General features: G+C 37.3%; 6 protein-coding genes across 7 annotated transcripts in view; 2 read left to right on the top strand and 4 right to left on the bottom strand.

Moving 5' to 3' along the window:
* Positions 1-288, bottom strand: part of LOC133857219 (3-ketoacyl-CoA synthase 2-like) — a 1,932-nt gene extending 1,644 nt beyond the window's left edge. Inside the window, exon 1 of the mRNA XM_062292402.1 lies at positions 1-288. This exon is cut by the window's left edge and continues 463 nt beyond it. Within this exon, the coding sequence (XP_062148386.1) occupies positions 1-119 (119 nt within the window). The 5' untranslated portion in view covers positions 120-288.
* A 19,568-nt stretch (positions 289-19,856) lies between these two features.
* LOC133857063 (3-ketoacyl-CoA synthase 2-like) lies at positions 19,857-22,092 on the bottom strand. The gene is made up of 2 exons (XM_062292172.1): positions 21,340-22,092; positions 19,857-20,907 (listed from the first exon to the last, which is right to left on the bottom strand). Exons 1-2 carry the CDS (start codon positions 21,922-21,924, stop codon positions 20,101-20,103), a joined length of 1,392 nt encoding a protein of 463 aa, XP_062148156.1. The 5' UTR covers positions 21,925-22,092; the 3' UTR covers positions 19,857-20,100.
* Positions 22,093-26,204: 4,112 nt separating this feature from the next.
* On the top strand, positions 26,205-36,869 carry LOC133857744 (uncharacterized). The gene is made up of 17 exons (XM_062293079.1): positions 26,205-26,782; positions 28,558-28,660; positions 29,281-29,350; positions 29,437-29,475; positions 29,563-29,680; positions 29,762-29,819; positions 30,753-30,817; positions 30,920-30,983; positions 31,083-31,143; positions 31,367-31,426; positions 31,533-31,552; positions 31,644-31,709; positions 33,564-33,731; positions 34,252-34,509; positions 34,959-35,171; positions 35,863-36,134; positions 36,281-36,869. Exons 1-17 carry the CDS (start codon positions 26,694-26,696, stop codon positions 36,420-36,422), a joined length of 1,866 nt encoding a protein of 621 aa, XP_062149063.1. The 5' UTR covers positions 26,205-26,693; the 3' UTR covers positions 36,423-36,869.
* A 1,376-nt stretch (positions 36,870-38,245) lies between these two features.
* LOC133857393 (histone acetyltransferase GCN5) lies at positions 38,246-48,553 on the top strand. Of its 2 annotated transcripts, XM_062292651.1 has the most exons (13): positions 38,254-39,028; positions 39,179-39,243; positions 39,407-39,487; positions 39,686-39,757; positions 41,194-41,362; positions 42,448-42,491; positions 42,680-42,779; positions 43,561-43,629; positions 44,185-44,239; positions 46,183-46,301; positions 47,069-47,162; positions 48,012-48,153; positions 48,244-48,553. In XM_062292651.1, exons 1-13 carry the CDS (start codon positions 38,426-38,428, stop codon positions 48,308-48,310), a joined length of 1,680 nt encoding a protein of 559 aa, XP_062148635.1. In that variant the 5' UTR covers positions 38,254-38,425; the 3' UTR covers positions 48,311-48,553. The 2 variants fall into 2 exon arrangements, with proteins under 2 accessions (XP_062148636.1, XP_062148635.1); XM_062292652.1 differs by lacking the exons at positions 47,069-47,162; positions 48,012-48,153; positions 48,244-48,553 and having other exon boundaries at positions 38,246-39,028; positions 46,142-46,281.
* Positions 48,554-49,120: 567 nt separating this feature from the next.
* LOC133857394 (light-inducible protein CPRF2-like) lies at positions 49,121-61,367 on the bottom strand. The gene is made up of 6 exons (XM_062292653.1): positions 60,960-61,367; positions 60,767-60,863; positions 59,236-59,446; positions 54,113-54,188; positions 53,894-54,019; positions 49,121-49,719 (listed from the first exon to the last, which is right to left on the bottom strand). The coding sequence occupies exons 1-6, from the start codon at positions 61,341-61,343 to the stop codon at positions 49,300-49,302; spliced, it is 1,314 nt and encodes a 437-aa protein (XP_062148637.1). The 5' UTR covers positions 61,344-61,367; the 3' UTR covers positions 49,121-49,299.
* Positions 61,368-62,051: 684 nt separating this feature from the next.
* LOC133856479 (tryptophan synthase alpha chain) lies at positions 62,052-69,377 on the bottom strand. The gene is made up of 9 exons (XM_062291513.1): positions 69,076-69,377; positions 67,574-67,720; positions 67,408-67,473; positions 66,963-67,071; positions 65,515-65,591; positions 65,317-65,394; positions 63,029-63,106; positions 62,426-62,485; positions 62,052-62,323 (listed from the first exon to the last, which is right to left on the bottom strand). Exons 1-9 carry the CDS (start codon positions 69,271-69,273, stop codon positions 62,189-62,191), a joined length of 948 nt encoding a protein of 315 aa, XP_062147497.1. The 5' UTR covers positions 69,274-69,377; the 3' UTR covers positions 62,052-62,188.
* Positions 69,378-70,975: the final 1,598 nt, after the last annotated feature.

Genomic DNA, 70,975 nt, shown 5'->3' with positions numbered 1-70,975 from the left:
GAACGGCTGGTGAGGAAGAGGAATAATAGGGCTAGGCAGAGAAGCGATGCAACGAAACTGAGATTGAGCTGGCTGATGCGCTCGGAAAGATGATCCAAAATCATGTTAAAACTAAACATGCTTGGTGATAGAGTTGGATCGATGTGGGTTTTCTTTTTTATTATAGGAAAAGGTTTTTGAAAATGGAGGTTTTATGGAGATATATAACAGGATACTGAATCACTGATCATGAAATTAAGTAGGAGAAGAAGAAGAGCACTACTTTAAAAAATATAAAAGCTCTTTGTGGTGCTGCACTCTTCCGCTCAGTGCCTTCTTATAACCTCAACTTTTCTACCAGGGGGAGCCAATCAGTGGTATCCTCGAGAAACAGAATCTTAGTTTTTGAGCAAAAATAAATGGTAAATATTAAAAGATTTTTTTTTATTTATAGATACTATAAATATTAAAAGATTAGTGGAGAATTTCATTCGCGCATATAAGATATTGAACTCTGTTTGGTAAGTAAGTGTAAAATGAAATAATAATTTGAATAGTAGTAAAAAGTGATTGATGAGATATAAAATTGGTGAATGTTTTATAGAAAAGTGAAAAAGTTTTGTTCTGTAGTAAATTTTTTTATTTGAATAGTAATAAAAAAGTATTGATATGATGTAAAAAGTGTAAAAAAATAAGAATGTTTTTTATTTGATTTTTTTGGAAGAAGTTAAAAGGAAATTAGAAATCAAGGCCCCGTTTGAAAACCCCCTTGCCCTCCCCTCCCCTTGAGTTTTTTTTTGAATGATTGAAAATTAAAATTGATGTGATATAAAGTTGATATAATTTATATCACAACACAGGATTTAGAAATTTGTGATCCCCACTATATTAATCTCAACAATGTTGACTCCCTGTAATGCATAACCTATCCTATTTACCAACAACCACTTTCCCGCTCAGGAAAAAATAAAAAAAAGATTGAACACGTGGTTTGAAACGGTAACAAATAACATTTTGGAGTTTCAAAAGTAATATATGAAAAATAATATCGTTTGATTAATAATTAGGTTATGATTGACCTATATAGTATATCTATGCAGACATACTTTAACACGATTCGAATCTGGCACACGATCACAAATTGTTACAACTATTGTGAGATACACGTAGGCTATACAGATCTAATAATAATTTTAAAAAATGAAAATAAGACTACGAGAAGAAAGATAATCATTTCTATAGAGTAATATAACAAACTTAAAAAAAAAAAAAAAAAAAAAAAAAAAAAAAAAAAAAAAAAAAAGTTTGGCGCATCCGGTGAGGGGTACAATCACTGTTATAAAATTGGAGAAGCAGGGATAAGAAGTTAACAAAGGTGGAGTTCCCAAGGTTTTTACCGTGGGGTTTTTTTTATTGTTTTTGAGAAGGTGGGATGTGGGTAGAGGGAGGTATGCTTTCAAATTTTTAGGTTCAAAAAATCACGTGCACCTAACTCAGATTCTATCGGCATTTTGATGACAGAAATGGACGAATAAAGCCAAAAAAAAATCAGAAAGAAAGTGCACATGACCAGATCCCAGGTCAGGATGAATCGTGATTACCCAAAAAAAAGCGTGAAAGCCTCACCGGCCACTCACCAGACACCACGTCACATGAAATCCTGCCCTCTTGCTGCGGGTTTAGATAAGCCCGGAGTGCGTTACTTCAACTTAGATCTGTCAAACTGTACGGCCAACGTGGGCTGCATTTATAAAAAAGATACTTGGGTCCATCGGTCGCATAGTCCAAAATGTAGGGCCCATGTAAGAGCACAACACAAACTCAAGGAGAATTATTAGGAACCAGTTGCGCTACTTGCTTCTCTTCCCTTTGTTGAAGCAAGAAAGGGTGTTAAGAAGCTTGCAGCAGTGTTTTATTTAGTAATTTTCACCGAGAGAGAAGAAAAAGAATGGGAGCTTTTCTGTTATATAAAGGAGAGATATTTTTGAAAGGAAGCATAATCAAATGAAAATATATAATAATAATAAAAAAAAGTACCAGAATAAAATAAAATAAAATAAACATAAGAATTTAATGTGCGTCGGTTTACGACCTACGTCAATACAATAAAGTCGAAAATACTACATTTTGCACTATTCTTTTATTATGTTACAGTATAGAAGAAGACTCTTATTTATAAGAGAATTGGAATTGATAGGTTTGGTAATCAAATATGACTGAATTTAATTACCATCAACCCTAATTACAATCAATCATATAAAATGTAAGTAATATACAATATCAATTTAATAGATTTTCTTTCAATATATAAAAATATATTCTCTAACATTCCTCCTCGAACTCAAGGTAGAAGATTCTGAAACCAAGTTTGACTTCTTCTCTTCTCTCCCTTTCTTTTTTTTCTTCATCTTTCTTTCTTTCCCTCTTTCTAGTGATGGCAGGAAGCAGCGAATAACGGAAACTTGCTGGATATGGCAACAACTGACGACAGTGACTCAAGACGGTCAGCGACAGTGATCGAAGATGCGCCTTAAATAACAATAAGTCAGCTATGAGTCAAAATGAAATTTAACAAAGAGCGAAATGAGAGCCAACGACATAGTACAATGGGCTGAATTTTATTTTCGCATTTTCCTTGGGTAGGGTGTTACATATTAACACCTTCTAAATTTGGAAGGAATGAAACAATTATGATCGTTGAGCAATTATGAAGGCATCTTTTTTTCTTCTTCAAAACAGTGGATAATCTTTACTATATAACGTATGATTGGATTATGAAGAGTCTTTCGAGACAACTGTAATCTTGCTTTTTAGAAATGGATAATTGCATCATTAGTCTATAGGGTTGGCTTCAATTACAAATCACTCCTTATGGAGTAAAAAGTTTATAGAAGGTCATTGTGGTAAACTATAATTACAAATCAATCCTTAAACACGTTTTTCATCCACCAAGTTAACAGATTTCATTAGTCAACCACGTCACACCCAATAAGAAGTCGACAAGTGTCCATTACAATAAAAAATATATTAAATCTAATAAAAATATGAATAAATAAAACAAAAATATTGATTTTTTCTTTTTCAAAAAAAAAAAATACTGAAGTGGTGGTTGCCCATTGGCAGCCATCCCCAGCCAATAAGGGTGGCACGTGGCCACCCTAAAGGCCTTCTAGGGGTGGCCCGAAGGCCACCCTAAGAGGTGGCCGGGGGTGGCTGCTGGTGCCACCGCTTTAGTAGTTTTTTTTTTTTTTTTTTTTTTTTTTTTTTTTTTTTGTAACAAAACACACACACATATATATATATATATATATATATATATATATATATATATATATAATATTTATATTTATTAGATTTAATATTTTTTTATTGTAATGGACACGTGTCGGCTTCCTATTGTGTGTGACGTGACTAACTAACGGAATCTGTTAACTTGGTGGATGAAAAAAAACGTGTTCAGGGACTGATTTGTAATTATAGTTTACCACACGGACCTTCCATGAACTTTTTGAACCACATGAAGTGATTTGTAATTTATGTCAACCCTGTGCCCAATGTTGCAATTATCCATTTTATAAATTATAGAGCACCAAAAATAGAAGAAAAGAAAAAGAAAAAGAATTATATGGAGAGACTGAAGCAAGTATGGGCTAGAAGCCTAGAAGTTGCCTCTCTTAAGTTCTCAAACTAGCCTATTCCTTCTCAAAATATCTCTCATTTTGTAACTTTTATCTAGTGTGTTTCTTCACCAGTTGTATTAGGGCAACCATCTTCGAATTCTTTTAAATGAACAATTATTTAGTTTTATTCAAATTTAAATTCAAGTTTTATATTATATTTGAATTTTACATAATTTGTTGTGATTGCTGCATACGAATTAAGTCTTTAATGATACAAAGTCTCATGTGTTGATTTTCAAAAAAATTAGGATTATAGACGGACATGAGCATACAAAATGGCATTTTTCTAATAATAAACACATTGGTCCCACAAAGTCAATAGTAATTTTGAACAGTGTAATTAAAGATGAGAGAAGGACAAAAAAAAAAGAATCATTTATCATAAAACATAGTAATATATTAATGTTTATAGTAAGATAAATATTATTTTGTATTCTCTCAGCATATTCAGCTGTTGCGGCATATTCAATGCTTCCTTAAAATTTATTTTCTTTTTAATTAAGATTAAACTAAGGGTGTATTAAACATGCCGCGTCAAATGAGTTTGCTGAAATAATGCTAAAAGAATGCAAAATAACATTTTTCTTATAGCAATGGTTAGTAATTATTATAGTAATGTTAGGATAATTATTTTGTTGTATAATGTTTTTAACTTCACCACTAAGGGCTTTAAGGCACACAAACATATTTATGAGGATTTTTGTTGGCCTTCCGCAAGTATTATTAATATAGGATGGCTCACTATATGCAATATCCGGAGCTTTGAGATTGTATTATACATCACGAATATGCCATATTGAGGAGAGTTATGACTTGTAATATAATTACATATAATGTATATATGTTCATAGCGTGATTTTCTTTTATCCCATATTGAGAAATATTGTTGCATGCGTGATTTTACTCCAATGTTTCAAAATAATTGGGTTCAACGTATAACTGTGTTTCACACATGATTACTTACCTAAGTTGTTGTGTACTTACGTTTCAATCTTTACCTATAAAACAAAATCTGTTTTACAGAGAAGGTTTTTGTGCAAGAGGGGACCCAAAATCAAACACAAGTACCTAAGAAGTCGTTGTAGACTGTATCACCATTCAAGGACTCACCAATGAATTTAATGGTATACTCTTGGTAGTTGGTACCCTTGGAGAAATAGCAAGTGTATTTAATATGTGGTAACCAAAATGTATTCTCAGGAATAGTTTAAACTTGATTGTATTAAGAATTAATGAAGTGTAACAATTTCAACATATTCTGCAATGATGTTTATTAGATGCTCTGATTGAAATTATATTGGATGACAATATATAGTTAAAAAAAACAATAATACAATACACCGTTGCTTTAATCTCAATTAAGGTTTATTATTAGTACGTGAGTTAATTATTAATTAATGAATCCTTGTAGAGTCGAGTCGAGGGAATTCGCGGAGCAAGCTCCCCCATGAAGGAGTTCTGCGGCCAAATTCCGTAGATCAAGGAAAGCTAGCTAGACCACTCTCTCGTCCTGGTCATCCACCAAGAGCTTGTCTAGTTTGAAGCGGGTCATGAAGGCCTTGAGGTACTAATCAGTTTTAACTTGGAGATATGTGTTAAGGAAATGATTTCCACCTCATCACTCCAGGAAACCGGCTGAGAGAATCCTGCAGCAGTAGACCATGAAGAAAGACACGCTCCAGTTCATGCAGCAAATCATGCTACATGCAAGGCAATAAAAGGACCAGCCAACTAACGCACCTTGCAAGCGAGGAAAGTACACGCAACATCAAGTGCACATAAGGAAAGCACAAACAAGGGCAGGCTGCCTTACAAGGCAACTCAGCAATTACTCATTGACAGTAATGGAGATTCACTCCAATATAGACAAATGCTAATTTTGTGTATTGTCATTAATATGTATTTTCCTTTTCTTCTCTATCACTAACTCTGTATATATTGAGATATACATCTCATTGTAACAATTCATTCAAAGTGTAATGCAACCACATTATACTTTCAAACTTGGTATCAGAGCCACATTGGCTACCAACTTTTCTTTTCGATCCAACAAACACCTTTGTTTCCATTGTTTCAATGGCTTCCGCAAGTTCCTCAGCAGCATCTGCTTTTGTTGTCCCCAACATTACATCTTTGGTAACAACTAAACTTGAGGGTCCAAATTATATTAGCTGGACCATTCAATTTGTTCCTGTATTAAGCACACATGATTTGTTGGGCATCATTGATGGCTCAGATGTTTGTCCCTCCAAGTTTGCTATTGATGCAGAGGGCAAACCCATCTCCACCATTAATCCAGACTTTCTAGTATGGTAGAAAAAGGACCAGTTTGTACTAGCCTTGCTTAATGCCACTTAGGGGTGTGCAAAACCCGCAGCACTCGCCCCACCCCGCAGCACCCGCCCCACCCCTCCCCGCAGAGGACCGGATTTTCGAGATTTTTTGCGGGGATTTGATTCATACACAACACCATCACAACAACCCCTCACATGAGGGTGGGCCCCAATGTGTGGGGTTCACCCTCATGTGAGAGATTGTTGTGTTGGTGTTGTAAATTTAACATTTTCCTTTTTTGCGGGTTAGGATCCTAATTTGAGAAATTTATGCGGGGCGGGGCGGGTTTAGACTTTTAAAAAACGCGGGTCCCCGCCCCGCACAAAGGAGGAGAAAAAAAAAAAAAAAAAAAAAAAAAAAAGGGGAAAGAAAGAAAACTAGAAGGCTAGAAGATGGAATCTCTCTCTTTCCCTTCATCTTCTTCATTTTTTCCTTTTGTTTTAAATTGTTTTGGTTCACTATTATATTTTTGCATGTTTACTAACCAATGAACTGTTATACTTTTGCATGTTTAGTTGTTTACTAACTAGTGGACTCATTTCATTATGTGAGAAATACAATTTTTATGGTTCAATTTCATGGGATGTTAAAGTGTACACATTTTTATTGTATTGTTATTTGAAATAATCTTTTCATTACTTTTGGAAAAGACAAGAAAATTGATGACATAGAATAGTGAAATATTATAGCTTTTTATTCTTGTCATTTATTCATTATGCTTTGTTGATGGGAGAAAATAGAAATCATGTTTCTTAGAATTTTATCTTATAATTAATAGGACTTTTAGTTTAAAAGGCTAATCCATGAAAAATGTTTTTGAATGGAAATATGAATTTAATTTTTTATTTAAAAAACCAGTATTTTTTTTGAATTTTTTATTTTTTACAAAATAAAATCAAAATTACGTAAATGCCACTCAAAATACCCGCCCCGCCCCGCAATCCCCGCCCCGCACAGTTACTCTTTAATAAGTATGGTTTGCGGTTTGGAAATTTCCAACCCGCAAAGGTGCGGGGTGGGGCCAAAAAATGCGAAAACCCGCCCCACCCCGCCCCATGCCCACCCCTAATGCCACTCTCTCTGAGAAGGTATTGTCCCTGGTCTATGTACTTTCCATAGCACAGCAGGTTTATGCACACCTTACCAAAAGGTTTACCCCCACATCTTGGACCCGTATCACCAACCTCAAGTGCCAACTCCAAACCATTCACCAAGGCTCCAAAAATTGCACCGATTACATCCTTACTGCTAAGAATCTGGCTGATCAACTTGCTGCCATTGGCAAAAGAGTTGAAGATGAAGACTTGGTTTCCTATGTGATTGGAGGTTTGAATCCCTCTTATCACATCTTTGTCACCACCTTTAGCTATGGAAACCATGATGTTGCTGTCCCTTTTGAGGACTTCCAAACCAAGTTGCTCAATTATGAACAACTCCTTAAAACACACTAAAAACCCCTTTAACCAGAAGAATGACAGTTTGCCTTTCATCTCCACAAGCAGAGACCTCAGCAACTCACTAGGAAGTATCGTCCTCCCCAGTATGGCAGGCAAACTCCTTGGCAGTCCCAGGATCAGTCATATTCTACAGCTCCATCACACCAGTCTACACCCCCACAATCCAAACCTCCTGCACCCCCACAATCCAAACCTTTTGCAGTACCCCAGTTTGGTAAACCTCCTCCATATCTCTCTCCTCATTTTCTCTCTAGCAGCAGACCCCCTTGTCAAATTTGTGGGAAAATAAGCCATCAAGCGCTGGATTGTTATCGTATAATGGACTTTGCATTACAAGGCCGACACCCACCTGTCCAATTGGCTGCCTTGGCTGCTTACACACCAGACATCACAGAAAATAGAGCAACCATGGTACCTTGACAGTGGTGCCAATCACCATGTCACCTCTGAACTAGAGAAGCTCAATCTGCAGGAACCTTACCAAGGCAATGATAGTGTGAAAGTAGGCAATGGATGAGGTTTGCAGATTGCCAACACTGGTTCTTCACTCATCTCTACACCTTCTTCTCAATTTTATCTTCATAAAGTTTTACACTGTCCTAAAGCCTCTGCTAATTTACTGTCCATCCATCAATTTTGTACAGATAATAACTGCTATTTTATCTTGACATCTACTCATTTTACAATCAAGGACATGCATGCAGACCAAGTAGATCCTCCAGCAAGGGCCGAGTGAAGCAGGGTTGTATCCCATTTATTTCCAGCAACTCCAATCCAATAAAGTCCGGTCCAAAGCTACCTTCCTCTCCTCGGCAGCCTTCCTTTTCCACTTTACTGCTTTCCTAGGAGTCTCGGCACCTCTAGAAGTTTGGCAATCTCGTCTACGCCATCCATCTATGTCTGCCTTAAATAAGCTTTTCAAGCAGTCATTACTTCCTTGTAATGGTTCTTCCAAAATTAATAAAATGTGTGATCCTTGTCAACTTGCCATAAGCAAGAAACTGCCCTTTTTCTAATTCTAACAGGATTTCCACACATCCTCTGGGGTTGATTGACTCTGATGTGTGGACCTCTCCTATCTTATCCCTTCATGACTGCAAATTCTATGTCTTATTCATTGATGATCCCTCTCGGTTCACTTGGTTATATCCATTAAGGACAAAATTTGATGTTCTCCCATTCTTTATCAAGTTTAAAAATCTGGTGGAAAATTTATATCCTGCTCCATTTAGCAGCTTCAAACTAAGAATGGAGGGGAATATGTCTCCACAACATTCAAGCAATTTACAGATACTCATGGCATTCTTCATAGATTCACATGTCCCTATACCTCTGAACATAATGTTGTTTCTGAGAGGAAACACAGACACATCATAGAGACAGGCTTAACTCTTTTGGCCCAATCTCATCTTGCTTCCCACTATTGGGTTGATGCCTTCTTAACAGCCACATATCTCAGCAATCGGCTGCCTACCCCGGTTCTCCAACCTCAATCCCCTTACTTTACTCTCCTCCACAAACACCATGACTACTCACTTCTTAAAACTTTTGGATGTGTTTGCTACCCCCTCCTCAGACATTACACACCTCACAAACTAGCCTTTCGCATTACCAAATGTGTCTTCCTTGGCTATAGCAGCACTCAAAAAGGGTATAGGTGTCTTGATCTAAAAGATAATCGAGCTTATGTCTCTCATCATGTGATCTTTGATGAATTGCAGTTTCTTGCCAGTGACAAGCTTGCTTCCACTCCCTCTGCAGCAGATCTTCCTATTGGTGTTGCCATCTCCATCCCATCAGGTATCTACTCTTCCTCTTCTTCAAGTTTAAATTAAGATAAGTCTTGAATTTTTCGATTCAAGACCCCTTAAGTTTCATTTGTTATCCTTAGTTTGTATTGTATATATAACATTTTGTTATGTTTTAGTGTTTTAACTCTTTTTTAGGTCCTAATTGGAAACAAGAGCAAAATCATCAAAATTAGGCCTAAGATACATCAAGAGCAACTTGAAGATCATTTGAGGTTCAAATGCTCCTGCCAAGAAAAGAAAAACGATTAAGTATAATTGATCGATCGAAAATCCTATGACTAAAGGATGCGATCGATTGATTCATCGGTTGAAATAAATTCGATCGATTGAAAATTCCATGGCTTAAAGATGCGATCGATCGACTTCAAATATTCCAGAAAAGATCTGCAGATGTTGACACTATTTTGTGCGAACCAAAATCATCCTCAAGTTGTGTGGTTGTAATGGGATGTCGACACTCTTCATTTGTGCGGTTGAAAGTGATTGAATGGGTTGTATTTGCTGTATCAAAATTTTCTATAAATAGAGAAGGAATGTGAGAGTTAAGGGAGAGAGATTTTTTATGTTTTAGTTTTTGTGCAATCCTTTGATGCACCATTTTCCTTTATGTTTTATAGAGAGCTTAGATTTAGTGTAATTTAGTTCTGTAATTCACTTTAATTCTGTTTTTATTCAAGTAAACACTACAAAAAAAAATTGGCTTTTTAAGCCGTTTCTATTACGATCAATCACACTTAGATTGTACCACGATCGATCACACTTAGATCGTACCACGACCAAGCACATAGATCGTACCACGATTGATCACACTTAGATTGTACCACGATCGATCATACTTAGATCGTACCACGACCAATCACATAGATCGTACCACGATCGATCACACTTAGATCGTACCACAATCGATCACATTGATCGTACCATGATCGATTACACTTAGATCGTACCACGATCAATCACATATATCGTACCACGGTCAATCACACAGGATTGTACCACGATCGATAACACTTAGATCGATCACATGATTGTACCACGACCGATCCCATAGATCATACCATGATTTATCACATGGTCGTATCACGATCGATCACATAGATCGTACCACGATCGATCATACTTAAATCGTACTACGATCGATCACACTTAGATCCTACCACGATCGATCTATGTCGTAGATCGTAGTACGATCTAAGTGTGATCGATCGTGGTACCATCAATGTGATCGATCATGATACGATCTAAGTGTGATCAATTGTGGTACGATCTATGTTCCCCCTAATGACAAAAATACCTTTCATAAAATTATTAAAATTAAAAATATATATATTAAATAACAAAAAATTATAGAAAAAAATAAATAAATAAAAACTGGTTTTTTTTTTAAATTTTTTTTTTATTCAGAGCTAAGTAGTTAGTATTTATGTTAACTAATAAATACACTTATAAATATTAAGTAACATATGTAACATATATTAATAAATTAAGTAAAAAATGTATTAATAAATTTATTAAAATTTTAAAACTATTGGAACCATATACTATATTTAATTAGCTAGTATATTATATGCTTATTTAGTAGATATATATATATATATATATATATATATATATAAAATTGAAAAATTGACTTCTAATATAAATAAGTTTTGTGTGCACAAAGTGTCAACAAAATAGTATCAATGCGGAATTTAAATGATACAAGAATTTTGTTAACGAAGTGGAAACTCAATATGAGAAAAATCACTATGAGGCAGCCAAACCCAGGATATCCACTATTCAGAGGACAAGACTAGTTACAAAGTAGTAGCACTCACATATTCCTGATGCCGTGGTCGTACCTTGCACTAAAACGTGTAGCCTAAAACGAACACCTACCAACAAGGTTTCCTATCTGAAGGGGTCTTCAATGGATTCTTTTACCTTAGGACCAACTCCTAAGATAAACTTTAGATCAGCGCAGCAACAGCACACACAACAATGGCTTCAGAGAGACTAACTCAGCACAATAACCTTACAATATAACTCTCTAAGTACTAAGAAATTTAATACCGAATTCTTGCTGTTCCCAAGCCTAGGGACCTCTATTTATAGGTTGTAGGTTCAAATGAGCGTCTGGCTTGATAAAACCTAGGCGCTGTTCTGACAGTAGTCATAGGGCGTTCGGACGAACAACTGTGCGATCGGCTTTCCAAAAATTTCACTGAAATTCTTTCTAGATTTGAGCCGCGTCTGGCTGGTGATGCCCTGTTGTCCGGACGGTAGCACTTCCGCTGCACGCAATTTCTGTACCAAGGCTTCGCGCATCCGGACCAAATGAATGGTCGTCTAGACAATTTGATTTGATGCACGCAATTTCCATATCTGATGCTTGCACGTCCGGACCATGAAGACTAGCGTCCGGACGTCTGGATTTTGAATGCGATACTTGCCTTATGGATGAGCTCGTCCGGACGGGAATCCACATCGTTCGGACGATTGCAAAGATCTTCCCATATCTGTGTTTTGGAATGAAATTCCATAGCTTGTCGAACACTAAGTGTCGATTAGATGTGCTACTGAAACATCCGAACTGATGCAAGCTGGAGTAGTTCGAAGCTTATCGACACAGAGGAAGGTTTTTGAATTTTGAATTTTTTTTTCTTACCCATAAAATCAATCCTATCTCTCTCTGATCTAGCTTCGTCGATCACTCACTCTCTCTCTTTCTCTCTCTCTCAGACACTGTCTGATCTTTGGTGCTCAAGAGACCCACTTCCTAGGTCTCTAGAATTTTTCAATATATGGGTCTACGGTACCTACTTGTGGTTTTTGTGGTCTACGATGTTTGACAGGAAAGGGGGAGAAAGGTGGACTCCAAGGCGCTCGATTCTGCTCCAGGTTCGTTTTGGTTTTACGGGTTCTTGATTTTGTGTAATGGGCGTGGTTTGATTTTCTTGTATTATGTGAGGATTTGGTTCTTGGGTTTCGATTGTTTCGTGAAATAAGGTTTTTATTTGACGTGGGGCTGCTGAATTTGGCTTTTGTTTTGATCAGGGACGCCATCGAATGATCCGTCTGGGGTTCCATTGCTTTTATATGGTTTATGTATTTTATAGATTAGTGAATATAATTTGGGATTATTATTTGATGTTATAGGTACTTATTTTAGATGGTGATTTTAATGTCTAACCCCAAGTAAATACTTTGGGTTAGTGTTAATTGAGTTTAGGTAGTGTCTAGATTTATGGGTGTGTAATTGAGACATTTAAAATATTATGGGTTTTCCAAGGGTTAGCTCTTGAGCAATTTAAGAGCTAAATGTCGGTCTAATGTTAGAAATGTCAAATAATGTGCAATGTGTATTTTCACAGTGACACATTGCAAGATGGTGTCTAGGAGACCTAGTGCTTAATATATGCGCAACAAATGTGAGTATTCTACTCACTGAGAAAAGTTACTTTTTATGTATTTTATAGAAATGCAAATAATGTGTTTTTCATATCGAATCGACAATATGTTAATTATATGTTTTAGATGTTTTGAGTAGTTTTAATTATGTTGAAATATGACAATAATATTTATGTGATTTTAGATGATTTGAGATATGAGTATGAAATATGTTTGGTGTTTTGAGATATGATTTGAAGTGTTTTATAGCCTGCTGCGGTTGGAAATTTAAGTTACGCAAATTGTTTGAAAAAATGAAATATTGAGCTGTTTATGTTTTATGAAAAAAGCATGTGTTAAAGTCATGTTCATAAATTTAAATGTAAAGTATTTGTGCATGAGCATTGAGCATGAAACGAACAAGACTGGGGTTAAATTCCCTTGGCACACGAACAAGGTCGGGGTTCAATTCCCTTGACAAACGATGACGAACGACAAGCATGCATAGCATTTGTTTTATGATAATTGAATTGTTTTCACGTTACGATATATAGTAGTTTTATGCTAGACGTATTAGTATGCATAAGAGTCTCAGTGGAAAAGAACTTATGTATATTTCTATTGGATGGTTGCATGATTTAAATGCCATTGTTTTTCTAAGTCTTATTAAATCAAAAGTAATATAGTAGGTGATGATGTATGTAGTTGTTTCCAACAATGGAACTTCTATGTATAAGCTCAACTGCGTAGTATGCTGTAAATTTTCTATTAGTCGGTGTTTGCTATATCAGTTATGGAGGTTTTCAAACAAAAGTTTATAAAATTGGTGGTTGTTATAGTGTACGCATTACTAAAAAATGAAAAGTTGGTTCTTTGCGAAAACTTAGTGACTAGTATACCTCTGAGGTCTTAGTGTATTTATTTATACTAAGATGGTGGGCTCATAATTCCACATGTGCGAATGCGGCGACCCCCGCAACCGTGCAGACATTGATGCTTTGGTTCTAGGTTTTGCGGATATAGATATTTACTCATCCATCTAGCGTATGAGATGCTATGATTGGAGCACATCGCAACAGTCACAAGTCACAGACTCATGGGTAGTCCGCATTTTTTGTATTTTATTTATGGCTCGTGTCCTACATGGCATACGTGCTGCTAAGCCTATATTTTAGTATGTAATTAGTGTAATATGCTTTATAAGCCCTAAATAGAGAGACTTGTAAATGACGTTTGTTGTAAGTATTTGTTAGGTATTAGATGTATTTTCGCTTATGATATGTGTTCCATTGCACATTGATTATTATATTTCGCTGTGTTAGATGTAACTCTGAATATCATGTACATTTTATGGAACGTGTATGTTATGTTGGTTGAGCGACACATAGTCGTGCCACTGTAAAGATCCGTTTGAATGTTCTTTAAAAAAAAAAAAAAAAAAAAAGGGGGGGTCGTCACATTTTAGGTTTTCCTATCCTTAGTTTTTGTTCTTCATTATTTTTAGTTTTTAGTTTAGTTTCTTTTATTAAAACAAGTTGTCTACATATTTTGGTTTGATTTATAGTTTCTAAATCATCTTAGAGAAATGAGTTCTTCTTCTTCTATAAGAGAATCTCATATCTCCATGAGTAGCTAAATTAGTTATAGGGTATTGATGAAATTCCTTTCAAGTGTCATGGCTTGATTGTATTATTCTTGGATTTCTATACATGTGTGATAATTACATAGCCTAGAGGTTTGCAAAACTCTTGTGAATGTTCTTCAAAACAAACTCAATCTTAAAAAGAAGGATCTCTTGTCTATGAGAATTCTTTGATTCTTGATTGAACTCAACATGTCATTTTTCTAGATTAAGGGAATGATGGTTATGTAATGGTGCCTTGTGACATAATTTATGTGAACTTGATGAATCATGCTAGGGAACATGTATTACTCCACACCCTTTTAGTTTAAAATGCCTTTTAGATACTTTTTCAATTATAGTGTAATTTTATGTGGAGAATATGTGCGAAACTAAAATGGTTTATGCTTTTTCCATAGATATGTATGCTTATTAAATGTCTTATAGTCCATACTAGGGAGCATTATTCATTCATGTATAGATGTTAGTTGGATCACTATTGTGTAATTAGATGGATTATCATTACCTTTTAACTAAAGTGGTTTTATGTCGAGGTCATCGTGTGATTGACAATCATTACACGCTCGTATTATCCATGTTAATGAAGTCCGAGATAGACATAATATGTCATGCGTATGAGGATTGAATGAAATCAATGCCCTATACTTCTCATTTCCTTAAATCTCTCCATATTTAATTGTTTTTAGTTCATGTTAATTTAGTGATAAAAATTGAATCAAAATATCTTTTTCAATTAAATTGGATAAATGTCTTAGATATTTCATAACCAAACAACCACCAATCCTTGTGGTCCGATACCCTCCTTAGTCCTATTCTACAAAGTCTCATACTATTGCGAGTGGTTACAAATATTAAAAATCCATGTAATTGTGAAAACCGATAAAGTTTCAAAACCAAAATTTTTTATTTTTAATCGTCGGTTGGAATGCTACCAAATTCTACTGATAGTCCTGCAACCTTGCAGCCCCCCTCTCCTTCCTTTGCCATTCTTCTGGATTCCGTGCCTACCACTCCACAGACTTCTACTCCACATTTAGACACTCCCTTACATCCTCCTTTGAGCCCTTTACCTTCTCTTGCTTTTGAACCAGTAACCCTAGTGTCCCCTGCCGGTCTTGACATATCTCTAGTTTCTGCACTTAACATGGCTCCGGTTTCTTCAATTGACATGTCTCCCACATTAGCACAGTCCCTTGACATGTCTCCAGCTACTGTTCAGCCCCCTCTTCGCATGGTTACTAGGTCCTAAACAAATTATCTTCACTCCAAACCCTTCCCTAACTACAAACTATACTCCTCCACCAAATATCATCTCATGGCTCTCACATCCATTACTCTTCCTACAGAACCTAGAACCTATCACCAAGCTGTGAAGAACCCATGTTGGCTTGATGCTATAAAAGCTGAATTCCATGCCTTAATGTCTAATCATACCTGGACATTATGTCCTAGGCTTGTCCATAAGAAGGTTATTCAGAATAAATGGGTTTTTGAACTGAAACAAAAGGCTGATGGCACCATAGACAGGTACAAGGCCAGACTTGTTGCTAAGGGGTTTGATCAAGAAGGAGGGGTGGAATTTCATGAGACTTTTAGTCTTGTCATCAAACCAGCTACTATTCGGTTAGTATTGGCTCTTGCTGCACATTTCAATTGGGTCATAAGGCAGCTAGAGATTTCTAATGCTTTTCTCCACGGCTACCTTGAGGAAGAAGTTCTAATGGAACAACCTAAAGGGTTTGAGGACCCTCACTTCTCTGATTATGTCTGCCTTCTACATAAATCAATTTATGGTTTGAAACAAGCCCCCCCGAGCATGGTTTATGTGCCTCTCTCAATCATTACTTGAACTCGGCTTCACCAACTTTGTTATGGACACTTCCTTGTTCTTGTATCATTACCAGTCAGTTCATATTTTTGTTCTAATCTATGCGGATGACATACTTGTCTCCAGCAATTCTCCCTCTGCAGTTCTAGAACTCATTGGCCACTTGCAACGTGATTTTGTAGTCAAAGACTTGGGGGCTTTGTCCTACTTTCTAGGCATTCAAGCAACACGGCTGCCACATGCTTTCTTTCTCACCCAAAGCAAGTATGTCAATGACCTCCTTTGCAGGATTCACATGGAGGGTGCGAAGCCTGCCTCCATACCCTGTACCACTGCTAGGAAACTCTCCCGGTTTGATGGAGATCCTTTAGATGATCCTTCAGCATATCGACACATTGTAGGGGCTTTGCAGTTCTGCACCCTTACTCGTCCTAACATCGCCTACAGTGTCAACTAGTTATGCCAATTCCTTCACTCCCCTACCATAGTGCACATGGTGGCTGCAAACAAGTCTTCCGTTACTTGAAAGGAATACTAAACTTTGGCCTACGCTACTCTCATGGCTCCCTACAGCTCAGTGGCTATTGTGACTCGGATTGGGCAGGGAGCCCAAATGACAAGAAATCTACAACCGGCAATGGCATCTATCTTGGTCCCTGCCTTATCTCTTGGGCAGCCAAGAAGCAATTCGTCGTGGCCAAATCCAGCAATGAAGCTGAATATCGCTCCATGGCACTTGCTGTTGCTGAAATGTATTGGCTTTGGATTCTATTTCAAGAACTTTGTGTGCCTTTACTAAAACCTCCCTGCCTATAGGTTGACAACCTTGGAGCTCTCTCCCTCTCCTCTAATCTTGTGTTTCATGCACGCACGAAACACATAGAGGTTGATTATCACTTTATTCGGGAAAAGATTTTTAACAAAGACCTCATTACCTGCTACATTTCTACTCACTCTCAACCCTCAGACATTTTTACCAAAGGACTGTCCAAAGCCTGGTTTCTCCTCCTTCGTGCCAAGTTGATGGTTGCTTCTCTCCCCATCAACTTGAAAGGGAATGTTAAGGAAATGATCTCCACCTCTTCACTCCAGGAAACTAGCCGAGAGAATCCTCCAGCAGATCATGCAGCAGCAGACCATGATGAAAGACACGCTCCAGCTCATGCAGCAAATCATGCTGCATGCAAGGCAATAAAAGGACCAACCAACTAATGCACCATGCAAGCAAAGGAAAGCCCACGCAGCTTGAAGTGTACATAGGGAAAGCACAGACAAGGGTAGACTGCCTTACAAGGCAACTTAGCAATTACTCATTGACAGCAATGGAGATTCACTCCAATGATTTTATGTATTGTCATTAATATGTATTTTCCTTTTATTCTTTATCACTGACTCTGTATATATTGAGATATATATCTCATTGTAATAATTCATTCAAAGTGTAATACAATCACATTATACTTTCAAACTGTATGTTGTCGCCTTGTCAGTCTTCGCCTCTTGTGGCCAGCAATAATCTGGGTACTGAACTGTTTACATAGCTCAACAAAGGATCTTATCAACCCGGCACTACAAAAAAAAAAAAGCAAATTCTGGACGGTTTAAAATCGTCTAGGATATAATGTCACTAAATAAATTCTGGACGGTTTGGACAAAACCGTCTGGAATTCCAGACGGTTTTGTCCAAAAAAAACCGTCTAGGATATAACGTCACTAAATAAATTTCTGGACGGTTTGGTCCTAAACCGTCCAGATTTACTCTTTTTTTTTTCTTTTTTCTTTCTTTCTTTCTTTCTTTTCTTTTTTTTTTTTTTTTTTGGGGGGGGGTTCCCTTTTACCTTTTATTAGTATAATTGATTATATAATGAAAATTCTTTGGACGGTTCGGTTCCTTTTTTGTTTGGTTCCACTACTTGGGGGTTTCAGTGGGATAGGGCCAAGGAGGGACCGTCGCCATCGTTGGGGTAGAGCTAGGAGGGACCGTCCCTGTCGGTGACGAACACGCAGAGGTCGAAAGGCCTTGGAGGGGCGTGGGGATGCGGCGGACGGCCCGGAAGAGTGGGCCAGGGAAGTGCGGCGTGGACCCTGGGGTACATTCGGCGCATTGAGGCTCTTCACGATCTGCTGCGCCGTGGCCAAGACTCGATCCTCTCCGCCTGTATTGACGCTCTTCGTGGTCGTGGTGGCCATTTCTGGTTTCGGATTCTTGGGGTTTCAGTCTCAGAGACAGAGAAAAATGGTTCGGTATCAGGAAATTAGGGATTAGAAATTTGGGGATAGGAATAGCGATAGCGAGGCCATTTTCTATTTTCTTTGTTGGGTTTGCATGAGTGCGTGTGTTTGGGTTTCGGAGGAGCTGAGGTTGACGCTGAAATGAAGAGAAGTGGTGGCCATGGGTGGGAGGGTTTCTGGCCGGTTGTGATGTTTCAGGCCAGATCGATTTTTCTATATACATATGTTTTTTTTGGCTGTAAAAGAAATGGGCGGTTGTGATTTTGGTTGGGAAAAAATTTGGATGGATGTTGTTAAATTTGGGGACATCACACGGATTGATGATATGGCATGAAAAAAAAATTTCCATACGGTTTTAAATGAAACCGTCTGGAAATGAAATTTTATGGACGGTTTGGTAAAAACCGTCCATAAAATTCTCTAAGAATAACATTTATAGACGGTTTCATCCAAAACCGTCTGGAATTTTATGGACGGTTTAATAAAACCGTCCATAATAAATTTTTTACAGACGGTTTTGAAAAAATCGTCTGTAAATTTTTTTTAGACGGTATTAAAAATCATCTAGAAAAAAACCGTTCATAAATATATATATATATATATATTTTGTAGTGCGGTTTAAAAGTTACCAGACCTCTACCTCGCAGGTCCCGGCCACCAAAGTCATTGGAAAATCCTGACACATAAATCTCATTTAGTACTGCTCCTTGTTGGAGCACATAGGCTAGCTAGGCCTTATCATCTCGATGCACAAGTTGATTAGCCACATTTAGAACTAAGAGCGCGCATTAGCAAAGTAATCCCTAAATTTTATTATCTTTCTTAAACGCTGAGAAAATATGTAAACAGTTCATTGCAAGAAATTTCTTTGGTATTTCAGAAACTAATGGCCAAAAGTGCTGCCCTAAATCTAGGGTAGCATTTTTGCTTCCCTTAATTACCATTATTTTATTAAAAAAAAAAGCTTTTTATTTCATCTCTTTTTCTCTTAACATTTATTTGTTCTAGAGTTTATTTAAATAGAAAAAAAAGAAAAGAAAGTAACTTGGTTTCCTAATTTATTTATTTATTTTTTTTAAAAAAAATCTGTTCTAAGCCAATAAGATTGACATATATTGGGACAAATTAGTTGTCTCTGCGCACTTCTGATAGCAAACCCCACTATGAGGCACTAATTTGAGCTGCAATGTCTTTTCTCTTAAAGGTGGGATCAATATGATAAAATGCCATAAGAATTGGCTAAATTTTGAAAATAATAAGCTCAAAATGAACCAAGTATTCGTACAGATTGTACCTATAAATACTAAGATGAATATAAAGTTAACATATCATTAATAAGGATGAGATGTGACCTAATTAATGATCTTTACAAGGCAAGACAACACTTAATTTACGTACGTACGCACCAGATTAGTTTGAGGAGCAACCGTCCGTACTTTTGACTGTGAAAAAAAATATGAAAAAGAAGCAAGGATTTGAATTTTGAACCAAAACAGAAACCTTAGGCAATTATAAGATAGACACTGAAATGAAACAGTTGACTTTTCTTTATCAACAAATCCAAATGGTCAATTTTTCCAAAGTACAGCTAATTAAATCACGCAGGGAAAAATCAACTCGATCATTCTTCCGTCGTGAATGGGACCCCCCCGTTGTTTGGTTTTCACTTTTCATTGGGTTTACAAACAACCCCCCAAACTTATCCCTTTCTTTTTTTTTTTGAAAAAAATTATTTTTTTACTGGTGCTTCCAATATAAAAATTAATGATCACATCTTTTTGGCAGGTTCAAAAACCTCAGCAAAACTTTTCATGTTCCGCAAGTCCACGGGAAACTCGTGTATCTCATCGATCCACGGGTTTCTTTCCTCACGATCATCAACGTTCCTCAATGCTCTCCAAACTGCACTGCTGCACTTGAACCCAGACCCAAAAGCAATCTGCCACAAACGGTCACCCTTCTTAATCCTACCCTTCGCCTCACCGTACGACAGTGCATACCAAACAGAGGCACTACACGTGTTCCCAAACCTGTACAAGTTCATCCTGGAGGCTTCGACATCGGACGTGTTAAAGCCCATGTTTTTTTCAAACTCATCCAGCACAGGCTTTGTGCCTACATGGGGGAAGACGTGCTCTATTGCTTTCTTAAAATTTGGTGTGTAGGGTTTCGCATCCGCCATGTTGAAATATCTTATTAAAAAGTTTGTCACGTATCGGAATTTTTCAGATAAGGGAAGGACTAGGGGACCGAGTGCGCGGATGTTGGTTTCGACGGCGTCGATGGCCACGGCTAAGAGCTCTCTGGAGACGGTTACACCTCCAAATCCTTCATCATCCTCACTTTCGTATATGCTCTGGTATGAACTGTCAGAACTGGCGGTGTGGGTGTGAACGGAATGGAGGAGCTGGAACTTGGCCTTGTTCTGATCGGACGGCCGGTTCGAGAGGAGCACGGCGGCCCCACCAACGCGGAGCGGGAAATTCATTAGGAGCTTGGACTTTCCGTTTCCTCTGTAGATCATTTGCTGGGTGTTCTCTGGGCTGACCAGGAGGGCATAGGTGTTATGGTGCTCCTGTACGGCCAAATGAACATGTTATTAATTAACACGGAGTTGAATAATAATAAACATGCAGTTCCAACCCAACCCTAATGTATATTGTATGTTATATATGGCTCTAGGTGCATGCAATTTACGTAAATGACACCATATTCATTAAAAAATGACTAAATTTGCTTTTTTTTCTTCTTCTTAACTTGTTAATTTAATTTTTAAAGACAAATAATAAAGTATCGAAATATATAGTAGTACAGAACTCTGATACAAAAGTTATCAACTAAATCTTTGATCCCTGACTCGTTTTTCAAAGTCAAAACGAAAGCCTGATTTTTTAGACCAAGCTACAACAACCAAAACAATATTAACACAAGTCTGCCGGAAATTAAAGGCAAAAGAAGAAGAAAAAAGAAACAGGGGAGAGAGAGAGATTTGAATTTTTGAACCAACCTGGAGTAGGCTTTGGGCGAGGCCTATCGCTCGAAGTCCAGCACTGCAACCCATGCTCGTAAAATTGTAGACCAGCACATGATCTCCAAGCTTGTACTTGTTTACTATCATGTCAGCAAGAGACGGCTCAACGTTAAGAATAGTACAAGTCGCTATGACTATCCCAATATCCTTAGGATTCACGCCCGTCTTTTCCAACAACGCATCCACGGCCCCAAACATGACGGACTCAACCTCTTTCCTCGTCTCTTCTAGGCTCAGAGTTGGGGGATCCCTCATCAATGTTGAGGGCATGTATGTCTTTTCACCTAGCCCTGATCTCACCAAACACTTCCTCATGAAGTCTAGATTGGACTCGTTGGAGCTCCCATAGATCCTGAAGCGATCTATGAACTTTTCTTTGCTGCACATCTGAGTGGCTGGCGGCTTGTAACATGCAAAATCTAACAAGAAAACTTTGCGTGAACGCCTGGTACTGAGGAAGAGGAATATTAGGGCTAGGCAGAGAAGCGATGCAATGAAACTGAGATTGAGCTGGTTGATGCGCTCGGGAAGATGATCCAAAATCATGTTAAAACTAAACATGCTTGGTGATAGAGTTGGATCGATGTGGGTTTTCTTTTTTATTATAGGAAAAGTTTTTTGAAAATGGAGGTTTTATGGAGATAACAGGATACTGATCATGAAAGTAGTAGAATCAAGAAGATGAGCAGTATCTCAGAGTCCACGTTCAGAGCTGGATGCCTTCTAACCCCAATTTGTCTACAATTTAAAGGCCTTTTGAGGTGCTTCCTACCCCGCCCACCATATAAGACTAGTGGGAGCCAACAAATGGTATGCCAGACAAACCAAAAAGGATAAACATTATTTTTCATTTTCGCCGGCTATGACCTATCCCATGTTGTCCATTTATTATTCATTGTTGGGTTGTGAAATGTTACTTTAACCTCTTCTGAAAACTTTTTGTGTATTATCCGTTTCCATTTTTTTATTTTTTTTATTATTAAAATTGTTAATAACGCGGATAAAAATTGAACACGCGATAGAGATATTCAAACAACGTTTGGTAAGTGCACAAAAAATTGTTCAAATGCTCAGACAAAAACAAAAATTAGTCATTCTCAATAAAAAAATTATTGGTCCGTTACAGGAAAAAAAAAAAAAAAAAATCTAATTAGGTTAGAATGGAGTGTAGGTACTATGGTGTGTTTAAGTACTCTTATCTATATTTATAAAAATAAAAAAAAATAAAAATCTTATCTATATTATATGATAGAGTAATGTTAAAAATTATATTTTATCTTGAATAATTTTATATAGTATATATTATATTTTTATTTTACAAATATCTTTTAATATTGATTTGGCGATCTAACTAACTTTTGAGATTTTTTTTTTAATAAAATTATCACATATATATATAGTATGTTTAAGATAAGGACGTCCCCGCAGACCACAGCTACCCATTCATTGTTCGGAAACTTTCCCATTAGGCACTAGCAAACACGTTCAACCATTCTTCTTATTTTAAGAATATTTAGAGTATCAAATCATTTTTTATTTTTTCTATTAAAAAACACTTTACAACACCAACCCTTTATCTTTTCCTATATATTAAAATATTTTTTTTATTTTTATTCATTTATCTTCCACCTCCATCATCTAAACACTCTGGGTGAGCATCTCCGCCCCACCACCCCCTGCTTCACCTTCTTCACAATCTTCCCCGTCGCAGCGCCGCAACCTCAACCTTCTCAACCCCGCTCCCTTCCCCACCACCATCGCCGTCATCTTCCATTCTCTTAGGCTTTTCCTTGAACACCATCTGCTAAGTCCCCCTGTTCCTCACGCCCATGGGTGACATGGTGCCAAGCTTTGCACCCTTGTTCTGGATCTTAACAATGCTCATAAGGCTTGAGAGGAGAATCACCGACATGGTATCAGCTATGGTTTTCATTGTAGCAGGATCTTTACCCATTTTCAGCTGATCCAAACTTTTTATCACGAGCTCTCTCAATGGCCCAATCTTGACCAATAGAACGAATGCCACAACACCCTTAGCAAACAAAACCAAGAACAACAATTGAATCATTTCTCTTCTTCAACGAAGTAATGCACACCTTGCTGCAATTTTGGAAAAGCCTTGAATTTCCCTTAATGCCAATTAATCTTCATACGAAAATATAAAATCCCACCCCAGAAAACCAGCCGTATATTTCAAATCCATAGATTCATAGACTCATCTGTAAATAGAAGGAAAGAAGCTTCCTTGCAGAGACCTGTTTGTTATTTCTATTGCTGCCACTGTGTGTCAGAGAGAGAATGAGAGAAAGGAAGACAAGGAAGAAGAACGAAAAAGAAAGAGAAATGACGCGCGAAGGAGAGAGAGTCAGAGAGAGACAGTTTTTTTTTTTTTTTTTAATTAAAATATTGGATTAGTTAGCTACGGTACTACCTACACAATGATGAAGCCCTAAAATAAGATAATTGCTGTCACTTGATTATTTTTTCTAGTTTTTTTTTTATAATTTTTCTTATTTTAAGAAATAAAATCACTTAAAGGACATGTGCGCTATAAATACAGCTCCACCAACTTTACGCCCGAATCACAATATCTTTTGAATAATATTGGACATACCATAGGGTATTATGATAGGTCGGGTTTTGACCTAGCTATATGAGAAATGATCGACAGCCACCTCCACATACTACTCCTCATTACCTCTTCTACGTGGCGTGTGTTTTTTATTATTTTTTTGAGAAATCATCCAAGTGGCATGTGTTTTTTATTGCTTTTTTATTTTTGGGTGGTGTTCAATCATTACTTTTTCTACATCCGGCTCAAAAATTTTAAAAAAATATTTGGTGAGTTGCTACATTAGTCCTCGACAAATATAAAAATAAAGTATATTTTAATATTTAGCATTAACTCTTCTCTCAATTAAAAATAAAGAATAAATAAATAAATTATGAAGACATATACAGTATTTAAATATACTAGTAAAAATGAATTGTTAAAATAAAAAATCGAATATAAGTATTTAAAAAAAAAATAGATAATTTTAAAATGAGAAAATAGAATTTTTTAGTTAAACTAAAAAACTAATTCGTTGGGCCGAATATAAATATTCCTGCATATATAAGAACTCTCTATACCGAGTATACTCAACTCAAATGTCCTGGATATTGCCAGCTGCAGCTGCAGCAGTTAAAAATGTGTCACATCATTAATATTTAGAAAAAAAATAGCCCACCCATCATATAAATTATATGAGATATAATTTTCAGTAACAGTTAAAAATGTGTCACATCATCAATATATAGTTGACACCACCTCCAGCCAAACAGTAAATGTGAGTAGCCATTACCGTCAATTCCTCAAACAGTACTTTTATTTTTGATTTTCGGGTGGCTGATGATGGAGGCCGGTGGCTGGTCACCTCTTTTCTTTTCTTTTATTTTCTTTTTTTCTATTTTCCTTAATTAAATAATATTGATTACGTAATTTGAGATATATATTCCAAGACCTACAACAATCGAGATATTAGCGATTGGTCAAAGGGAGTGCATTCGAACCTAACTCGTCGTCTCAGGCGGAAAAGAAAAATAAAAAAAAAGGCGTTGAGATTGAGAGAGAGAGCGATGATCGAAGTGGTTGGTAGATGATCGAAGTGGTTGGTAGAGGCATTGGCCATTGACCGATTGGATGGTATGGCGCGGTGGGTGATTCTGAACTTTGACCGAGGGTGGCGATCGTGACTTTTCACGTTTGACAACGTGGTTGGTGACAATGGTTGGTGAGTTCCAACTTCAAAAAGTCCAATTAATTGAGTTTTCTTCTTGGGATCTAGTTAGCTATCTATTTTTATAAATTAACACCAAAAAATTAAAATAAGTAGACTGATATACAAAATTGAGTAATTCTATAAACACACTTTTATTCAATCCATCACTATCACTATCGCATTTTGTTGGCATGACAGTATTTTTGACATGATTTTCTATTATTTAAATATACAATTTTTAATCACATTGTCTATTATGTAGCAATGTGGTCCATCACTTTACTTTATTTTTTAAAAATAAAAAAATTTTAAAGTAAGTGAGGGATCACAATATCACATTGTCACATAAATAAGGCGGTGAAAAGTTGTATATTTAGGTGGTAGAAAATCATATCTCTAAGCATTTATATCAACATTTGTTTGTTTTTTTAATATTATATATATATATATATAAAATTAAAAGTTAATTGACAATGACATTGCAACATAATTAGATAATAATGGCATACAAATATAATTTATAACATTCTACTAAAAAAACTTTTATATGCTATTTGAAAGAGTAGATTGAGACTGTTACGTCAGCATTGTGAAGAGTTGTATGATAAAATTGTGTATATAGCATTACTTCGTTCAAACTTGAGTTCATGCTCTCTTTTTCTTTTTCTTTTTTCCTACCTTGAAAGCATTTTTGGGCCTCCTTGGGCTTGGTAGGACCCTTGTTCCTTGTAGCCCCTTCAGCGTCTTGTTGGCTCTTCGGGCCTCTTACGGTGAATGACTTGCCTTTGGGCCTGATAATGGTGGCGTTATATTGGGTTTTTTGAATCCCGGGCTTCGGGTGTATTTTCTGAATCTATCAGAGTAGTAAATAACACATTATTTGTCAATCCAATGTTTTTCAACATCATGTGTTGGCATAATCACTGTCATCATTGATATATACTCCAAGGGGCAAGGGCCAAGTCTATTTCATTTAATCGTGACCTCAACAAATCTCATTCATAAAATAAATGAATAATAAAAGAATTCATAGAATTGGGGCAGAAAATTCTACCAACGAAAGGGGAAAAAAAGAGAGGAGAGAAGTTCAGAGTTCGGACACGAGATCTGTTCAATTCCCGTTGTAGGATTAGAAAGAGCGTAGAGCCGTAGACGAACCATTCAAATTTGACCACATTGACAAACGACTTATTTATCATCTCCTTATTTTACCACAATGTCCCCCAAGTGCCTAAGATGCCCCCGCTAAGCTCTCACTCTCTCCTTCTTCAAACCCAGGGATGCCATGGTAAAACACTTCCAAGGGGAGGAATCCTATACTTTTCAACGCAAAAACCTGTTCTCTGCGCTTTTCATCTGTAGATGCAAAAACCATCCTCATGTCAATGCACGATTCTTAACGTACACCCTTCCCCGCGGTTTCCTTGGATCCGATTCCATTCCTCTTCATGTCATGTCTCCAAGACCCATTTCTTCTCTTCCCGTGATTGGTTCGTTTCCACTGTTCTGTACCCCCGCCTCTGAATCTAGCGCATTCGGGAAATAACGCTCACTGCGCTTCCTTCTACAATGGATATTTCTTGTCGGCTCTTGGTCTTTTCGATATTTCTTTGCTTTTTGGCATCTGGGTCTTCCTCTGTTGAGATTTTTCACCAAGCGTAAGTAATTTTTAATGGTTTTTGTTTTTTGGATTTGAATCTGTGGCTAATTGGTTTTGTTTGTTGCTCTAGTTCTGGAACGGTTAAAGTTGAGTTTTTCTGCTTGGTTGTTATATAAAGTGACAATCTTTGGATTGGGTTCGTTGTTGTTTTCGTGATGTTGGTGATAAATTTTCGCAACAGTTGGTTCTTTTGTTACTTTTGGGAGCGAAATACGCTATGATTTTTCCTTTAAGAAAGAAGAAAAGCACTTTCAATACGTTAATTAAGCAGCACATGTGTTCTATGTTAGTTCCATTCCAGCTTGAACTTAAATGTACTCTTTTGGGGTGTCTTTCTGGATTTTTTTTTTTCTTAAATCGTCTCTGGTGGTGTAAAATGAATCATGTTGATGATTTGGTTTGAGTGTGACTATACAAAAGGTTAAGTTGGTGTCAATGTGAAGTAGAAGAATGTAGTGCTTGGAGTATGGGGGAGTTAGGCCATACTATGACCTTTTAGTTTAATTTAAGTTGCTGTAGAAAATGAATGATGTCCCAGTAGGTTGGCACTTTACAAGAGAAGTAGGCCCTTAACTTTCTAAAATAGGATAGCTTCGGGATGGCTAGTTTGGTCAGTGAGAAGATCAAGAACATGGGAAGAATCTGGCCTATTTTAAATGTAAGAATTTAAGTAGAACAATGTAGTGCTTGGAGTATGGGGGAGTTAGGCCATACTATGACCTTTTAGTTTAATTTAAGTTGCTGCAGAAAATAAATGATGATCCAGTAGGTTGGCACTTTACAAGAGAAGTAGGCCCTTAGCTTTCTAAAATAGGATAGCTTCGGGATGGCTAGTTTGGTCAGTAAGAAGATCAAGAACATGGGAAGTATCTGGCCTATTTTAAATGTAAGAATTGATTGCTTCTGAAGGATTACATCTAGAGGTCCAGTGATAGTAGCATACTTTGGTGAATATCTTTGGTCTATAAAACTGAAAGTAAATGTGGCTGTATCTGGATTAGAGCCCTAAGTGATGTGCCTCTTGAACGTCGCACACTACATACTTATTACTGGTTTAGTGAAAATGTGTACTTATGCTTAATGTTGAAGACGCTGCTCAATTTCTCTTAGGAGAAAATTCAATGATGTCCTATTTTTATTCTCCTAAGTCGAGGGCCTTTGGTCCGTATAAAGTCACACCCAGTCTGGGTTGTAGGTGTAACTTAAATTTGGAAAATGTTTGACTGTGCATAAGAATTTTTGTAGGATATATCCAAATGGACTCGTGTAACACACTTGGCTTAAAACAGCCCAGAATTGGGAAATTACTGGTCCATAATTCCTATTCTGTTTTAAGTTGTAAGATACACTTCTTCCAATACAAGCAGCATTTATCAGTATACCTTATCAAATGGAAATTAATTGATAATTTGTGGGTGTAGCTAATACATTTTTTTTTTTTTTTTTTATAGAAATAAAGGAGATGTATACTTCACCTAAGAACTCCCATGGGCTTAGGGAAAGAAAAGAAAAAACTTACATCTTTTGTGGGTTGACCCTTTTTTTTTTTTTTTTGTACAAAATTTATATAGCTCATCATTCTTAGTCTTGTTTGTTGCAACAGAGCATTGTTTTACTTGTTTTCTTCAAGGGCGCGCTTATCATGCACTCTTTTCTTGCTTTGTTGTGTTGATTACTAGCTGCTGATCATCGTTCACTTGATTTTATTTCTCTTCCTGCACACCTTTTATTATTTTAGAAGCTAATGCAGTGTATTTGTTTTGGTACATAAAGGTTTCCTATTGTGGAACCTGATCCTGGTCATACAAAACTTCGTCTTGCAAGGGAAGGACTGGAGGTCATTGAGAGGATAACAACTCCTATTGCAGCTGTTGCTGTAAGCCAGAGATTTATCTTCCCGAGCATCTAGTCCTCAATGTTTATTTCCTCTTAAATAAGATTGAAAGATCTATTCAAAATCTGCATTGTTTTCATTTTCCTAAATGTTAGGAACCATATTTGAAAGACTAGCACACTTGGGGTGACCATTTATGGGTTGATTGTTTATATAGTGTTTACTTCATATTATGAAGGGACAACGTTTAAATCCTCTACATATGGTTGGTTTCCATAGAGCTAATTGATGTCTTTTATGTTTTTGGGTTTTGGTCCAATTCCACCTTATAATGAGTCAGTTAATAACTTGGAGACTTGGATTGAAAACTCAAGCTAGACACTCTTAAGTTTGGAAAACGCCTAAACCTGTGGATCCCTGTATAACTTTTAGTTTTCATGAAGGAAACTCTTGTTGGCTGATAGCATTTTCCCCAAAATTATTTCATTCTATGGAGTACAAATTGTTTCATGTCTATCATTAGTCCATCCTGTAATGATAATTGTGCATTAAATATATCTTTTGATTGGTGATACTCTCTTAATAAAATGTCTTCAAGTTAAAAATATTTTTTATTTCCTTTTTCGCCCATCCGAACTCTATCTTGATCATTTTATTGTCAGGTTATCGGGCCATATCGCTCCGGAAAATCTTTTTTGCTTAATCAACTTCTCTCCCTCTCATGTTATGAAGGTAAGACTTCATTGTATGCTCAACGGTCAACATGGATTGATTGGTTTCAGTGAATTAATGTTCTTTAATATGTTTTTGCTTCTCAGGCTTTGGTGTTGGACACATGCGTGACACAAAAACAAAAGGTAAAGCTGGATGTGTCATCGATGTTGTGGATATGCCTAACTGTTTTTGTAGATATCATTTAAGATCTCTTTGTTTTCTATTTACAGGGATATGGGTTTGGGGAACCCCTGTTGAATTAGATATTGATGGGGTTAGAACTTCTGTCTTTTACCTTGATACAGAGGGATTTGAAAGTGTTGGGAAGTCTAATGTATATGATGACCGGTAATCTCCATCATATAATTTGGTTTTGATTGTTGGTTGGAATTCTTGTACATTTTGGGTTTATAATACCTGATTCTGCAGGATTTTTGCTCTGGCAAATGTTATGAGTTCTGTGCTCATCTATAACCTGCCTGAGACGGTTAGTTGCCTGACATTTACTTTTTCATCATTCTTTTAGTTTCTATTGCTTGGGATCCTGAACTGTTGGGTAGCTTACTGAACTAGGTTCTTACTATGATAAAATTCAAAGAGAAGAAAGTTAGGCAGAAACGTGGATGCTAGTGTTGAGTTTCAAATTTTGGCCACAAGGCAACGTTGAATGAAAAATTGTTGGATTTAAGTTGATATAAATATTAGAGCCTCTTAGGTTTTTGTAGGGCTGGTTAACATGTGAAATTTTTGGTTTTATTCTAAGGACTAAATCTGAGATTGAAGATGAGATAAGTTGGATGGGAGCTCTTTGTGTATACGGCCTGTGTACTTAGGGGCGCCTTACGCTTTAATAATAAAGTTTAACATTCCTTAGCAAAAAAATAAGTTGGATGGTCATTTCTTGGATTTTATATGTGGGTGTAGAGCAGAAATATGGTTCCAAATGCAAATACAATAAGCTGTCATGGATGTGGGCAGCTATGAAAGAATGGAAATAATATGATAGAAAAAAAAAAAAAAAAAAAACTCTTGCTTTGCAGGGCACGGAGCCCCATGATTGAAATTGAAAATCCAAATAAAGAATATTCCTAATTTATCACATCATTGTGTAAGGCAGTCCTTTTTAGGTTTTTGCGATGCCAATTAGTACAAAAAGAAACATATGAGCCAGTACTTCATTTACTTGGTTCCTGGAAACTGCTGTTGTTCAAGTCCACAGTTCGCTATTGCCATGTCTCAATTGGCTTGGCTTATTGGGCCACTGTATTCTTTATTTTTTAATTAGTAAGTGGATTATCATTAAAAGCGCAAACTGTAACCCAGGTACACAGGAAGTATACAAGAAAAACGCCTAATTAGGAGAAGAAAAAAGTACAAGGAGTCATTGTAATATTTTTTTTTTGTCTCATTGTGTGCTTAGATTCGTGAAGCTGATATCTCTCGTCTCTCATTTGCTGTTGAGCTTGCTGAAGAATTTTATGGGAGGTATACACCTCTACGAGTTCTTTATTAAGTAATTTATGTTATTATAATATATAAATTAGGGCTATTTATACTGAATATTGGTCTTGAACACCCTATTTTTAGTACTGAGATTAACTTGTTTTCTGGTCTGATTTACAACAAACATCACTTGGTAAACAGAGTGAAGGTAATATTTGAGATCTTGTTTTGTTATTTTTATTATCAATTTTCTTATTATTAATTTATTGCTAACTTATGCATTTTGCATGGCTGGATGTTCGTGTAGGGACAAGATGTTGCCTTTGAACCTTCTAAGCTTTTGTGGCTTATCCAGCGTGATTTTCTACGTAAGTTTAGAAATGCTTTCCTAGAATATGTTTTTCTTGAGGTAGTAATAAAGGAAGCCCTCTAGTGTCAAGATTTTTCTTTGGACCCAGTCATATTTTTCCTTTGCTTTCAAGAGTATGCTGTGAAATAGATCATGGCAAGTTTTTGACTTGGGGGGATATCCCATACATGATGCCTCACTTGTTCAAGTTAGAAACTGACATCTTTGTTGGTGTTTTACAGAAGGGAAGTCTGTGCAAGAAATGGTGAATGAAGCTCTTCAACATATCCCCAATGTTGATGGTAAGTTTTCCCCTACTTGCACCCATTATGAATGAGTTCTACTACTGTACCCCTATTGCAGTTTTATAATAAAGTTTTGATAGTGGGGAACTTTCCATAATTGCAGGGGACAAAAATATTGAGCTGGTAATTTCTCTTCGTGATGCTGCTTTGTCAATTATCAGTAGAATATGACAATTCTGGAATTCTAAGTTTATTATTTTTGTAACTTTGTTAGGTTAATCAAATCCGCGATTCATTGGCTATTATGGGTGATAACAGCACGGCGTTTAGCTTACCACAAGTATGTGTTTCCTTCACTTCTTAATAATCTCTCCCAGTGCTTCCCCCTTTCTCTTGCTGTTTCAATTGCTATTGTTGTCCTAAGTATGATATAGATGGCTCGGTGATAAGCTGTGTTGGCTTCCTAAACTTATTGTGAGCATCTAGTTATGCTATAAGGACATTTCAAATGTGTGAAGTACCCTTGTTGTATACATGATATGGCATGGAAACAGCGACTTGTTTGTGTTAGATATGAGCTGTATATGCCTTTTGTCAGACTCATGCACATTAAATGTCTGGCAAAGGAGGATTTCGTTTATAATTTGCTTGATATTTCCTTGGGTGTCTTCTTCCTATTTTCACACTGTTCACAGTTTGAGATAAGTTGAGTAACATGAGTATCAGTATTGAACTCATTACGTCATACAGGAAATGATTCACCTTTTACTTTATGGTAGAGGAGAAAAATTGATTTTCCTGGTGCTCTGGGAAAAATTTTGCAACTCTTGTTCAAAAATGTATTAGGGCAACTAAGTTTTTAAAGATTGGCAGTCTTCACGTACACGACTAATCCATATTTTGGATAATTTATTCTAACAACCAATCTGAAGTAGCTGGCTCGTGACCTTTATTGTCATAGATATTGGAAATGACCACAGTATGCAGAGACTTTTTGGGCGAAACTGGTTCACCAAGTAAGGTTTCTCACTAAACTGTGGTCATTTACAGTCATAAATGTCTGGAAACAGAATTAGCTGTCTTGTGACCTTTATTTTTGGGCCTGTTTATTTGTGTTTTCAGAAATTAGTTTTTAAATTCTGTTTCTGAGAATTAAAATACATTTTGAAAAACATTTTTCTTTCAGTGGGTTTTATTTCCTATACTGCAAAAAGAAAAAATCGTTTTGATGTTGTTTGAAAATCAACTCTTTCTTGAGAATAACTCTTTGGAAACAATTTTAAGAACATATTTAAATGAAGCTAACAAGCTCTATCACTACTCTTACATTGCACACTTCTAAAACATAATAGAGTTTCAGTTGACAAAGTGATGTTCCAGAAGCTTTTATTTTCTCATTTACCTTCACTATGGTGATTGGATCAATTTATATGTGGGGTTGTTGGCAGTGATCTTCAATAGGTCCATGTCTACCTTGACCTTGGGGAAGCGTAAATGGTGTTCTGAAGAATGTGATTCCCGTATTTTTGGAAGTCATATACTTGTGCATAACTGCAATTGTAGTATGTAGCCTGTCACCATAACTATACGTATTGTTATGTAGCATGTCCCTTACAGAAATTTGAAGTGTATCAAATTCTTTTTTGTGTGTTTGTGCTTATAATGCAAGTGCGCATGTGTGTGTGTGCGCGCCCGAGAGAGATGGGGGGTTTTAAAGTTTGCATTAGGTAGAGCTAATGTACATGCAAGTGTGCATATGAGAGAGAGAGAGAGAGAGAGAGAGAGAGAGAGAGAGAGAGAGAGAGAGAGAGAGAGAGAGAGGGTTTTAAAGCGTGCATTAAGTGTCTCCACTTTCTAATAAAACTTCTTAAGAGAGAGAGAGGGGTTTTTAATGTGTGCATCAAGTCTCTCCTCTTTCTAATAAAACTTCTTATCAAGTTATTAGTACTTATTGAAAAACAAGATAGAGCTTGATTTTTAAGGTATGGACATAAATTTTTTCTATGTTGGTTTTGATGTAGATCCAGGCTACTCTTCCTTTTTTTTTTTTTTAAATGAATATCCAGGCTATTTATTGGAAAATACAAACACTTACCGTTAAAATCTTTGCCTTCGCTATTTATCAAAAAATTAAAAATTAAAAAATCTTTGCCTTAGCTGATCTTATTGACCTTTAATGTGAACTTTTGAACAGCCTCATCTGCAACGAACAAAGCTTTGTGACATGAAGGATGGTGAACTTGATCCTATATATGTTAAGAAGCGTGAGCAATTGAAAGAGCTTGTTGCTGGCATTATCCGTCCGAAGATTGTCCAGGGTAAAACTCTAAATGGAAAGGAGTTTGTATCTTTCCTGGAGCAGGTACCTCTCTTTAGTCTCAATATTTGGTTTAAAACCATCAACTCTCCAACTCTAAACTTCTGATGTTTTGAGTTGGAGACTTGGACATTGAATATGTTTAAAACTTAGACTAATTGTCATGACTTTTTGGCTATTTTTTCTTTTTCTCGTTAGGGGCTTCTCTTGTGTACTTTCCGTTTACTTGTTGCGCCCTTTGATTTTCTTGGATTTCGATTACTTATAAAAAATTAAAAAAAAAAGAAAAAAGAAAAAAGAAAAAAGAAAAAAACTTAGACTAGTTCTGTCTCTTACCCTTGAACAGCACAGATTTTGCAAACCCTCATTCATTTGCAAATAAATAGGGGTTGAGGGTGAGATCATGGGTTCAACCTCCCATGTTGCCTATGTTGTATACACTTGTAAAAGAAACAAAAGATCATAACTAGTAATAAATGTGAACAAGATTTCTCAGGTTTAGAATGATGTGCGCTGTATATGTATATCCCCTTTAACTATATGTACTTCAATTTTTAAACTTTAGATACTTGAAGCCTTGAATAAAGGGGAGATCCCATCAACAGGCTCTCTTGTGGAGGTTTTCAATAAAGGTATTCTTGAGCGGTGTTTGAAGCTATACAGTGAAAATATGGCCAAATTACATTTACCTCACACGGAGCAAGATCTGCAAGATGCCCATGAGAGGTCTAGAGAGGCAGCAATGCAAGTTTTTGATGAGCAGCATTTTGGCCGACATCATGCGAAGAAATCAGGCGTGCAACTGGATGAGGAAATACAGAAGGTATGATTGGGCCGTTTTAGTTTCATGAATGTGTTGTGTGATCCATTTACATTCTTGGACTGCAGTGTGGAATGGATGAAAAGATGTCTATATACTGTCTTCTTGTGAAACTTGATTGAGCAAGTACACAAAGTGGCTTATGTATCCAGTCCCCCAAAAGAAAAGATAAATTTTATTTGCAGTGCCAATGGCTAAGTAACTGGTTCTTTTTAAGACTTTGGTATTGTATTGTTAGTTGTCCTTTTATTTCTGTTTCATGATCATGCTATTGGTAATAAACCATCTCGAGGGTGGTCTAGCCACTTGTGGTGCATTACTACTGCATTTCAGGGTTAAATGCAATACCGTCTTTCATTAATATTGTAGGCACTCTTCATTTCCATGTATAAGCTACGAAGTTTGTGATGATTCAAAATCACATGCTTATTTAAACATCAAATTTTGTCTAGGTGTATAAAAATGTTATTATGGCAAATGAATATCAATCCTCAAAACTCTGCGAGGCACTGTATACCAGATGCGAGGACAAAATGGACCAGCTTCAAGTTCTCAAGCTTCCTTCCATGGCAAAATTCAATGCAGGTTTCCTTCAGTGCAACCAAAGTTTTGAGCGCGAGTGTGTTGGACCTTCAAAAACAAACTATGAGCAACGCATGATGAAGGTTAGGCATAATCCTTGTATTCTATTTTCTAATTCCTTCAGTTTGTTTCTTCTGCAATTTTTTGTTTTAGTTGTTGAACATCAGAGTTAAAGTCTAGTTTGATGTTTGAGTAATGGGGAAATAGGGAAGCGCACATGTTGTGCAATGTGAAGGAAGATGTCTGTTGTGGTGTCTATGGAGCCTGGAGGGAAAGAAATGACAGAAGTTTTAAGGACCGTAAGAGGACTTTTGAGGAGATTAAGGCTTTATTTTTTCTATACTTTATATCTTTGGACAAATGCTTTTGTTTTTCCTGTGGTATTTTTTTTTTTTTTTTCCTTCTAGCTAGGTGTTTTATCTTGTATACTCTCTGTGTACCTGGGTACGCCTTACACTTTTAATGATATTTCGACTACTTATAGAAAAAATGAAGCGCATATGAAAGTCTCTGTTTTATCTGGCATTTCCCATCCTGACAGGTGGTGTTTATTAACAAAAAATAATCCAAATGGAGAAATCACATATAAGATGGAGTTTTTGCTAATGATGACAGGAATACAAGATAGTAGACTTTTATTCTAGTTGGTGCGGGGAATGAAAATATTGTTTCAGATACTCTATTTTTTTTTTTCCATATGGTGTCCATAATCGACATGTGCCATTTTTTCAATCTTCTGAACTTTATAAATGAATGTTCCATATAAATCCGCAGATGTTGGGGAAGTCACGATCTCTATTTATCAAGGAGTACAACCACAGGCTCTTCAATTGGTTGGTGGCATTCTCGCTTGTTATGGTAGTCGTGGGCCGGTTTATCATCAAGTTTATTTTGATTGAAATTGGGGCGTGGATACTCTTTATCTTCTTAGAGACATACACAAGGATGTTTTGGTCAGCAGAGTCGCTTTACTACAACCCAGGTTGGCATTTCATAGTTGCCACTTGGGAAATGCTTGTTTACAGCCCTATTCTGGATTTGGACAGGTAGTATATGCTTTGTTCTTTTGCACCTCTAATTAAATTTCAATATCTTGTGTTTAGATGCCAGTCAGATCGTGTTTAATATTGTTTTTAAACCTTAACAAAGCAAAGTTGTGTGACATTTAGTTGTTTTATGTTGTTTGGAACAGATGGGCTATTCCCGTTGGTTTAATGCTGGTGATATTGATACTATATTGCCGTTGTTACGGGCGAAGAAAACACGGGCAACATTGGCTATTACCTTTGTACAACAATCATAGAAGTGGCCCGAATCGAGCAAGATCAGATTAAAAGTACAACGACTGCATGCTCAAGCCTCTAGTATGCTCCTGTTCTATCGTCTTCTCGGGCGAGCTTTCCTTTTGTTTTTTATACATGAAGCCCGCCAATCTATTCTTTGAGTCTTCAATGCCGATTATACTGCAGAACCATGAAGAGGTGAAAGATCGTTGGCCACTCTGATAAGTCTGCAACTGTAGCATCTCCCCAGTGGTTTGCATTCATGTTCATTATTTCATGTCTTATTATTTCACAGCTGTTTCTGTTAAATCACTTAGTAAATTAGAATGTAATACCTAGGAAGGAGAAGAAAGAAGAAAAGAGAAGAAAAGTTGTTTCAAATGAATAACTTGCTTTGAATTCTTTTGATCATTGATTGGGTCAGATGAATTACATGATGAAACAAGATGTCTTTCTTCTTCTTTTACATGTATATATATAGATATACTTGGGTCTCTAGAGCTTACTTACCATTGTTGAAGGCTCAATGCTGCGTTAAAGGTATTTGTTGGGGACTGGGGTTCATTCTACGGACCTTTTCTAATGCAAAAAGAAAAGAAAATAATAATAATTTAATGTGTTAGGGTGTGTTTAGGATTGCGATTTTCTAGATGAAAAGTGTGATTTTAAACCAATTTGTAGAAAATGAATAGTTTGAGAATTGCGTTTTTAAAAAAGTGCGATTTAAAACTGTAGAAACCTGTTTATTCGAATCGTAGGCAATGCGGTGTTTTTTTGAAAATATAGAATTTTAACGGTTAACCTGCGGTTTTAAAAATCAAACTGTCATTTTACTAAATGCCTAACTTTTTTTAAAAAAATTACTTTTTCAAATTACACATTTTCAAATATTTTTAAATTGTATTTTTTGAAATTGTAAATTTAAACAGATCTTTAGCCGATCAATTAATAAAATTTGGGGATCCTATTTATCAGAGAGAGTCGTGCAAGGGTTTAAGGTTAGTTTGATAAAAAAATAAATTAGAGGTGTTTTTGCTGCTTGGATGAAAAAATGTTTTAATGTGACGAAAAAATAAAAATAATTTTGAATGTTTTGTATTTAAAGTTATTTGTTTATGTTTTTTTTTATTTATTGTTAAAAAAAAAAAAAAATTGTTGTAAAACGAGACCAATACTTTCACTAATGTTGTGGCAATTTATATGGGATACCTCGTACTAATTTGTCCTATTTTATCATGAACCAAAGTGAATCTTCACAAATGTTTTTCTGGAAAATGGAAATCAATCGCTCGGAAATGAGCAAATTATGGTGCGTTTGGGTATCGAATATTTCGAATATGAATAATATTCAGAATCTGATCACGGATTTCAAGGCAATGAAAATGTGTTTGGATGTTGAATATAATTTAGATTCTTTTGAATATGTGTTTGGGTGTTGAATTTGGAAGATTGGAAAAAAGTGTTTTATAATAGTATAAAGTGATTGGAAATGATTGGATTGTATGAAAAGTTGTGTATAATGATTGGTATGGTAAAAAATAATAATAAAAAATATATGATGGGTTTTAAAAAAGTGTTTTATAATAGTATAAAATGATTGGAAATGATTGGATTGTATGAAAAGTTGTGTATAATGATTGGTATAGTAAAAAATAATTAAAAAAAATATATGATGGGTTTATTCAAACTATTCAAACTTTATTCAAGTGACCCATGGGTTTTATTCAACTTGGATCCGGGTATGGGTTTTTGAATAAAAACCCGGTTCGAATATTGAATATCACTACGAACCAAACGCACCATTAATGACCCAAATTTCAAAACAACTAAACAAGTGCCATGGCTCTCGGTCTACTTGGACCTCTCTCACACGTACAATGATACATACAAAGTGATACCAACATTTGTTATAAACGGCGTCACTTTGTTCCTCGACTGCGCACGACGTCGTCGAAATCACGGGGCTCTCCCTCTCCGTCCTCTCGGCAAATTGAAGCCCCTGACGCTTCACCTGCAAAACCCTAACATCGTCCAAGGTTTTAGCCGAAAGAAAAATGGACACGCACTCCTCGCACCTCACCGCGCCGAACCGCTCACGTAGCTCGCAGTCCCCATCTCCGTCCCACTCGTCCGCCACCTCGTCCATCCACAAGCGAAAGCTCGCGCCCGACGACCACGCGCCCCCATTCCCGCCCTCTTCCTTCTCCGCCGATACTCGCGACGGTGCTTTGACATCCAATGACGACCTCGAGAGCATCTCCGCCCGGGGACGTGGCGCCGACGACTCCGACTCCGAAGAGGACTCTGAGGAAGCTGCCGCAGCCGCCGCTGACGACTCCGATGATGACTCCTCCGCCATGCGCACCTTCACGGCGGCCCGGATCGAGTCTACCACCACCGGAGGCGGCTCAGGGGGCTCGGCGCGCAGCACGAAGCTCAAGACGGAGAATCTGAACCCTTCGACGGTGAAGATCGAGAACTCGGAGTGCGGGAAGGACGGTGGGACCCAGGGTGCCGGCACAGTGGGGCCCGGTTCCGCTGCGGTTGGGAGCTCGATGGCGGGGATCGTGGTGAAAGAGGACGCCACGAAGATATTCACGGAGAATATACAGACCAGTGGAGCTTATAGTGCCAGGGAAGAGAGTTTGAAGAGAGAGGTAAAAGGCTCAAAGGCTCTCTCTTTGTTCGATAAAATCCAGCAAGGATTGGTTGATTGAAACCAAGTTTTCCCGCTGAATTTTTGCTTGTTTGGTTAGAATGATATAGAAATATAGTGAGATTATTATAGAGATGCTGAAATGTTGCAGGAGGAGGCAGGAAGGCTCAAGTTTGTGTGCCTTTCAAATGATGGTATTGATGAGCATATGGTTTGGTATTCTATTTCTTCTCTTTCCCTCAACATTCATGTTAGAATCTTTCCTTCTATGCAGCTTATGCTCAAAGTCTTTTGGCTTTAACCAATGCCAAAAATTACTGGCTCTACCAGTTTAGGGGGTTTTGTACGAATTATATGATTTTGGTTTTGGTTTCTCCAGGTTGATAGGATTGAAGAATATTTTTGCAAGGCAATTACCTAACATGCCAAAGGAGTACATTGTCCGCCTTGTTATGGATAGGTAATATAATTAGAACTTTGTATAAAGTAGCCACACATTGCAAGAAATGAACTTAGAAGTTGAAAACTCGCCAACTTCTCTTCTAGTTGGGGACTTATGTTTCTCCCCCCCCCCAGTTATGTACGTCTTTCTGATAAATAGTGTTTAATATATATTGTTTTTAATTATTTGCATGCTTTTCACGTTTGGTTTCTACAGAAGCCATAAATCCGTAATGGTTATCCGGCGTAATCAGGTTGTTGGTGGTATCACATATCGCCCATATGGCAGGTAAGGTTCATATTAGCGACATCCTTGTGTTTATCTATTTGTTTGTCTCTTCACCTTCAAGTGTCATTTTTTTTTTTGATAAGTAAATAAAGTTTTATTGAAAGCGTAAGGCACCCCTAAGTACACTGGAAGTATACACAAGGAAACGCCTAAGAAGGCAAAAAAAAAACAAACAAGTAAATAGAATAGCTAATCGACAAGGGTGACAAAAAGACTGCCGTTAAAAAATACAGCATATGAAGAAACGAGGCTATAATATCCTCCATGGAATTCTCCATGTCTTCAAAACACCTAAGATTTCTCTCTTTCTAAATACACTAAAGAATGCAAATTGGCACTATCTTCCAAATCGCAGCATTCCTTGACCTTCCACCAACAGGCAAATAAGTCGATAACTCTTCTAGGCATGACCCATGACATATCAAACCGAGGAAAAACATGATTCCACAAAGTGGAAGCCACATCATAGTAAAGAAAAAGGTGGTCCACTGATTCTCCATATTTCTTGCACAAGTAGCATCTATCCACAATGATTGATCTTTCGCTTCTTGACATTGTCCACTGTAAGAATCTTGCCTAGGGCAGCCGTCCATGCAAAAAAAGCTGCCCTCGAAGGAGCCTGAGTTCGTCACACAGTCTTCCAAGGAAAGCGTCTACCTTCAGAGCCAACCAAGGAGCTGAAGTAGAACTTGACCTTGAACACACCTTTTTTGGAAGGGACCCACCAGAGCCTATCTGTACGATCTTGACTCACTGTGGCTGAATGTAGCACCTGAAAGAATGAGGCAAAGACACCCACTTCCCAATCATGCGCCTCTCTAACAAATATAGGCGCTCTATAACTATTTTACATTTGTTGGGCTGTTATTCTTTTTCCGCATCATTCTAAGCTGAGCTGATGTTTCCATTTTTCTATCAATATGAGCAGTTACTCATTTCAATGAACAAGCGTAGAATTGTGGAGAACTTTATATTGCACATTTTAACTTATGCCTTCCTGTTTCGTTTCCATAGTTATATGTGCTTTCTTCTTCTTTTCTAATTTCAATTCACTCCCTGAAGTTCTTGTGTTTAGTTAGCTTGGCTGCCTATGTCTGTCTGCAGTTCAAGCAAGAAATGCATTTCTGTTGGAAGAACTTTTAGTTGCAATATGGTCATACTTGTCATGTGACAAGTGAATGGATGGTATTATGAGGCAATTTTAGATTCTCAGGAGTTTGACTTCTTTAGCTTCAGACCAATCCTAAGTTTACTTTTAGTGGATGGATCTGGAATTCCTTTCTTTTTCCTTAGCTTTGTGCTACACTTTGATTTAGTGTGTAGGAGCTAGTAAAAACTCTGCAGTAATTCGACTTGATTATTTCTGTGTTATTGTTTGTTACATGAAACATCTTTTACCCTCTGTAATGAGACTCATTTTCTCTGTAAAATCTCAGCCAAAGGTTTGGGGAGATAGCTTTTTGTGCAATCACAGCTGATGAGCAAGTAAAAGGTTATGGCACCAGACTGATGAATCACTTAAAACAGCATGCACGTGACACGGATGGGTTAACTCATTTTCTGACATATGCTGACAATAATGCTGTGGGCTATTTTATCAAACAGGTCTCGTTCTCGTGGTTCTCCTAGTGCATCAGGGTTTTTATTGCTTGTTAACTAACAGTGGCACAACCATGTTTCTTAATAAGAAATGTTTGGATGTCTCTAGAGACAGCATTGCATGAGGATCTGCTGCAGATTTTTTTTTTTTGTTTTGGTAAAATAAAATGAGGGAAGTTAAAGAAGTAGAAAGTTTCCTAAATAGTTGTTTTTCAGGTATAAGCTTCCATCCAAATACTTGGAGGTAGGTCAGTTTACTTTCAAAGGGGTGCTACATTTGCAATTAGATTAGATAGTCCTTCATTATGTCTGTCATTTTGCTGGTTAGTATTGGTTGGATTATTCATTTATCTGATTTCATGATCTACTACTTCTTTATCATTCTATTTATTATCTTCATAATGGCTCCTTTAGGATTTATGGATTAATCCTTGGTGCTAATGTTTTGGCATATTTTTATTTTTTTTCATATTTCTCCAGGGTCAATTATACTTTACTATCCAAAACTATCAAGTCGTAATATTCCCCTCAAACCTCCAATCTGGGCTATTAATCCATAATTTGGAAGAATTATTGCAATTTAATCCCTCCCGTCCAAATCAGTTCCAAAAATGAGAAAATGACTGAAACACTCCTTAACACAAATGGTGATATGGCTTCTCTTTTGGCATCCATGTTCTCTCTCTCTCTCTCTATCCAACCCCTACACCATCCCCACCTACAAACCCGCCGCCCATTACCAGCTCCACAACTCAAAAATAACCCTCATAACGAAATTTAATTGTACAAAATCAGTGGAATTTGAATTTCACAATTATTTTATTGGGTATTTCAGTTATTGTTTTTGTACTAATTTGGACGGTGAGGGGTACATTACAAGATTTCTTCCAAATTAAGGAGTCAATAGCCCAAATTAAAAGTTTGGTGAGGAACTTACAAAAAAAAAAAAAAGAGGTTTGGTGAGGACATTGCAACAAGGGTGATAGTTTGGAATGGTACTGTGTAATTTGCCTTATCTTTATTTATCCTTCTCTTAACTGGATAGGATTTGGTTTTATAGAATGATTTGAAGTTTTTTTTTTTACCTGTAGGGTTTTACTAAAGAGATCCACTTGGAGAAAGATCGATGGCAAGGGTAGGTTTAATGACATCTCTAGGCTTAAGACTAACAAAACTTATTTTCACTTCTAGGTCCTTTTAGAAGCCTTTAAAACCTGTTTATTCATTGACTCCTTTGAAAACCTTCTTCCAATATTCCATTAATTCAGACATTACGATCTATTTGTTTCTAGTCTATTTATGAGAATTTCAGTAGCATCCCAGGTATATAAAAGACTATGATGGAGGAATCCTTATGGAGTGCAAAATTGACCAAAAGCTTCCATACACTGATTTGTCAACTATGATTCGCCGTCAGAGGCAGGTAAGATAAATATCTGCTTAGTCACGGATATTTTGGGTTTGTATAATTAAGGTGTATGAGTTTGTCTTTGACATGGTAAGTCATGATAAGAATTTATAGAGAAAACTATATTGAGTATTTTTTTTCACTTGAACATTTACCTCATTATCTGCCCCTGACAAATTATGTTACTTTTACTTTCTTTCTTTTCTTACTCCCCCCCCCCCCTCTTCTTTTGGCTAAGGCCTTGCATTGTAAATTTTTTAACTGCGTTTGATGGGTAAAAATTGCTGAACTACTTCGAAACACCCCTCACTTTTGTGCAGTTTTTGGAGTGTGCTAATGCTCCTCCTTTGTCTCAAGCTTCCTTTTAGTTCTCTGTTTGGTTCTTCTTCTCTAACCGTTGAATTGTAAGAAGTCCTAGCAGTTCTCTATAAAAAAGTTACATATGCGTGAAACTGAGCGGAAATTAAAAAAAAAAAAGGAGTTAATCATGTTGCTTCATGGAAAGACTTTAATTTTCGAATATTTCATTCTCAAGTTGGTCAAATATTTTTTCAAACTCAGAATGCCAATTAGAAGGGAAACTTAATCATATGCTCCCTCCGTCCCCTTACAAGTTGTTTTTGAATAATTTCTCTCTTAAAAGTTACTAATATTATCTTTGTTTCATATTGAAAGTGTGGCTTCTGACTTCCTTTCGTCTGTTTATTTTTTCTTCCTTTTTCTTATGCATACTTTCTGATCTCATCATATTGACTGACTATAATCTGCGTTGTTATTGATGTTTTGGTTATGATAGGCAATTGATGAAAAAATTAGAGAGCTCTCGAATTGTCACATTGTTTATCCTGGAATTGATTTTCAGAAGGTATATACTATGGTTTCTGGATGTTCTGAGATCTCTAATTAATACATACTATATGCTTATGATGGTATTCATGTTTAACAATACAGAGTCTGAGTTGATAGTTTTGACTGAATTCAGATTGCATGCAATTCTCATAGTAGATTAGACTTTTGCATATTCAGAGCACCTTCTTGTAGTTAGTACATGATCAAGGTCAAATAGCCATTTTCGTGATAAATTTGTATTCATATATCTAAATTCAAACTTTTTTCCTAATGTAGACTTCAAGCTAGTATAAAACCGTTTCTCATAAAACTATTTAATGATTTGGAAATATTCAATTTTGGTTCTAAACTAAATGAATTAGTCACACCTCTTGCTTTGATTCTATCTTAAATTAGACACCTAGAAAGCATCTAGATGCATGTCAGTAGCAATCCTGAACCACGGACAATATTGGCATACCTTCTAAGATTTTTTTCAAGTGTTGTATTGTGCTTCTCTTTATTTCCAAAATTAACATGTTAACATAATGTATGGATGTGTCTAATTGTGATGGAGAACTTGTTTGTTCAGAAAGAAGCTGGAATTCCCAAGAAAATCATCAAAGTTGAGGATATCCCTGGATTGAGTAAGTATTTTAACTCCCCCTCATTGGTTACCATATGCTTTTTTACTTTTGGTACTTAATGAAAATTCAGTGCACTGGATGGCATTTATAGTTCTTGTGGGTAATGTCATTAATGTGGATGGTTTGGCTGTTTTTCTGGCTGCAAGGTTTTCCTTTTTCCTTTGAAGTATCTTGGTCTTCTGTTGGGAGCCTCTTATAAGGCCAAGTCTATTTGGGATGGTGTTATTGAGAAGACAGAACGTTGTTTGGCTAGTTGAAAAATTATGTACTTGTCTAAGGGTGGTAGGATCACCTTAATCAAGAGCACCCTTTCCAATTTGCCTACGTATTTTGTCTCTTTTCCCTCTCCATGCTGGTATTGCATATTACATAGAAAAGCTACAACGAGATTTCTTATGAGGTGGGCTTGGTGAAGAGTTCAAATTTCACTTGGTTAGTTGGTCTAGGGTTTGGGGGTCTGGAACTTCTTGTTGTTCAATTGTGCTCTTTTAGGAAAATGGCTATGGCACTATATGCATGAGGCGGCTTGGTGGAGAGTTGTGGTGGATTCTACGTATGGCAGCTCGTGAGGTGGGTGGTGTTCTAATGAGGTTCATAGGTCATATGGGGTTGGGTTATAGAAGAATATCAGGTGGGGTGGGGGTTGTTTTCTAGTCATATCATATTTGAGGTGTGAGATAGTTCTAAGATTAGATTTTGTTATGACCTATGATATGAGGATCAGGCCCTGAAGGAAGCTTTCCCAGATTTATATAGTATCGTTAGTGTTAAAGATGCTTTTGTAGAGCGGCTTGTGATTGGGAGGTGGATGTCTTTGTTTCATTTTTTAATTTATTGTAGTCCCTTAGATTGAGACGGGGAGGTGAAGACAAACTTTGTTGAGTCCCCTCCAAAAGAGGTTGTTCAATGTTAGATCTTTCTACATCCTTGTCTTCCCATGAAAGAGTATTTGGGAGATTAAGATTCTTTTTAGAGCGGCTTTCTTTGCTTGGTAGGCCGCTCTATGGAAAACTCTTACCATGGATAATCTAAGTAAGTGGCTTGTCATTGTTGTTGATTGGTGTTGAATGTGGAAGAGGAGCGAAGAATCTGTGGATCATCTTCTTCTCCATTGTGTGGTTGCTAGTGCCTTATGAAGTGCTATCTTTAGTCGTGTTGGGCTGTCTTGGGTTATAGCTAGACGAGTAGTAGATTTGCTTGCTTGTTGGACCAGGTTATATGATAGTCCTCAGAGTGCAGCTGTGTGGGAGGGAAATAAATTATATAAATTTTGAGGGCTGGGAGAGGACGGTAGTGGAATCTAAGTCTTTCTTCTTCAATACTCTTTACCTTTGGACAGATGCATTTGTCTATCCTAATTTGTTTAATTTTCATGATTTTTTTATTTTGTTTTAGCTAAGTTCTTCCCTTGTATACTTTGTGTGTACTTGGATTGCGCTTTTTCACTTTTTAGTGATATTTCAACTACTTTAAAAAAAAAAAAAAAAGTTTTATTTTGATTGCTCCATGTAAAGGTAGCTCTTTTTTCTTTCCATTTTTACTCTTATACAGAACTGTGTGGATCTATTTATCAGATATAGCCCATTAAAGTAATCTTTTTCTAAGGCGTGAATGTCATAAATTACTTGTATAAAACCTTCCTAAAAAATGTTAAATAGGTTGTTGTAACTTGTAATTGTGTTCTTGTCCTTGTTACTATACCAAGGAGATTTGTAATTTGATTCACTTCAAAACATAATTTCTAATTGAAATGAAACCAAATTTTGCTGGTGTGTGATATGCTGTACTAGTAACGTAAATGTGCAAGTAATGGTCTTGCTAATTTGACTTTTTGATATGAACTTTGCAATTTGTGAGTCTAGATGGTACTTGAGTTTGTGTTTTTGCATTTGTTTCATGAAGTTCCAGAATGTATTGGAAGTTTGCAATCTATTTGATAACAGGGGAGGCTGGGTGGACTCCTGATCAGTGGGGCCATTCACGGTTTAGAACTTTAAGTGCCTCTACAGACAGTGCCACAAATCAAAAACATTTGACTTCATTCATGCGCTCACTTCTGAAGGCAAGTCTCTAAGATCTTTTTCTTACCTTTTTATTCTTTAATCATGTAATACTTTCATCAAAAGAAGAGTTATTCATGGGAAGCTCTAGAGATTGATTTCATCGGATCTTGCAACTTCCATAAAAAATGACAGTCAGGTATTGTTTGGAAATCTTTGAGTTCATCATACTAAGCTATGTTGAAAAACATGGTTGCAAAGAAATATCTTTTGTTCGCAACTGCTAAATCAACTTGAAATTGACCTGAGATTGCAAGTTAATGCCCTGATTTTCACACTTATATGCCCCTTAAGACTGTCAATTGTGCTTCAGGCTCTTAGCAGCTTCAAGGTATGTGCATAGGTAAGAGGCTATATTTATCTTGAGCATAGAATATATATGGTGACAGCCTCATCAGAACAGCGACGGAATACTTTTTTTTTTTTTTTTTTTTTTTTTTTTAAAGTAGAACAGCGAGGGAATACTGAGAATCAGATCTGCCTATTCTTGTTATTGTGCTCTGCAACAACAGAATAAAGACCCATCTCCGATAATGATTTACTTAACCGACTCCTGAAACTATCTATTATATTAGGACCCTCCAGATCTCAGGCTGACGTGTGAGAAGTTGTCTTTTGTGCTGTCAGTATGGATAGAAAACTTGCCGAACTTCCCATAGAATTCAAAAATGAAAGGATACTTGCACATTGCCATTTTTCTTAAACATCCCATTGGCTATATTTTCCTTGTCAAGTTGGATCTTACCCAATATGTGTTTATTTTAAGCAGTCGATGCATGACCATGTTGATGCTTGGCCATTCAAGGAACCAGTTGATGCACGAGATGTCCCTGATTATTATGATATCATCAAAGATCCAATGGGTAACAACTATCACGTTTGTATATCTTTTCCTTACTAGCCAACGTATGTGTTTTCTGCACTGTACGTTTTTCCGTAGAACTCTTTAACACTGTTTTGGTCATGTCATTTTGAACATTTCCTTGTTTGTTAACTCTTTGAAACGAGGGGCCCTTCTGGTTCTATGGGTGCCTGAAACAATATATTCTTCTCCATGCAACCACATCGTTAGAGATGATAACCTCATGTGAGGTTATTCTATATCAACCACTTAGAGAGCTGTTTCTAATGTTAAAATGGATAATGTCTTCAAACATGTAATGAGGTCAATTGTCTCTTGAAATTATCCACATTGCACCGAGAAGGGTAATCAAGGCTTCTAAGTTTTTGGAAAATTAAAATTAATCCAGGAAATTGATGTAATAATGGAAGAGGTGCAGAACTATAATATTAAATTAACTGACACATGTTTGGCAACTGTTGCTTATTCAATCGGTAACATATACACACAGTTGGTGGCTTCAAAGAGGTGTTAGTGTAGAATTAAAACTTTGACCCCCTGCGGCTTCCCTTCCTCTCCGGTTCTGCTTGCTTTATTTGGCTACTTTTATCATCACCATGGTGTTGTGAAATTTGTGGGAGTTTTATTTATTCAAGATGTATTGTTTCAAAATATTTTGAACTGAAATATTGATGGCGTTGATCGAGTCCTTCCAAAACCAGTTATTCACTAAATAAAGCACGGTACCCAAATACTGAAAGCTATAATTGCATATGCCCTAGTGTATATTTGTTGAAAAATCTATTAAAGAACTTATCTTGTGCATTTATGTCAAATTTGTGATGCTTTAGTCGATTTCAATTTACTGCAGATTTGAAGACGATGTTGAAGAGGGTAGATTCTGAGCAATATTATGTAACATTTGAGATGTTTGTGGCGGATGTTAAAAGAATGTTTGCCAATGCACGAACCTACAACTCTCCTGAGACCATTTATTACAAATGTGCAACAAGGCATAGTGCTCTAATTCCTTATCCTTATTCTTATTTTATTTTATTTTCTCAAACCTCGTGATTCTCACTATGATAGATTTTATTGTGCAGGTTGGAAAGCCATTTTCAAAGCAGAGTTCAATCAGGTCTCCAATCTGGCCCAAAAAATCAGCAGTGACGAATTCATTATATGTAGTGTCGATTCTCCCCTTCATTGTAACCTTTTCGAAGTACATGTCTGCATGTGCATGGTTAAGGCTGATTTTTTATTATTCGGTGATATTGTATTTATTGTACGAGTCTTAAAGAAATAATATATAACTTGATTGAACATGTATTAACAACTCGCATTTTGTAATTTTTTTTTTTTTTGAATTATTATTATTATTTTATATGAGCGTAATTTATTTGTTCAAATCAAGCGGTTTGGATCACATATGAATATTTTCTTATTTGATGAGATTTGACAAACCTCTAATCAAGAAACTTCGAATCTATCGGTAGGGTTAGCTAACTTAAATTTATACATCTCCACGCCGCAGGCTCGTCAATGACAAAAGGAAACAGTGAAAGTGAATATCACCAGTAAGATGCTAGATATGGAAGAACTGATGCACATTATTATTTACTTAAGGGGAGGGTGGGCTTTAAAAAACCTAAATTTTAAGTTTATACGTTTGTTTTAGAATAAAATAATTTTTGCAAAATATAATCTATTATTTAATGTTTGATATGGCTGGACCACTACAAGGCCACCATCGGATTACCGGCGGAACTCAATTTTTTAGGTTATTTTTTTAGATTATTTTATATTAATACTTTTCTGTTGTTAATAAAAATTAATTTTATAAGATAATATAATTGAATAAATATATATATAAAAAAAAAAAAAAAATTAAAAAAAAATCTGATTTTCCGTACATGCAAAAACGCCGGAAAATGCTTCTAGCAGAAAATATTTTTCAGAAAAATAGTTTTTCCAAAAATATTTTCAAAATAAAAAAACATTTTATGCCGAAACAAACCAAACATAAGTAATAATTACAAAAATGCAGCTGAAATAAATACCCATAAATGAATATGAACAACTACTTATTCTGCGGGGCAACCTTCCAAGCCTCCTCAATCTGAAAATAGGAAAGGAGCAAGGGGAGGGAGGCTCTATGGTCAATTCTGTTTGTTATTGTTTGCAGCTGTATGAGAAATTTCAGGGTCCCAACCGGGCATTGTTCCATGCGAACTAGCATCTGGGGATATCTGCTTCTCCACTTGTTGCACGCTAGCTCTGCACTGCATCGTTGACATTTCAGCTACTCTGTTTCCCGCCATATCTTTCTGCGGGTTTCCAATAAGAGGAATTGGAGAGTTGCTGGGGAAACCGCCGTCCAGTCTCTGATGATGAGGAACAGTTGGAACTGGCTGGTGAAAGAACTGGTTGGATTTTGGTGGAATTGGTAAAGCAGCATTTGTAGATGCATTCATCGGGCTGCTTACAAATGCCATTCCCACGCTAGGTACAGTGGCCATGGCTAGATTCATTGCCGGCAAACCTGTCACCCGCTTAACGGTTTCTTCAGCCATCTTCACCTGGAAAACATTCAAATGAAATGTTAAACCATATTATCTGTGAGCCCAATAAAGACCAATTTATGGCGAAAATCTATCCTACTATATGGAGCAAGAATTTCCCTTGGTTTCCCTCCCCTTCCAATTCCAACCCCATTTTAAACTGATTGATACCCAGTAACATCCCTGATAGATCAAACTTTTCTAAACACAGTCAGAGTAAAAAGGGTTAAATGGTTAAAATTCATATTCTAAAATAGGTTTCCCATATTCCCCCATTTAGCTACCATATAGTTCCCTTGAGTACTCAAATGTGTCCCAACCATTTTACCCATAAACTGATCAAAAAGGAATTGAGAAAGGGATCTCCACCCGGTGCAGAGCACATGGTGGAGGGCTGGTAGTCTTCATGGTGGAGGGCTGATAGTCTTCAAATTAGAGAGTTGGGCAATTTTTTAGGCATGAGCTCATACTATCAACACTTGACATCTTGGGCAGAACTTGTGGTAAGTAACATAGATACAAGGGTGTTAAAACACGGCAACCTTGATGCAACATGGCAGTCAACATCAAAAGACTATGTTTTTTTTGATAAGTAACATCAAAAGACTATGTTAGCATCCGTTTTGCAAAAATGGAATGCCACAAACATCATTTAGGCATGCAAACAGATTAACATGCACTAGAAAACAAATCACACGCTTATATTCACGGTATGATCATACCACACAATTAGCGAATTATGTAATCTGCTAACGAGATGATCCCAGGCAATAATACCACGAGAACAAAACAGAAGTATCTTTAACCCTAGAATAGAATTGGAGCCCATCCAGATCCAGCACAACCATAAAAAAGGACCACCCTGCTGGAAAGATGAGAAATATCTGTAGTTACCAACTTTTTTCTTTTAACCACCCCGAGGCATGAGTCGGAACCATTTCTACAATTTGTCCCTCACCTAACTGGCTTTATCCAGCTGGTTTAACCAACTTGGAGGAGAAGTTTGTGTTTACGAGCACAGAGGAAATTGAGACGAACACAAGAAAATTCTGTGTTCTTAACTGAAAACTTTTTTTTTTTTTTTTGATAAGTAGTGAATTTTATAAAAAGCGTAAAGGCGCCCCTAAACATACAAGAAGTATACAAAAGGACACCAAAACAAGAAAGAGAGGAGAAGGGAAAAAAACACCCGAAAAACCAAAACAGAAGGAAACCCAAAAAACCCCTACAAAACCAGCCCACAAAACCTAGAGACTAATACATCACATTAGACCGCTTTGCCTTGCCCCTGCTATAACCACAACCTCTGGCATCATAATTAATCAAGCACTCTAGGTTCTTCACTTCACGACTCCCTTTAAACTTAGAAGAGGAAACTGAAGCCTTTAGACGATTCTCCGCATCAATTAGAGTCATGAAGTCTAAAAAGCCATTCACATTCCCCTCGTGGGAGACCCCCAAAGTATTAAAACAGAAGCTAAGATCAATCGCTGCCCCGGGAGGACCACCAATCTCTTCAAAACCACCTCCTCGCAAAGATTCACCCACCTCTGAAGAAGACATCAAAGGCGGGCACCCAAGAACAGACTGGACCGATGAGAGTGGAACCACACCCACTTCTGACGGAGGAAGAGCCGCGCCGCTTGGGAGAAGGAAGCCACGCCGAAGGAGAGGCTGATAGCCCTCGTCTTGAGTAGGCATAGACTTTGCAGGGGCTGACAAGGGCTTGGAGACAACCCCACAAAACGGCCCGAAAAGCTCCTTGGGAATACTAAAAGTCTCAAGAGCCTCTGCAAGCAAATGATTATCCAATTTGCCCACCTTATTCTTCCGAGAGTATTTAAGCACTGACTTGGGTTCCGACGGATAAATAGGTGCGCCAGACTCCGACATCACAGGGAGGGAGTAACGCAGCCTTTCACCTAGAGCGTCCGCGCCTAAAGAGCAGTCACCGAGAGCTGGATCAAACCCAACAAGAGCCGGAGAAGGAGCCATCTCAGACGAAGGCAACAAAGGAGGATCCCCACCCAGAACTGACCTCATCAAAGCAGAGACACCAACGCCTTCGGAAACAGAAGTATTGGCCGTCGATGACACGTTTGAAGCTTCAAAACTGGACGGAGCAAAGGACTTTTCCACGAGTAACTCCGTGGCAGAAAAAACCAGAGGATAGGGAGAGGAACGCTCTTTTATCACCGGAAAAGAGGCTGACGAAAAACCCACAACTTCCGGCGCCGGGGAACCCAAGCCCGAAGGGACAGAACCCATACTCGCGTCAAATCCATGAACCGGCGCTAACCCACATTTCTTAGCCTTCTTAACGTAATCCACTCTTCTAAGACCCGACTTACTGGTCTTTCTAGAAAAAGACCTACAGCCCACCCTTTTGGACCTAGCCCTAAAACGCATTATGCCCAACCCAAGGCAACACTTCTCCGCTTCAGCCCATCAGAGAAAACCCAGCCCAAATGAGACCTATGCGCACAAGCCCAAAGAAGCCACTTTTCAAAAATAACAAGAAGCTTCCTTAATATTCCCAACTCCTGCGCTGCAACGTCACCTGCAGCCTCAGCAACATCGACTGCATCCCGCATCTTGGAACACGCAAAAAGGTCCTTACCCAGAGGACTGGGAGAGGAACTCTCCAGAGCGTAGTCGTTGACCGCAAGGCCTTTACCTAGATGACCCAAGGAGGACCTTTCCAAATCGTAACAATCCACCGCCTGCCGGAAGGGCACCGGTTCCCGATCCAGCGAATAGATCTTCTCCGCCTCGCACTAGACCACCGCCGCCTTCTGAACCAGAGGCTTGCCAACAACTGGCGAGCCCACCACAACTACGAACGACAAAACACCCGCGACCTTGCCCAAACTCTTCCCCACCGGACGCCACTAAAAGGAGACGACACCACCGAGGTTCCAAAGAAAGCCAACACTTTACTCAACTCCCCAGAAACTCGCCCCCAACCCCGCCCGTCACGGCCTTCAGGAAATACAATCATCCCTCTTTGACCACCCACAGCGTACACCGCCACCTCCAAGAACCGGCCGGAGCAATTCCCACCTCTCCGAACGATGGTCACCTTCGAGCCCTCTCTAAAAGATTTAACAAAATTTTCAAAACCCGAATTTTGCAACACCTCTTCCACCATCGACAGTAACCAAGCAACGCATCCCGTGCCCAGCCGAATCCACCCTGAGAAGCCTTTCCTCTTCTCCGCCACCCTCAACTCAAATGACCCTTCCACTACCGAGAAGATGAAGGACTTGGCCTCCACAAAGAACCGGTTCTCCATGCCCTACCTCACACAACAACCCCCGAAGGGATTCACAACAGCCCACCGCCACGCCTCACATGGCTGACATCCAGAGAGAAGCAAGCTTCCCAAAAAAAGATCTCTTATGGTTGCAGATCCTCTCTTGATTTTCTCTGTATTTTGATGGCCGTGTGTCAGAGACAAAGGATTTTATTTGTCATTACTAGAACAATAACTGAAAACTTTGTACAATGAAAAGTTATCAACTAGATTAACTTTGTAGATAGTGATTAAAGATTTATATGTATTCATATGCACACACATTCAGCTGCGGAGTATATCAACACACTTTAGTGACGAGAATACACATAGCATGCCAAAAACTGTAACATTTTTCGATTTGCAAATCACCAATTTAACCCTTTTACTAATCAATAAGTGGTTTTTTATTTTCTTAATCTTTTATCTATACCATAAGATAAGTGTCAAGCATGGTCCAACTATTTAACTCAAAGGACCAACAAACTAAACAATTTTCACAATCAAACAAATGCCCATGCGAACTACCATAAACTTAAAATCATCATGCTGATAGCATAGCATATGCGAGTCCATTTAATTTGTTGTGAGGATTTAGGATGAACCTGTGTCATTGTGTCCAGGCTCAGTATTAAGACCACGAAAATGATGTTGTTCCAAGTTGATACAATTGTATAATAGATGCTATCCCTTAAGCTACAGAAGAAATTACATACACATTCAATCTCCACAGGATGCCCAAACATGCTGATAATATTTTAAAAACTACACATGGATCTGATCTTCGCAAACATAGGGTCATACAATAAAATCTCTTTTACGCTCATGTGAAACTAAAACTCAAAAAATATGGGAGCAGCAAAATAATTGCAGAATTTGAAGATAATAGTGGCTTACCTTTGCTCTCAAAGTCTCAATATCAGCTTTTAAAATTCTGTTGTCAACACCAGAACCTTCGTATTTTTGATTCACCTCAGCAAGACGCTTCAACAATGTAGAGTGTTCAACCCTAAGTTGACCAACCTGTATGAAACCACAAAATCTTAAAGAGAGAAAATACAAAAGGAAAAAGATGAAGAGAGTGTACTAGTGATAAGAAAAAACATGAACCATTACCTGTGCCTCAAGTTCATTCATATGTGCTTGTTTTCTTCTTCTAGAGCGTCTAGCTGATTCTCGATTCGAACGCATCCTGATCCAACCATCAAAGTGTCAATTGAAATACTGTTAGATTTCTTCTAACAAATAAAATCTCTATTAGAAAGCATGAGATAAGACAGAACCCAAGTACATAGGTCATATACAAAAGGAGTCGACCCAAAGAAAAGAAAGGCATAAATAATTACAAACCAAAAGAGTCATGAATTATGAAGCAAAACCCATTTGAACAAAACATTTACAGCATGATTTAATGCGATCTCTCTCATTGACTTCTTTGTACCTTCAACAGCCCTTCTAAATGTACCAAGAGGGTAGTATTAGCTAGCAATGAAGAGATCCTTTTTTTTTTTTTGGATAAATAGCAACGACACAATTTTGGGGGTGCAGCATCAGAAAAAGGAGGATTTAGGGTCTGACTCTATCGTTTCCCTTTCTAAGGACCGTTTAGGTGATGAGGTTCCCTCTGTATCTTCTAAATGGGAAATGGTGTTGAAAGGGGGGGAAAAGTTTCGTTGGGTTGAATATTTCTTCTTTGACTTCACTGTCAGAGCAATTCGCGGGGGGGCCGGGGGTGGGGGGGGGGGGGGGGGGGGGGGGTGGTCTTGACGTGGGTAAGGAGTTGTGTCAGGCTAATAAGGACAAAGGAATTGGGTTGGATTCCAGGGAGGATGTTGCCAATCTGCTGGGAGCTAAAGATTCTGTTGCATTGGCTGGGCAAGTTGGGAGTTATATGGACAATAATTGTATGCCTTGTTCGGACTTGATGTTATGCCCCCAGGAGGAACCTTTTGTGTGCGAGCCTCTGGTATGCAGTCCCCCCTGAAGAGTTTGTCAATCCTGAGTGTTCTGGGTCATCGGCTTCAAGCTAGGTCTTGCAGTCAGAAGGTGGAGGACGTTTATCACTGTGTCGGTTTATCTTGTGATGGGTTTGAAGGGGACCTAACAGCCATTTGGGGGGGGGGGAGTGGTCTCCAACTCCAAATCAGCCATCAGAGGAAAAAGAGAGTTAAAAAGACTGTCTTGTACAATTAACTATGATTTGACGGGTGGTAGCTCTAGCAGAAGCAGGGTAAAAGGGCGGGGTATCTCAGTTGTCCCATGAAGCCAAAGTAACTATCCTGGAATGTTGAGGTGTAACTGAGGGGGAGACACACCTTAGAATTAGAAACCTCAGAGATTGGAAGGCAGACATTGTTTGCCTTAGGGAGACTAAACTGGAGATGCGATTTTGGGGAGAAATGGTGTGTCCATGGATAGCACATTGTATTTCTTCGGTTCGCTTTTCTGTTTTGGTGAATGGCACTGCAACAGGTTTTTGTAGTAGTTTATGTGGTTTGAGACAAGGAGACCCTTTGTCCCCCTTACTATTCGTTATTGTTATGAAGGCATTAAGTAGAATGATTTTGGCATTAGTGAATGAGGGTCTATTTTAGGTTTTTCTGTGGGTTCTAAGCATGATGGTGCTTTCGACATTTCCCACCTTTTGTTTGCAGATGATACGTTGATTTTTTTGCGGGCTAATCCAGATCATCTTCATAACTTACGTTGCTTATTCTTAGGCTTTGAAGTAGTTTTAGGTTTGAGGATTAATCTAGCAAAATCAAAGTTGGACCCCGTTGGCAATGTCATTAATGTGGAAGTTTTAGCCAACATCTTGGGTTGTAGGATTTCTTCTTTGCCTATAACATATCTAGGCCTTCTGTTGGGAGCTTTGTTTAAAGGCAAATCTACATAGGATGGCATTATTGAGAGGATATAATGTCATTTGGCTAGCTGAATGATGATGAATTTGTCTAAGGGTGGGAGGGCTACCTTGATTAAAAGTACTTTATCTAATCTACCTACTTACTTTACTTCTTGTTCAACCAAGCTCTTTTGGGGAAGTAGCTTTCGCGTTATTGTTCATGAGAGAGAGGCTTTGTGGAGAGTGGAATATTAACTTTCTCAAAGTAGCTCATGATTGGGAAATGGATTTCTTTACCTCGTTCTTTAATTAGTTGTACTTCCTCGGATTTAGACAGGGAGGCGAAGACAAGCTTTGTTGGGTTCCTTCTAAGAGAAGGTTGTTTGATGTCAGATCTTACTACAATGTTCTTGTTCCCCATGATAACACTCATTTCCTTTAGAAGAGTATTTGGCAGAATAAAGCCCCTTTGAGGGTAATGTTCTTTGCATCGACAATTGCTTTTGGGAAGATCCTAACCATAGATAATCTTAGAAAGTGACATCTCATTGTGGTTGATTATAGTTGTATGTGTAAGAAGAGTAGAGATTCAATGGACCACCTTTTACTCTATTACGAGATGGCTAGTGCCCTATGAAATACCATTTTCAGCCTTGTAGGGTTGGCTTGGGTTATGCCTAATCGAGTTGTAGACCTTTTCGCTTGCTAGAAAGGTCAATGTGGTAGGTTTCGGGATGTTTAGAGGCGGACCCACGTATATGGTTGGGGGGACAAGTGTCCCCCCAAGAATTTTTAAAACTCCTTCAAAAACACTATTAAGTCCACTATTACCCCTCTAGTTCACTTTTCGTCCCCCCAAATTACTTTTTCGCCCCTCAAAGGACAAATTGAAGTCTACTCTTAAATCAAATCCTTTCTTAATTTATGATGAACGTGGCTTTTCACACTGCACAAAGAAGTGCAAATATTGAAAAGTCACAATAAAAAATTACATTTGTTTTCACACTACACAAGCTGCCCGTCCGTGCAATGCGAAAAGAAATGTATTAACAAAGGCTTCTTCTTCTTTTTTACCCGTAGTAGTAAAATGGCTAATTAAGAGAAAAACTAATCCTCACTATCGCTTAGTTTTATCGATTTTCTTGTTCGTTTTCTCTTCTTTTTTTTTTTTTGATAGGTAAGAGATCAAATTTATTAAAAAAGCGTAAGGCGCCCCTTGGTACACTAGAAGTATACAAGGAAAACACGTAACTAGAGATAGAAAAGCGAAAGAGAAAGTTAGAAAAAGAAATAAACAAAGGATAGACATAAGCCGAAGTCCAACAATACAAAAAATGATAGAACAAAGAAAGAGTCTCTTCCAAGGTTCTTTCCAAGTCTTCAAAACTCCTATTGTTTCTTTCCCACAAAAGGCACCAGAAGATACAAATAGGTGCCATTTTCCAAACAACAACACTCCTTGATCTGCCAGATAACCACCAACATGCAAGCAAGTCAATAACCCGTCTAGACAAAACCCAAGACACACCGAAACGGCTAAAGAGAGAATTCCACACAACAGAAGTCACATTGTAGTGGAGAAGGAGATGATCCACAGTTTCCTCGATCTTCTTACACATGCAGCAACGGTTGATCACAATAACATGCTGTTTCCTAAGGTTTTCCTGGGTGAGGATCTTACCAAGAGCCGCAGTCCACACAAAGAAAGTAGCCCTAGGAGGAGCTTGAGTACGCCAAACACTTTTCCAGGGAAAGCGTCAGCCACCATCGCTAGTTAAGGAGTAAAAGAAGGACTTGACTTTGAAAAGTCCTTTTCTGGAGGGGACCCACCACAAGCTGTCTTTATTGTCTCTGTTTAGAATGTAGCAATTGGAAGATAGAGGCAAAGACATCCGCCTCCCAATTGTGAGCCTCCCTGATGAAGCTCACATTCCACTGGAATGAGTCACCCAACCGCTCCAGATTATCCGTAATGTCAAATAAAGCTGGAAATGCTACTTTGAGGGTTGTGTCACCACACCACAAATCATGCCAAAAACTGATCTTGGAGCCATCCCCCACGACGGATCTAGTGAAACGAGAGAATGAATTCTAGCCTTTCCTGATGTTTTTCCATACCCCCACCCCAAAAGCTCCTGTCGGCTCGAGAGAGCACCAACCACCCCTTAGGCTGCCATATTTAGAATCCACCACGACTCTCCACCATGCATCTCGCTCAGACCCATAACGCCATAGCCATTTACCTAGAAGAGCACGATTGAAAGTCTTCAAGTTTCTGAAACCCAAACCTCCCTCAGAGACGGATCTAGTTAGGTGTTTCTTTCTGTATATTTCTGGAGTACTTAGGGGTGGCTTATACTTTGAATAAGACTAATTATTACTTATCAAAAAAAGGTAGTTAAAAAAAAAAAAAAAAAAAAAAAAAAAAAAAAAAAAAATCTATCTCTCACAGGCGGACCTCGCACAAGGCTTAAGGCTTGAATCCCCCAACAATTTAAAACATCCATATATATATATATATATATATATATATATATATATATATATTATGAGGTATGCACTTAAAAATTAATTTCCTCCCCCTCAATTTTTTTTTAGTTTCGTCCCCCCTCATTCAAGGTTCTGGTTCCCTCCTGGCTCCTGGGGATGCTGTTATGTGGAAGTTGATTTCATTGTGCCTTATGTGGTGTATTTGGAGGGAAAGAAATTATCGACGTTTTGAAGACCGTGAACGGACGATGGGGGATCTAAAGGATTTTTTCTTTAACGCTCTTTACCTCCGGACAACTGCCTTTGTCTCAAATATTTCTAATTTTCATGTTTGTCTTGAGCTTTTTTCTTCTTCTAGCTAAGTGTATCTTTTGTATACTTCCTCTGTACTTGGGTTGCACCTTTTACGCTTTTTAATAAATTACGTTTGCTTATCAAAAATAGTAACGAAAAGAATTTGTTGATATGAAGATAATGCAGAAGTTGATTGCTATCAACACATCTATTCTCAAACAAATATATCCATTAAGGAAAATCAATCTCCCACTTCTTTCATTCAATCAGAGCATTTTGTTTCTTGTTACTCTGATTTCTGTGATAGGTACTTGCGGTTAGACCTTTTATGTGAAGTATCGATTCTTGTTTGGAAAGAGTATATAAAAAGGACACAGGTTGCCAACCCCAATTAATAGGGATAACAATCAGTTTAGTTTAGTTAAGTTGGAAAGTGTATAAAAAAGTTTCTTCTTATTGTAATGACTATTAGTTACAACAAAATAGGGAAGAAAATGAAAAATTCGAGCACATAAACACAATAACATAAAATACAAAGGTACCTAAAACTTTTAAATACCATGTGAAACCAAACAGGATATAAGTAAAAAAATAAACAATTTGCAGTTACCTCCTAGCACGTTTTTCATCAGAAGGATCCATGTTATCGGTGGTTTCCATGTCTCCCTCAAGTTCATCATCATCTGAATCCTCTCTTGATGATCCACTATTTGCTTGTCTAACTTGTACCCCTGATTTTACCTGCAAAGTTGGTAATGCTGGAATGCCAAGTGGTCCACCATCAGCATGACTTTGTGCCATAGAGAAATTATGGCCAGTACCTACAATATTTATAATTCAAAATTGACATTGTATGTCACACATACACACCACCCACGCACGCTCGTGTGCACACAAAACACATAGAGGATGTTAAGAAGTGGAAAAGGCAGTTTAGGTTAATGATGCCATGCAACATCCATTAAACTTACAGATTATTAAAAATGACGGGCAAAGAAAAGAGAGATCATACTAAGTGACCATTAACATTTCAACCAGCTTGTTCATAGCTAAGATAGAAACAATCACGCAATGTCGCAATTACTAGGAACTACGATATAAACATAATTAAGTATTGATGTGCCGACTTAGTCAATGCAAAATGATTTAACAACTATTCGAGCAAGTATTCAACTCAACAGAGCCTAAATTTCAATGAAATGTGCTTGAGCTAAATTTAGCTTCTAAATGCGGGTATTGGCCTCTAGTATACTGCAGTGACCCATTACCAAAACGCAAACAGCAATCCGTCTCTTAAAGGAAAGAAATTAAAAAGAAAAAAAAAATGATAGTGAAAATGAAAAGCATGTAATCCATTTTTCTACAACTAGAGAGCTCTAGCTCAAACGGCACTTTCTTCTCCCAAAAAACAAGGTGGAAGATGAGGTTATGGGATCAAAATCCACTATATATGTAGCTTACCAATAATAATAATAATTTTAAGATCAAGCACTCCCATCCTCCTATATTTGGAAGAGCCGGAGAGGGATAAAAAAAATACCAACACCTTGTGGATAAAAAAATCAAGTACTATAATTGAGGACCATGCAAGAGGGATAATGCCTACCTCTATAATAGAAGAAATTAGCCTACTACATACTCTCCATGCCTTTGGGACCTTCAAGTATTATAAATCAAGATAGAGCCCACTGAATCTAATTTATCAAACTAAATGTCGTAAATTTAACAAAATAAATAAATAAATCCATGAAAACTGCACACAGTTCAGAGGGAAAATTTAGCGAGTGAGCTACTCCGTCAACATATTTAGATGGATTCCCATTAATAAAAATAGAGATGAAGTGCTAAAGCACAGGTCTTTAAAAGAAATGGAAAAAAATAATTATTTTAAACAAATCCCTTAATACAATACCCCTCGTGTTTGTAAAATGTGATTTTCCGCGCTACATTTCAAAATAGAAGAACATTGAAAGTATTTTAAATAAATCAAGAGGGATATTGCTATACATTTTTTACATAAATATATGAGTTAAGAATTCAAACTATTAAAACTACCACTGGTTTCATCCACCATACAAAAACAAAAATTTACTTTCACACAAAATTAGGAAGCAAAATTCATAATTTGATAAACAAAAAACCTTTATCCTGAGCTTGAGATCCCAACTGCGATGGCTTTGACCCCTGCGATTGACTCTCCGCTACATTACCATTCTCTTCAGTGCTTGAACACGACCCCTGCAAACACAATTTCCAAAACCCAATCAAAATGTTTTTAAAAAAAATACAGATTTCATATATATATATATATATATTAGAGAGAGAGAGAGAGACCCGTTGAGCAACGACGGCGCAAGCCATATGGAGCTTGCTCTTAAGAATGGCGCGGTACTCGTCGGGATCAACCGGAGCCGTCGAATACGGACGATCCAACCGCTGCTGACGATAATAATTGTGCTTATCATTATCCAGGACCTCCACCTCGTCGGCGGTGGCCGAGGAATCGGCGATCGTCGACGGGGGCACAGAAATCGCCGTCGCAGGCGGGAAGTTCTCCTCGATGTATTGCTGCAGGAACCACTCCGACTCACTCCGATTCATCGCCGTGGTGGTCGAACCCGCCGACGACCACGACGGATCACCCATCTCCTCGACAGAGAACACTGTGCTCATCGGTCCGTAGCAATTTTCACGCTTTTTGTCTGTTTGTTTTATCATTTATGATTCGCTCGCTTCGTCTCCTTTTCTCAGCTGCTTTTAATAGGGCGGCATAGATCTCCTACACTTCCTACTTTATATGGACTCTATCCATAAGTTATCCTAACCTTTCCTTATATATTTAACGGTCCGGATTGTGCCACACCATCAATCTGTTCTTCAATTACATCTTATTTTCTCTTGCCACATCATCGATCTCTGATTTCCAAATCCTCATCAATTGTGTTTGCAACAGGTGTTTTGATCACATTGGTTGTTGGAGCAGGGTCCACCTAGGTGGGTCCCTTGGGGAAAGCGTGATCTTTGAGATTCTTTTTGAGCTGTCTCCACAGCGTGGATCAATTGGGTATTGGACAGTTGTGAATTTACATGTCAATGGGGGGGATTAGTTAGTCTCCTTAATGTTAATTAGTACCAGGAAAATCTTGGAGATTGACATTCACACGCAACATTAATCTCCTTTTAACTTTTGACTTTGGGGTTAATGATTTAGGAAAGAAAAAATGTTTGGTTTTATTATTAATTATTATTTTTTTGTAAGTAGTTTTATTATTTTATATTGTATATTTTTTTTTAACAAATTTATCATTGAATATGTGAGACCATATAAAACGAACTTTACAGATTTAATGATAAATTTACACAAAAAAAAAAAAAAAAAAAAAAAAAAAAAAAAAGGGGGGGGCCGGGCCTGGCCTGGGCAGGGGGTTTAAAAGCATGAAAATCTATTTATTGCATGAAAATCAGGTCAAAATATTGAGCAAAACAATGTACTCTTATTTTCTAATGCATATCAAAGTTGGCATCAAAAGTAACAGGCTTGATTATATCCCATAAAAATTGTCTCAATCAAGTGCAGCTTTTAGGGATTTGGTGAAAGTTTCCAGTTCCTTCAAACCTTCCTCAGGGGATTTGGCTTCAGCCAGCACCTTCACCATGGCACTCCCAACAATCACGCCATCAGCTCCCCATCCTGCTACCTGCAACAGAATTTACAATTGACCAATAGGCAATAGATGCATAAATGGCAGGAAGCATACCAGTCTGTACAAGCACTCAAAAGGTATACGTTGAAAACAAACCTGTTTCACATGCTCAGGGTTCGATATGCCAAAGCCAACTGCTACAGGCTTGGTTGTTGCCTGCCATATAAAATTGCATGAAGTTCATGTATAGAAATTACTCATCATCAACCTAAGGCTTTTAGTTAAAGGGTCACTTATCATGCTAATTGCAGATGCTTGTCTCGGGTAGGTATTCAGTACACCCCAAGCATCTCAACAGATGGCAGAGTTATACTTGAACGATATTTATATTCTGAAGTACATTGATTATATAATTTATAAGGTATTCATGTCCTTGCACTCAATAAACTTAGATGTAATTAATCACCAGTCAGGTGCTGCTATATGAGAAGACAACTCATGTGAAGTGGAACTCCAGAATGTGTCCCAAAAGGTTTTTGAAATTAACCCATTAAAATGACCTACTACCGATACACCCAGCACAACTTGATTTCAGACATGTATATTTCTTGCATAAATATTCCATCTGAAGGCATATAGCTGATCCCATCCACCAGTTGCTATGATTCACTGTTCTTTTTTTCAGGACTTGAACCTCATTCAAACGTGGAAATGAGAGTTCTATATACCAAATGTCGAGACTGGATTAAGCAGACAAACCTCTTTAATTTCCTGAAGAAGAGTTTGAACCCGATCACTCACGGATGCACGGGCACCAGTGACCCCAACCGAGCTTACCTATAATTCAAATTAATCAACAATTAACTCTTATATGCAGGGCAAATTTTCACCTCAAAATGAAATGAGAAAGTAAAACAATTCCCCCCCCCCCCCCCCCCCCCAAAGTCCTAAAACAATTGCATGCAAGAATTTTTTTTTTTTTTTTTTTTGATAAGTATGAAAATTTCATTAAAAAAGCGTAAGGCGTCCCTAAGTACACATGAAGTATACACAGGAGCAACTTAGCTAGCCCACATGAAAAACCCAAGAAAACCCAAAAGAAACTACATACCCACAACACCCAAAACCCACATGAAACCCAAGATATAAAGAAACCCCCCAACAAACACCCAAAATACAAAGTAACCCCCATAATAAACCCAATAGAACCCCCATCCAACACCCAAGATACAAAGAATCCCCGGTAATACAATAAAACCCAAGATTCAAAAGAAACCCCCATTAAACACCCAAGATACAATAGAACCCCCCATAATACAATAAAACCCAAGATACAAAGTATCCCCCCTCATACAATAAAACCCCCAAACAAGAAAACCCTCAAAAACCCACACAACAATACCCCAAATACAAGAAAGCAAATCCAAAATACAAAGCAAACCCGAAATACAAAGAAAAGCTGGAGCTAAAAGAGGAAAAAAAAAAAAAAAAAAAGCAATGGCGCGTGGAGCCACGCGCACCGGGGCAAGTGTAGACACGCGCAACCGGAGCGGCGCAAAACCAGCCGGAAGAAGCGGAAATTGCCGAAGAAGCCATCGGAGAGGCGCATGTGTAGAGGAGAGGTCCCATACGCCGTAGATCTAGCACCCAAAAATCAGAAACACCCACGGCCACGCGAGCCGAAACGGCGCCAGGTGGCCACCGGCAGCAGAGCCGACGGCGGAGAAGAGCCGGACCACGACGGAGAGTCCTCCGGAGAGGCACGTGGACGGCGAGAAGGCCCCAAAACCCGTAGATCTACAACCCAAGAAGCGCATGAACAAAAACAGCCACCCACAACGGCGCGGCGGCAACTAGAGACGGCAACATCGGCAAGGACCAGAACAAGCCGGCGAGGTCACGAGCGTGGCGCGAGCGCGTAGGAAAACCCAACCACTGAGAACTACCCCCAACAAAAGAAAACCCCAAAACTAAAAGACCCAAGCAATGAAGAAAAGCTAAGAGAACCTAGACCGGAGAGGAACCAGAAGATGAGGAGGGAGGGAGGGCCCCCCCTCCCTCCCTTACAAGCGAAGTAGAGTAGGCTAAGGGTTTTTTGAAATGAGGGGGACGAGAGAGTCTAGAGAGAGAATAAGTAAAATTTACATTCCAGTGCATGCAAGAATTAAGATAACTTCTTCAAATATAAGAAACTACGCAATGCTTTCATGAAAGAACAAGGAGAAATTACGTTCTTGGTTTGGATATATGTTGTGAAAAATACATGAACGCACAAAATTCATTGCACAAAAACATAATGCAAAGTTAAACTACATTAAGTCAGAAATTTTCTAATGACGCATGTATCCATTGTCTTAAATAATAAAGATGAAGTACATTAGCACTGCTAAGAGCTACTCAAGAGTCAGGAAAACAGACCTATGAAGATTCTAAAATATCTAGAATAGATGATTTCTTAGTTTCTGTGTCTCCTTGAAGTTCAACAGGGCCCAAAATAAAATAAAAAATAAAAAAAATAAAAAAGGGAGTGTCTAACAGGATAAACCTTCAGCACTATAACTCTATAAGTTTGTAGGCTATTATTTTGATGTATCTCAAAAACAAGGGAAGTATATCAAGCCATCTAAAGCAATAACCCCACCAAGAATATAGATGGGGACTTCCACTCTTGAAAATGCAAATTCATTGTAAGCAAAATGCAATCTCTCTGGCATAAACAGACACTGCTGAGAGAAAATTCCAAATCTGTAACTTGAATCTAATTACGCACAGCGCAAGAATAGCAAGTAAACCACTAACTTCATTGTCTTGCAGTACATTGGAAAAACAATTCCAGCAGAACGGGATAAATCAAACCAAACATAAAATTTGTAATAACGGCATCTTTTTCAGTGATAATGCAAACGGAAAAATTAAAAATACTAAAAACACATATCTAATGTAGAGGCATTTTTCTGGCACATCCAAGGTGCAAATCAATTCAATGGGAAAAAAGAAAGAAAGCAAGAAACAGGGCGAGGAGCATCAACTATAGAAAAGGATCATACGAGGTACACAAATCCTTCTGCAGCTTCAACAATTGCTTTCATTCGATCGATTGGAGTAGTGGGTGTCGTGAGCAGTACCTTAACCACACCAGTAGACATATCCATTAACATGCTATCAACAACATAAATATTTTTAAGGAATTGCATAGCTCATCTGAAGGTAAAAAATTAACAATTTAGTAAATGAGGTAGACATACCAATTCAATCCCATTCTTTGTTGCTTCCTTTCTCAGAATTTCAGTCTCCTCTAGGGGGACATCTGGGACCACAAGCCCTGCAAGCAAATGCACAATGGTGGGTTTTTATACAACACATCCGGATTTACAAAAGAAATAAGAGAGGAGCAAGGAAAATTGTGGGGGGGGGGGAGGAGAGAAGAAGAAATCAAAGCATAAAAAAAAAAAATGCATTGACTCATTAGGCATTTTCCATATTCGCTTCGGTTTGATAAAGATATCAAGACATAGCATGCTGAGTGCATGGGCAGTTTTTCTTACACTAACTCAAAAAATTGTGATTATTATCTTTTTTTGATAAGTAAAAAGATAAGATTATTATCTTATATCCAATTGTTCCTATAAAACGAATTCAAGCAGTAGAACCTATTCAGGTGAAGCCTATGATAACTATTCTTATAAGAAATGAAGATAAATTATATTCAAGAAGTGGTTAACAACCCAATTTTGGGTCAGTATGTTTCATCCTCTTCTAAAAATATGAGTATAAATCTAACTGCAAAGTAGAAAATTTCAGAAGTTCAAATTTTGTAAAGATGGAGGAATTGCCTAAAGGTTTTCCTTTGGGTCATTTGAGAGTTATCCTACTTGAGTTATGAGGATGTGAATACAAATGATTTCTTTTTCTTGGAACGACAATTGGTATCTTTATTACATTAGCCAAAACTTATTTGCTCTTGTTCATTCCTATCAGTTCAAGCCTAATTATCCCTAAACCCAGTGTAAATTTTTCTATTTTGACTTGCTTTCCCACCGTGATCGAATGAGAATGATAAGAGGCTCATGGGATTGACGTACGGGGATATGGATGGCTATGATTCGCCTCCAAAGAAGAGAAACTATTATGAGTAAGAAATTTATGTCAAAGCATAGAAATATATGATTGTCCCAACACAGATGGATGCTCTTACACATACACATATTGAGATAGATGATCTCAAAGACGTATGAGCTATAAATCCAGAAATTAGTTATTACACAGTTCCCCAAGCTGGTCTTGCTCAAGAGACATTAGGAAAAACATGAAGCATAGAAATAAGGAGTACACCTCATTAGCCCAACAATTGAATTTCACTCTTGAGAGGAATTCCAATTTGGTGTCATCTTTCGAATCAACCAAAGCTTATCAGCTAAAATCCAAAGGTGAAGGTCGGCCAAAATCATTCAATCTTATCAGCAAAAAATTTTCATAAGTTGCAATATGCTATCTTATTCTAGGACATCAATCTGGCTTTCACTAAAGTTATAGTAGAAGCAGCACCCAAATGGTCAGGATGGACTCTATGGAGTTGTCTCTAGAATCAGTTTACAGAAGGGGCACAAGGGCATCATACACCTAGCATTTGGGTAAATGAAAAGGCATTGTGAAAAAAACTGAAAGTTTCAGCAAAGCATAAATTATAAGTTACCTTGTACTCCAACGTCTTTTATAGTGAACATGAACTTCTCAACACCACGCTTGAGAATTGGGTTGTAATATGAAAATAATGCAATTGGAGAAGATAATTGTGGAACCACCTGTCAAGTCAATGATGGAAACATGATGAGAACACTTTGAATTTACAATATGATAAAATTAGGAAAAGAAGCGACCACTAAGAGCGTTTACCTACATGCATGTATTATTATAGAGCACCACTTGAAAGAAGAAATAAAAATAAATAAAAAATCAGGGAAGAGTATACCAGTGTTGTCACAAGAAACATGTAATTTTGGGTTTGGGATGGCAATACATTTTTATAGTAATATATACATAGTAGAGATGATGAAGGTACATAGCTCATCCATCTCCTAGAAAGCTTCTGAATATTGAAGACGACAGAAAGATGGCATAGCATTGCATAATGGTCCTACCTCCTTCAGCATTGAAATAATCGCATTGAAATTGGTCCCTCTTGCCAAAGAACGTGTAGCTGCAGCCTGAAGGAAAAAAAAAAAAAAAAAAAAAAAAAAAAAAAAACACAGATCATTAAGAGAAGTGGACACATAAATTACAGAACAAAAGATACAACTATAAAACCTGGATAACTGGACCATCTGCCAAAGGATCAGAGTACGGCACACCCAGCTCAATTATGTCTGATCCACAGGAGTCAAGCACCTTTAATGCTTCTGCTGTGGTTGAAAGATCAGGATCACCAGCAGTGATGTATGGAATTAATGCCACCTTCACACATGAACAAGCTCATTAGAAAAAATTAATAAATAGAGAATCTTGTATATTGAACACCTGCTAATAGCTGATCCCAAATGATATGTAAGTTAAATTATTAGTATTCAGGAATCAGTGAAATGATTGCATCTGATTTCACAATTCAGGTCGCTGTCAAAATTTACAGTCACGGAGCTTAGCAAATACAAGATATTGCAGGATAATTTAAAAATCGAAATTATTTACTGCCGGGAAATTTAGGAACGCTTCAAATGATGGCATGGAACTTGAATAAGGATGTTTTTGCCTAGTTCAATTTGAGGTGTAAGCCCTAAAAAAGTTCCATCTTCTTTTGTTCATTATGAAAAACATAGAAAAATCAAGTCGGCCAGAAATTGGACAGGTTTATTTTGATACTTAAAATGAACTACAGTTGCAAGCCTCCAACTTTTCTTTCCTATTTTTTTATTGGTAATTTAGACACACACCCAGTGAGTCTTAAAACCAGGACCTTCCTCCACCCAATTTTAAGAGGGGAAGAGGTGCCATTTGAGATATAGCTCATTGACCAGTAGCAAGACTGCAGCTTCTGATCTAAAACAGAAAATTATCCACCAGAAACTGCCAGAAGACTTTACATAATCTCAGTTCATGGAATTGATAATAATGTTACTTATTGAGGCAAAGACAAATGCATGTGCACCGTGCTCTATGCCTAATGTTGGGCAACAATAGAATTGAAGGTTTTACACTAAATCCAAAAATTCATAAGAGAAGCACGAAACATTTGGTAAAGACCTTAAGATTGAGTAAAATCACTCTATAACTTTGATTTTTGAGCTTGCCAAAAGCCGCATTGTGATGCAACAAGCTCTTCTATGATCCATCTCCTCCAATCACACTCGAACATACACGATGCACTAAAATCCACCAGGGTCTAAACCCTTTAAACAAATTAAACAGCTTAGAACCCCTCAAACGCAGCCTTTATCTGCAAGACTTGCCGCACTCAACAGTGAAACTATGCATAAAATAGTCAACTTGCCAAGCGATAACAGAAAGTCTTAACAAACTTTCCAGTTCCTTTAACAAATAGCCCCCATTCAAATAGAAACCCCCCCACCCTCCCTCTTCCCTGTGTATCTAAAAGGAATTATGTATCAGTCCTCTAAACTAATATAATGCACAGCAACAAAACCATATACCAGTAGTCCAAAGTCAACAGGCAACACATAAATAATAATAATAATAATAGAATAAACAAAATACCAACAACCCATGAAAAAATTTGAGAACGAAATTGAAACGTAATGGAAAAAGCAGAAAGTGGAAGATGTGGAAATGAAATCAAAATGAAATGGCTTGCTTACTTTGCCTTGGTTTTTCAACCTTTTGAAAGTCTCAGAGAGCCCAACGGTTGGGGCAGTGCTGAGGGCAGCCATTGGAGTGAATCTTCTTCCTACTGGGACTGCTAATCTCTGAGAGGGAAAGCGGAGAAAAGAATGGGCCTCGGTGTTCTTCTTCAATTGAAAGAAGGTGGGGATTTGGGACTTGAAAGCAATTGCCATAGAAAAAGGGGTTTTGGCTTTGCCCGCGAGTATGGATGATGTACGAGTGTGGGTTTAAGCACTCAAAATGGAGATTTTCTGAAGTACAAGTACTAGTGTTACAACAATGGCAGTTTACTTTATAATCGTACCTGGTGATGGGCTTTTCATGCTTGGTTGGTCTTATAATATCTGGGCCTTCAATTTTGTAGTGAATCTGGGAATCTATTTTAGTTGGCCATTTTAATGTTATTTGAAGTTGGCTTGGTTTTTTGTTTCCTTATGTTGCCGAGGGACAACTATGATTGTGTCCTTTTGCAGTTTTTTTGCCTACTCGATCGTGTAATTTACCCAAGTTATTTAGAAAAAAATTAAAAATTAAAAAAGGAATAATTTGGGTATTATTTAGAGTTGGTTTGTCCATGCAATTTCGGCAAGTCAAAAAATGAACTTTTAAACAAAATCGTGAAAAACATATTGTTTGGAAATGTATTTTTAAAACATTAAGGTTTAAACAACAAAAATATATATATATATATATATATGTATTTTCAAATTGCATGTAATGTGGTGCATTTTTTAAAATGCATTTTTTTAAATGTCAAATCATAATTTTATCAAATGTTTAACATTATTTTTAAAAATCGTGTTTTTAAGCAGCAAATTGAAAAGGATTCATAATTTTTTAAAAGAATTCGGCTTGCCTCTGCCTGCAATAAAATTATTGAAGATTTCTTATGAAAAATAAACGGCAGGAAATATTAGATTTGAGAGAATTCCAGTTATTTTTTTAATAGAGGCAATCTCCACTTTTTCTTTTTCTTTTCCTTTCTTCTTTTTTTTTTTTTATTTTTTGGCACAAGATCTGTTATTTTTTCACTGTGCAAAAATAGGCGTAATTGGTGACAATTCGTTTTTATTTTTTGTCTCTTTTTTTTTTCTCTCTAGTAGATAAGGAAAAAAAGAAAATAAAATAAAATAAAGAAGCTTAAGGGTATACCCTGAGTAATCTCATACATATATTATATTCCACATCATATCCATTAATAAGGAAAGTGAATAAATATTATAGATACACCTACTACTTTCCCTTTAAATCTCTAAAAAATTTCCTTATGGATATCGTACGTAAACTGAATCTGCATGGTCCCCAATATATATTGTTGTCAATAGTTAATTATGAAAGTTATTAAAAAAAAAAAAAAACAGTTATGAGATCATGACAGATTTTAATTTGTCTCAGAATCCAAATATTGATAAGGAAAAAAAAAAAGAAGAAAAAAGTAATCATGTAACATCCATTCTACCAAATGGTTGTTTTTATTAATTAAAGTTATGTCTGATTTTTATTGATATATTATCTTAATTGTATCACAGTAATATATATATATATATATATATATATATATATATATCCAAATAAATAAGTAAGATTAAATGGCTCTTAATGCTTGGTTCCTACGATTGTCTAAACTTTACAAAATCATGAGTCATTTCTTGCACATGCCTTATGTCTATTCTTTTGACTAAATATATCTGCAGAAGGACTTTTTGCACATTATTGGTGGACCGTACCCTTGTGCAGATTGAGTTTCAAGTCCGAAGAAAAAACGTCTTGCGGTTGTGCTGGCAGTGGCAGATGATGTGTTGTGTTGTGTTGTGTTGTGTTGGAAACAAACGTAGGGGGCAGGGGTGTTTGGATCAGCCGGATCGGCATCGCTTG

Source organism: Alnus glutinosa, chromosome 14 (genome assembly GCF_958979055.1).
Source record: "Alnus glutinosa chromosome 14, dhAlnGlut1.1, whole genome shotgun sequence".
Taxonomy (NCBI): Eukaryota; Viridiplantae; Streptophyta; class Magnoliopsida; order Fagales; family Betulaceae; genus Alnus; species Alnus glutinosa.
This window is presented reverse-complemented; position numbering and strand designations above follow the sequence as displayed.

Coding starts and splice junctions, on each gene's coding strand:
- LOC133857063 (XM_062292172.1), bottom strand. CDS start 21,924: ATGTTTAGTTTTAACATGATTTTGGATCATCTTCCCGAGCGCATCAAC. Junction 20,908..21,339: donor TCGCCCAAAGCCTACTCCAG/GTTGGTTCAAAA, acceptor TTGGCCGTACAG/GAGCACCATAACACCTATGC.
- LOC133857393 (XM_062292651.1), top strand. CDS start 38,426: ATGGACACGCACTCCTCGCACCTCACCGCGCCGAACCGCTCACGTAGC. Junction 39,029..39,178: donor AAGAGAGTTTGAAGAGAGAG/GTAAAAGGCTCA, acceptor GAAATGTTGCAG/GAGGAGGCAGGAAGGCTCAA. Junction 44,240..46,182: donor TGAGGATATCCCTGGATTGA/GTAAGTATTTTA, acceptor ATTTGATAACAG/GGGAGGCTGGGTGGACTCCT.
- LOC133857394 (XM_062292653.1), bottom strand. CDS start 61,343: ATGATAAAACAAACAGACAAAAAGCGTGAAAATTGCTACGGACCGATG. Junction 59,447..60,766: donor ATCTCAAGCTCAGGATAAAG/GTTTTTTGTTTA, acceptor TAAATATTGTAG/GTACTGGCCATAATTTCTCT. Junction 54,189..59,235: donor GATGAAAAACGTGCTAGGAG/GTAACTGCAAAT, acceptor TGGTTGGATCAG/GATGCGTTCGAATCGAGAAT.
- LOC133857744 (XM_062293079.1), top strand. CDS start 26,694: ATGGATATTTCTTGTCGGCTCTTGGTCTTTTCGATATTTCTTTGCTTT. Junction 29,351..29,436: donor CTCCCTCTCATGTTATGAAG/GTAAGACTTCAT, acceptor TTTGCTTCTCAG/GCTTTGGTGTTGGACACATG. Junction 31,144..31,366: donor TATCCAGCGTGATTTTCTAC/GTAAGTTTAGAA, acceptor GGTGTTTTACAG/AAGGGAAGTCTGTGCAAGAA.
- LOC133856479 (XM_062291513.1), bottom strand. CDS start 69,273: ATGGCAATTGCTTTCAAGTCCCAAATCCCCACCTTCTTTCAATTGAAG. Junction 65,592..66,962: donor AAAAGACGTTGGAGTACAAG/GTAACTTATAAT, acceptor ATTTGCTTGCAG/GGCTTGTGGTCCCAGATGTC. Junction 62,486..63,028: donor TTCTTCAGGAAATTAAAGAG/GTTTGTCTGCTT, acceptor TTTATATGGCAG/GCAACAACCAAGCCTGTAGC.